The sequence below is a fragment of the Suncus etruscus genome, chromosome 3 (assembly GCF_024139225.1).
Source record: "Suncus etruscus isolate mSunEtr1 chromosome 3, mSunEtr1.pri.cur, whole genome shotgun sequence".
Taxonomy (NCBI): Eukaryota; Metazoa; Chordata; class Mammalia; order Eulipotyphla; family Soricidae; genus Suncus; species Suncus etruscus.
Window position 1 is genome coordinate 124,936,665 of NC_064850.1, and position 72,089 is coordinate 125,008,753.

Genomic DNA, 72,089 nt, shown 5'->3' on the forward strand with positions numbered 1-72,089 from the left:
AAATTATATCCTTGTATTTTTTTGTCTCATGTTCTATATTTAACATGTTAATGACAGCAAGAAAATTATTACTCTATTATTGCTTAGGCTTTTTGTGTTTTCATTAAACACTTTTATTTTATTTAATTTTTTTGTTTTGAGGCCATACCAGATGACGCTCAGGGGTTACTCCTGGCTATACGCTCAGAAATCGATCCTGGCTTCGGGGACCATATTAAACAATGGGGGATCGAACTCAGGTTCATCCTAGGTCAGTGTGTGCAAGGCAAACGCCCTATCACTTGTGCCACTGATCCAGCCTTATTAAACAAGTTTTATATGATGATATTAATACTTGCTGTTGACAGGCACACATTTTTCAAAACATTATTTTTCTTTATTTAAGGATTTAATTTTTTCTCAAATATTCCATTGGTTTATTGTGATATGTTGCTCACTTGGTCTTAAACTGTCATTTTCTTTTCCCTAGTTTCCTGCTCTTCACAATAAAAATAAATTATTAATTTAAGCAATAAGAATCTTCAACACAATAAATATATGTTGCATAAACATTTAGACATTTTCTCTATTTTTTCCTAATTTGGAACACAATAACTAATGTCAAGAATATTATTGTCTTCAGTATTTTAATCTCTTCCATCTAAATTTTGCCATTTATTCATAACTAAAAAGTATTTTATCCTAAAAATTTCTAAATACCAAGAGTAATTTATGAGATTGCATCTGTGCTTAACTTTTGTTTTGGGACAGACCCACTGATTCTCAGGAACTAATGCTGGTGGTGGTCAAGGAACTAATTGTAATGCTGGGGATTGAACCCAGATTGGCCACATGAAAGGCTTTATCCAGTATACTATCATTTTCAGTCCCTGTACTCAATTTTTTTAAACTAGAAAACTGATGACGAAAAATGAACACTAGAGGATGAGTGATGGGACATTGTATGACTGAAAAATCAACACACCTTTTATTTACTACTGATTAATTCATATCATTACCCCCTCATTCAAGGTTACAGCCTACAGTTCAAGATGCTTTGTTCTGAAATTCTAAATAGTAAAGCTTTCTAAAATAGGTACCTGAGAAGAAAGTATAATCTATACTAGCTTAAATCATTGAGTTCATGCATGGTCTAGCCAATCTAATACATCTTATGTAATCTAATTTCATTTTTTTAATTTGTTTTCTTTGTTTGTTTGTTTTTTGTTTATTTTGTTTTTGGTTTTTGGGTCATACCCAGCAATGTTCAGGTGTTACTCCTGGCTCTGAGCTCAGAAGTTGCTCCTGGCAGCCTCAGAGGACCAAATGGGATATCGAGATTCAATCCAGGGCCCATTTGGAATAGGCTGCATACAAGGCAAATACCCTACCACTGTACTATCTCTCCAGCCTAATCTAATTAAATTTTGAGTTTTAGTCCTTTCCACTTTTTTCCCTCAACTCTTTCCTTTGATAGTCATTTCTTCCTATTCAAGTTGTGATTGATCACTACATAACTTTTGTGGGGGGGCAAAGTTTGGGAAGTTGGCACAATGGGAAGAACCCAGGGGTTCCTCCTGGCTCTGTGATCAGTGCTTACAACTAGAGGTACTCAGTGGACCATATGCAATTTTTATGAAACGAGGATGCAAGGCAAGCAACTTAACTAGTGTTTTTGTTTTATTTTGATGCATTGAGTTACTTGAAGATAAACTATATTATTTCTAACATTATCTAGCTTGACTAGTTTATAAAATATTTATTGAGCACTTGTTATATTTCAAGGTTAGTAAATAAGACATTTAAAACCAACCACATGATGACATTGTATCTTGACACTTAAAATAACAAAAGAATACCTGTGGCTTAAGATAAACATCGAAAGAAAAGGAGATTTGAAAGGGACCCATTCCCAGGTGAATGCTTTTTGGACCCTGTTGATGGAGTCATCAAGCTTCAATGAGAATTGTATAGAAAACAGCAGGGCCTGGAGATATATTGTAAGGAGAATTAATGCTGATTTTTCAAGAAATTATTCTCTTTATATTTAGTCACCAGCATACTGTTTCAAATGTGAAATGCAAAAACAGCTAGCTGGAATACAATAGTGGAGACCTGACTATTTTTCTAAAATAATGATGAGTAAACTGCCAACCATAACTGATAGTCACATGCATGAGCACATGTATATACACACATATACATAGTCATCACAACTACTGGCATGATCGCATTGACAAAACTCTCAATAAATGTAATTCATTCTGTTTGTTATCAAAATGCAAACCAAGAATAAGATGAAAAGAAATAGGGGAAATATTAGAAGAAAGGAGAATAAAAGAGGTTCTATTTTCTAATATGACCTATTGACCTGTTAAATTATGTTGACTTTAAGAATGATTTGAGTACCATCTGTTGCACTGATATACATATATATATATATATATATATATATATATATATATATATATATATATAAAGAGAGAGAGAGAGAGAGAGAACATTATTTTAAGGAACCGGCTCATTTGATTATAGAGACTTGTCAAGTATGAAATCTGATGTTGTAGATGACTGGCTGGAGTTTGAAAAAAGAGTCTCTACTCAAGTTTCTATGTAGAAATCCTTACAGCTCAGAGCATCCATCCAATGAAAATATGTGCAAGTAAAGCACTGCTGGTGGGAACCCACAAGCTCTGCTTACACTGGGAACAGCAGGAGGCAAGACCTCATTCCTACATGCTACCTTGGATGTTAGTAGCTCCTTGTCCATGATGCCAGGATTCAAAAATAGAGCACGGGGAAAGTGATAATGATGATATTTAATGTTGAGTCATTACTGCTAAGTAAAACAACTGGTAAAACAAATGCTGTTAAATAGGGTGTGATAAAAAATGTTAAAAGCTTGTGAGTCTGAAATGTTCTAATGAATGAAGCTCTGGAACACTAAGTGCCCTTAGAATTACACACAAGCATGGCTTTGAGCTTCATGATAAATAGTTTCAGCAGCTGGATCTGAAATCTGTAGTAAATCTTTGGTAATAAATCATCTCCTTTTTAGTTCAACTGATAATATTTGAGACATACAGATAACTGATAGTGCATTTATGCTCACATACGTCATAAGATGATGTCAATGATGTCTTATTTGAACATACACTTGCGGAAGTATTTCAAAGATAAGCTCAGTTTACTTCTCAAAGAATGAAAGGCAAAACCAAAACATTCGATATACTTTGAACATCAAGAGCAGAAAAGCAAGTAGTAATTATGTCTCTCACCCAAGTTCGAGAATTTCAAGAATCTTTGGAGAACAACTTTCTAAACTCTAACATAAATTTAGACTCTGAACCACAGCACAATATGTCACTGTAAATTACTTCAAACTTCCAGTGAATTCAGTTCAGTGTAGATCTGCATCTGTCTTTACAAATAACTTGTTTTTTCTTCATTCAGTGAATGATGAGAGCCATAACCAGTTCAACTTGAACCAGTCCATCCTTTCAGCCACATTGCTTTGGAAACATCTGCTTACATATCACCCAGAAATAAATACTCAGGCCCTGGAGATATTATTAGTAAGAAAACATTCTGCAAACAAGCCCAGCCCACTCAGATGCAGATATGCAATTTTCCACATGTTCAAATTTGATTCCATCATAGTAGATCCTCGTGTCTCTGGAACAGTAACTTCTTCCATCATTTTCCAAGGCATTTCATCAGCTGGCCTGGATTTGCTCCTCACACTAATAGTCATAGACACTTAACCTCATTCTATATCTTTGTCCTGGACATGTTTCAAGGATTTTGGTTAATTGTACAGATGATGAGGTGAATGATTGCTGAGGGGAGGAAAGTAGTCTAAAAATATTTCACCTTTTTCCTATCAGGCCCTCTCTAAAAAATTGTTGTTTTCTTAAAGAAAATAAGTACTTCAAGTCAATGTTGGAGTGAAATTTGAATGTTACCCTGGCACTAAAGCATATAATGAAGCAAGTGACCTTTTCACTCTCCAATGATGGCCTTGTGGGACATGCATCTGGTCTCCAGACTACAGATTTGGTAGCCTGAGTTGTGTTAAATCCTTTTTCTTACAATGTCTCAGCATGGGGCTAGTTTGGGAAAAACAGAAAACTTTTTATTTAATCAGCTAATCAATGAAATAAAGATCTGTTTTGGAAAATTACATATTTTTGCTAATCAAAATGAAATAAATTCAATAAAATGGAACAACACGCTGATTTCAATGATCTCATATAGTATTGCATAGATTACTTAGACCAAGATATCAATACTATGCATGAACCATACAATTCAAACTTTATAATTACTTCAAGAAAATAATTCATATCAATATATATGGCCATTAGAGCTGTACCATTGCCAACTTCTTTTATTGATAAAAAAAAGTACTAATGATTGGTTTGCTATCACTGTTTAAGAGCTCCCTATTAAAATAAAAATATACAAATTTGGACATAACATTTAATAATGATACCACTTTTTATGAATTATTTTTCTCTCAACTTCTTGACTTATTTCCTGATGATTTAAAGAAAACATCAGCAATGACAACTTAAAATAATGGTACGATATTATTAAATAGTTAACTATATCATTGCCATTAAATATAATTAGATTTGATTGAATGAATCATTTATAGTTTTTCTAGCTTAAAGACAACCTGTAAGATCATCAATAACATAATTAAAACTTAATTTTCTCTCACTGAGTGCATTGAATCTTTGACTATATTGTAAAGCTACAAAGTTATCTAATGGAGTCTTCCAGATGCATCTTAACTATATTAAAAGGTAGTCTTAAGTTTGTATTTGTTCTTTACTAATCAGAAAGCCAAGCAAATGTGATAATTCTTACTCCAGCTAAAAAGAAAGAAATGGAAATTTCAGTAAGGCATTGTTTACTACTTTGACTATTTACTAGTGATGTGTTCATTATTTTCTTTTGAAAATGTGCTTGTTGGGCCCGGAGAGATAGCACAGCGGTGCTTGCCTTGCAAGCAGCCGATCCAGAACCTAAGGTGATTGGTTCGAATCCCGGTGTCCCATATGGTCCCCCGTGCCTGCCAGGAGCTATTTCTGAGCAGACAGCTAGGAGTAACCCCTGAGCACTGCCAGGTGTGACCCAAAAATAAAAAAAAAAATTAAAAAAAAAGAAAATGTGCTTGTTTGGATGGTACATTGGAATAATTATTTTTTTTTTTTTAGGGTTAGGGTTATGGGACACTGGGATTCGAACCAACCACCTTTGGTCCTGGATTGGCTGCTTGCAAGGCAAACGCCGCTGTGCTATCTCTCCAGGCCCACATTGGAATAATTTGATAGCAGTTAGGGGTATGTTATAAAGAAAGTCTTCCCTAAAATAGTGCTATGAAAGTCATAAGAGAAGAGTCAAATTGGCAACTCTCCTATAGAAAAGCATTACCAGGGACTGGAGTGATGACACAGTGGTAGGCCATTTGCCTGGCATGCAGCATCCCAGAGCAGACCTGGGTTTGATCCCTGACATCCCATATGGTGCCCTGAGACAGCTAGTAGCAATGTCTGGGAGCAGAGCCAGAAGTAAACCTTAATCCCCTCTGGGCATGATCCCAAAACAAAATAAAACAACAATAACCACTAAAAAAGAAAAGAAAAACATTACTAAAGAAAACACTCCTATGTATTTTATGAAATCTACAAAAAAATATTTTGGGCACTGAGCCATATTCTTCCACACACTGACATTTCTTTCTCTCTTCTATTGAGTGTTTTTCTATGCATGTTTTCTGGCACTATATATATATATACTTGGAACAACAGTACAGAAAATTGGAGCACCATTACCTGCCTTGCTTTCCATATTGGGAAAAATTAAACCTGAGCTAAGATAATCATATGATGTGCTTTAGGTTACAAAAAATAATAAACTGCCAGACTAGATAGATCATTGACTTTGAGTACAAAAGACATTGCCAGACTGGGTAGAACATAGTCAGTGTCTCCTAAGAGAACTTTTTCCCCACCAACTTGTTGTCACCATACAGTGGTCCTCAAACTATGGCCCGCGGGCCACATATCGTATTTGTATCTGTTTTGTTTCTTCATTGCAAAATAAGATATATGCAGTGTGCATAAGAATTCGTTCATAAGTTTTGTTTTTACTATAGTCAGAACCTCCAATGGTCTGAGGGACAGTGAACTGGCCCCCTGTTTAAAAAGTTTGAGGACCCCTGCGACATGCATTGAAAACCCAGAATCTGTTTGAAGGGAACATTTTTTCTTTGGGTTTAACCATTGACAACTATTAAAACTAAGTCACCACTTCTGGTTGATTCTGTCTGAGGTATATATTTCCATTGGGAGGGCAGGGAGATCACAATGACTACACTCTTGTAAATCTGTTACTGCTCCATACACCAGCACCAAAGGACCAATGCACCCCTACACAGTCCATGGTGGTCTCCCCATTTTCATCACCCTCCCTGTCCCATAACATCCTTTCTGAGTTCAAGGATTTGTTTTCACTTTGCTTTGTAACACAATGAATGAGTTCCTCTCATTTTTTAATGCACAATTGAATCTTATTTTATTTTTCTAAATTAAACCATTGGAAATCAGAGTTATAAGTTTATTCATGTTTGGGTATTAGCATTGATGTGAGATTAATACGAGATGACCTTCATTTACTGTTGGGGAATGTTTACTGGTCCAATCTTTTAGGAAAATAATATGGACATTTATCAAACAACAACAAAGAAACAAACAAACAAAAATGCAAAAAAAGAAAAAAAAGCATGAAGATTTGAGCTTCTATCAGGCCAGCAATTCTACTTATTGGACTATATCCCAAGTGCCCAAACACATGTTGCAGAAAATACATCTGCACCTCAATGTTCACTGCAACACTAGCCACATTGCCAAAATCTGGGAACAATCAACTAGCCCACAAAAAGATGAGTAGGCAAAGAAACTATGGCACATCTACACAATGGAATATTACTTGGCCTTAAGAAAGGATGAAGTCATGCAATCTGCTACTATGAGGACGGATCTGGAGGATATGATGAGCCAAGTTTGTAAGAGGTCAGACTAGACCCATGGCAATTTTCCTCATATTTGAGATATAGGGAAACACAGGGAGAGGATAACATGTGTCCAAAGGCAATCAGAAAGAGCATGAAAACTGGTCTTTAGTAAGAAAAGTGAAATAAACTTTCTCCTTCTGGACTATTTCACTTAACATTGCTTTTACAGTCTCATATAGGTTATATTAAAAGACATATTTTCTTGTGTTTTATTTATTTCCTCATAAATAATAATATTTCAATGCATGTATATATAAATTATATTCATTATATTATATATTAAACTTTATTTTTCTTTTAAAAATGTTTTTTTAGAGCGACTTGATTTACAAAGTTATTCACAGTTGAGTTTTAGACATAAAATATCTCATCACCAAAGCCACCACCAGTATTAACTTCCACCCACCAATGCTCCCAATTTACATCCCGTGCCACCCCCAAAACCTTCCATTTTAACTAGCCCAGTGTTAAGTTTGGTTCGCAAAGTTTGGGTCTCATAATTTTAGTGTTGTTGACTTCATGGTTTGGATATTTAGTTCTGTTCTTAAAGCTGAATCTCCTTGAACCCTGTCTTCTATTAATTCATATCTGTCTTTTCCTTCTTCTCTCTATTTCTTTCCTTCTCTTTACTATATACTCTGGTGCCAAGAGTGTTCTAGCCAACCCCCATTTAAGACATTGCATTCTCTTATGCAGCTATTCTAAATACCACATAGAAATGATAGCATCTTATATTCATCCTTCTTCTAACTTAATTTAACATGAAAGCTTCCAGTTCTATCCATGTTGCTGTGAATTGCACAACGATATCCTTCATTTATATACCAATGTAATAATCCCTTGTGTACACTACAGTTTCTTTTTACACCCAGCTGTCACTAGAAACTTAGGCTGTTTCATGATATAGACTAGTGAAAAAGTCTATTTGAAACATAGGCATAGGCATTTCTTTTCAAATTAATACTTGGTGTTCTTTGAATACATATCCAGCAATGACTTATTGTTTCTCTGTCCCTTTTAGAAAGTTTTGACTTGTTTTTCCTGATTAACAAAGCTTTTCTGCTTTTCCTTTCCATCCTTTCCCCATTTCTTAGAATCGGAAGCTTCGTGGCCCTAACTCTTGTAATAACTTCTTTTTTTTTTTTTACACTTGATCTTAGCCAAAAGGCTGAGAAACGATTATAACTCCTTCTTTTAACAAAAGCCTTTTCCACTGAATTCTAAAGAAGAGAACAAGACAGTCTAAAGTGAATCAATTGAAATTATCCCAGGTACAATGAGAAAATTCTATCACCATGGTATGCAAGAACTCACTGTGTAACAAAGGCTTTAAGTATGAGTAATAAATGATGACAAGGTGGTTTTATCCCCAATAGGAAAATTCTCAAGTTAGAAAAATAGTAATAAAACGGAGCAGCCTCCTAGACACTGGATTTATGCTTTATAGCTGTTAAAGCCCCACACTTAGGCAGCCAGTGGGGAAGAATAACTCCCATGAATCATAAATCACTGATTCTTGCTTTCCCCATTCTCAATGGTCACCTTCCTGCTACACTAAGACAAATGCTACCTTGTAGTGCAAGGAAATTTGCATTATGTGGTAGAATTATGTGAATTGCCAATCCAGTTCTCCTGAGTGCCTGCAGATTGTCATAAAATCACAAAAGCAATCCTATATTATGGGAGGGCTGCTCACTGCTCTGCCATTGATGGGGAGCCAAAGTACTGGAGAGCTTTGGAGTTTAGTTAGAGTTTTCAAGTTTGGTCATAAAAAGAGATTTGGGCAAGACACGGCTATTTGAAAAGCTGGCACTCATTTTTCTACAGACCAAATGAAGCATAAAAATCTGTGGATACCAAATCTCATAGTGCAATGGGACCTTATACCCTGAACATTGATATAATGACCTGGCACAGGCCTCAGAAGAATGGGCATCCTCCATTCATCCCTGAACCAGGGAAGCTATCTACGATACATCCAAGGTTTTTTATAACAACACCTGGAAGCAATCCTTCACCACGGCTCTGACATTGACCTGCTCAAAAGAGACTTCTCTTAGCACTAAGAAGACTTGACAACAACAACGACCTGCTTACAGGACAGGGCTCTCTGCATTGCCCTTTAATTGTGAGGTGAAACAAGAGGATGCTCTGCGCCATCCTGACTGCAATATAGGATATGCAGATTCCAGGATCTTTAATACAGAAACATGATACCAACAACAAAGACTGTGTGAAAAATAAAAGTGTATTGGCACTACAGGCAATGACCTGGATTGGACAAACTAGTTTGCCTGTAGCCTAGAGTTGATCTTATGCCAGGAAACTTCAGGGGTGGGTCTCTTTGTATTTAGGCCAAGGCTTTTCCTTTTCATGTTCCTTATATTTTGGTGGGCCTATGCAAACAATAATTGCCACTATAACACTGTTTTTACTGTGCTCCTTTGACTCTAATCCTTAAGAAAAACAAACCACTTAAACTTTTGAGGTTAACTTAAACTAATATGTATGTGCATGGAAATGTAGAAACGTACTTTGCCTTTAATGTTTAAGGAGTTGCATAAGTTTTATGTCTTTAGATTGCTTTATGTGGTGCTAAGAAATATTATGCACTACAATCTGGGGACTTGAGGGACAAAGTAATTGTACATGGGTTCTGTTTTATTTTTCTTAATGTTCTTTGGCTGAAAGTTCAAAGTTAAGATATCAGCAACGGGACTACTGAGAATTCTGTTTATGGGTGATTGTCCTTCCACTGTAACTTTACCCTGTCCTCTTTCTTTGCATCTTTGTTCTCATAATTAAATATAATAAATTAATACAAAAAATCTGTGGATACAACATCAAATACAATGTTTTCTACTGACTTCCTAGAAATGTCTATGAGTCAGACCCACACAAACACACTCACATACAAGAAAAAAATCACTGGAACATGGGGCCGGAGCAGTGGTGCAAGCAGTAAGGCATCCACCTTGCCCACACTAGCCTAGAACGGACAGCGGTTCTATGACCTGGTGTCCCATATGCACTGGCTTGTTCCCCCAAGGGGGAAAAAAATAGAAAATCACCGGAACTATAAGAGACAAAAGGCACCACAAAATCAATCAACCACAGACATTTTATCATCCATAATCAGTAGAGCGAATTCCTTTTTTATAAGTATGAACAATCAAGATTAAGTATAGTTGAAGACTGAAAGAATATTACATCTATCCCTGAACCTTTTGTTTGAAGACATATCTTAGGAAAATGAATCAGGACCCCTGTGTTGATCTAAGAAACTGACATATAGTAAAAAATGGCCTATAATCAATGAGTAAATTAATTCCATATGAAATGCTGTTATATAAAGTACACTAATACCATATCTGTTATATTGTATTTACTATCACTTTTATTTTAATGAGCACTTTTTTCATAAAATTAGGAACATTGGATTTATATTAAAATATTAGGAAGTGAATTACTTTTGAGTCACATTATTTAAATCGGATGTTCACATATCAAGCTATTTAATAGACCTTGCTATTCAGAGGAATAACTTGAAAAGCACATTATCTCCAAGTCTGAGGAAAATCTCCTTTGTCAGATGCTTTCAGAATGATCTTTATGTTATTATTTTGTAAAAAACAAGTGGAAGCATTATTTGATCAAGCATATTAGAAGGATATGTTAAAGGAATTCAATATATCTTGTTTGGTTTATATTCATGACACTATCAAATTCACTCCTGAGTCCACAATTACATAGTAAATGGAGAGGCAAGTTAAATAAACATTGAGTGAGGTTGTTAAAATATGACCACAGTTAGATTGCTTGAGTAGGAGAATCTAGTAGAGAAAAGCTCGAAAAATAATCAACTACAAGGTAAAGAGAAAATTAATTCTACCTGGGTGGAAAATTTCCTTTGCCATGATACTTTAGAGTGTCTATACTTGAAAGCACAGAGAAAGGGACTTTGCAACCACCAGACCAGACTTGGTATACAACCCCATCATCTTCCACACTCATTTAGAAAAAAAACATGTGACTATTTCTCAGAATTATATGTATCTTTCATGCTAAAAGATTACCAGACTTTAGCTAAGGCTCCTGATAAGAGCATTAGGATGAGGTAGACCTAAAAATCTTTTCAGGCAATACCCTGAGCTGATTCACAGAAGTGAATCTGACCTGATAACAGCTCACTAGTGAACTAAACACTCAAAATCATTCAGTCAGAGGAATATGGGCCAAAGGAGTATTTTCTTCTGTCTACCAATATTAACCAGTTTTCTCATTATTTTTTTTTCCAACTGGACACTATATACTGCCAAGAAACTCTAGAAACAGAAGGAACAAAATTAGGGAGGAAAATATATTGACCTTGGAAGAAGTAATGATAATTCAGAAATAATAGTAAAATTGAAGAAAATTTGACTCAGAGTTTTTAGATAGATTAGGGAAAATGTTGCATACAAAATATAATGATCATTGTGCAGTACTAATACTCAACTGACAAGTTAACATTTTTGGTAATTAAAGCACAATAAGAATGAAACTAACAAAATGACAATGCTGGGGAAAAAATCCCAGATAATAAAGTCTAAAGACAAAAAAAGTATAGGAAAAAAATGAAGGAATAAAGCAAGGCATATCAACCTCTAAGGTAAATTCATTGGTCTTGAAAATAAAGAATCAAATAAAAAAAGTATTCAAAAATGAAAGGGAATATTTATAGCTTAAGGAAATGTCTCAACTCTAAAAATAAAGCTTCTCAAATGAAACTTCTCTCCAACTGTTTTGCAAAATGAGAGAAAAACAAATGATGCAAAAGTTCAAATTGCAAAGACCACCTGTATCTTGACATTTTAGGCAAGTAGCTACAGGACACTAAGAATTTCAAAATAAATAAGTGCATAATTAAAAGTGTATTTTAATATTTTCATCCATTTGAAGAAAAAAAACTTCTGTTATTAGCAAAAACTAAAGGCAGAAAGAATGTGTCCCACAAAGATTTAAGAGCTATTTGAGTTTGGTGTCATTGGAAGGCAACAGCTAAATCTGCTCCAAACACCAGGCCTGGTTTCCTCATGAAGCTTTTGTCCTAAGGAAAAGCCACAATTGCTGTGAAATAGTTCAAGGTGCTAAGTGCTAAGAAAATGAGTCTGTGTGGGAGGGATGAAAGGGAAGGGGAGTTAATAATTAGAGGACTGGGAAGTTTAAAACAAGAACTAGAGAGCAAAGTGGCTTCTCTGGTAAGAAGCAAGTTCAAATTTGGCCTTTAGAAAGTCAGAGGTGGAGATTTCTATAATAAAGTCATACTTAAAAAGGAGAAAATAAAGTCGTTCTATGGGGAAAATTTTTTTCTTACGGAGGTGATGGAACAATTGTATGATGTTAGATTATATGATCAATATGATCAATGTACCCTATTCTAAAGAGATTTGTGTTTTTTTTGTTTGTTCGTTTGTTTTTAATCCCATCCATTTTTATTTGGTTTCTGGGCCACACCTGGCTAAGCTCGGCAGTTACTCTTGGCTCTGTGCTCAGAAGTTACATCTGGCATGCTCAGGTCAAACCATGGTCTGTCCTGGGTTGGCCACGTGCAAGGCAAATGCCCTAACCACTGTGCTATGGCTCTAGACCCTGAGCTTGTTTTGTTTTGTTTGTTTGTTTGGGTTTTTGGGTCACATCCAGCAGCGCTCAGGGGTTACTCCTGGCTCTATGCTCAGAAATCGCCCCTGGCAGGATCAGGGGACCATATGGGATGCCGGGATTCGAACCACCTTCCTCCTGCACGAAAAGCAAACGCCTTACCTTCATGCTATCTCTCTGGCCCCTTGTTTTGTTTTTAATTCAGTTTTTTTTTGTTTTTGTTTTTGTTTGTTTTTTTTTTGTGCCATGCGTGCAGTTCTCAGACCTTATTCCTGATTCTACATTCCAGGCGGTGCTTGGTGGGACCATATGAGGTACGCATAATAGACTATGCAAGGCAAGTGCCCTACTCACTGCATTATCACTCATATCCCTAGTTAAATTTCTTTTCTTTTACAAAAAAAATCTTTGTAAACATTGTGTGATTTGGTTCATACTTTGAGTCAACTTAAATGTGTCACTGACAAAAAAAAATTCATCCAAATCTTTAAGCAACTGTTAGAAATATTACATGTTTCAAATTTCCTAAGATTATAACTGGTGGTTCAACAGATTAATCTACACAGCGAGGATAACAGTATTTTGATAACAGCTAGAACATTGATGCCCCGAGCTTAATGAGAAACCTCTGGCATCTATCAATAATGATTTTGGATATCTCACATAATTGTTAAAGACCATGTATTTTTATTGCAATTTCTGGTGCCACAGATGATTGTAAATTTCAAATGGTAAATCTTAACTAAAAACTAATAATAAATTCATATAAAATAATATTTTTCTTTATAGAATATTAAATTATAAGTAATGAAAACATGTCAATTAAGCTTGGCATGTCATTTCTAAAATATGTGGACAGGAATCCACTTAAAATTTTTAAGGTGGGCTGAAGAGATAGCATGAAGGTAGGGCGTTTGCCTGCCATCCAGAAGGGTGATGGTTCGAATCCCAGCATCCCATAGTCCCCCGAGCCTGCCAGGAACGATTTCTGAGCGTGGAGCCAGGAGTAACCCCTGAGTGCTGCCAGGGTGTGACCCAAAAACCAAAAAAAAAAATTTTTTAAGAGTGGAATATTGATGCAAAAAATGTGTTAAAGTGGTATTCAATTCACGGATATGTCCTAAGAAAGCCACAGATTAAGGAATGCACTCTTATTGCCAATGAAGAGAAAAATCCATATTTGTGCTCTCAGGGTCACTATACATTGGACCTTTCTTTTCAAAATTGATCTATCTGCTATTTAATCACTAAATCCTAAACAAAGAAATTCTTGTTAGAGTTTTCTGAAAAGAAAGAGGAGAAGGAGAGTATATTTCTTAAATTAAGGACTAATTATGGGTAGTTCTAAACTAAAAGGCCATTTATGCCAAGGTTTCAACCCTCTTCATTCAGAGGGTAAAATCATTGTCATTACCAACTACGGACTTGAATTTTTCCTTGTTCTTTGCTCTTCAATGCATTCTTTGAAAACATTTTCCCAATTTAATGCAATTCAGCAAACCTTTAAATCTATCTAATTGCTGCTGAAATTCAGCAGGCACAGCTCTAGCACAATAAACTTGAGAAATTATCCATAGGGCATGCCTGGGCTCTGAGAAAATGCAAATTTTTCAGCTTCTAGACTATTGATATTTAAAGTAATGCAATTTATTAGTCTTTAATACAAAGTTCAGTGCATATCCTTGTTCACTTTAAAGAAAAATATGACACCCACCCAGATTGTAAACTTTTATTCATTTCAAGCTGTGTCTGATGTATACAGATCCAATGAAATCTCTATATAATAGAAATAACATCTTTAAATTGATTGAATAAGAGAATAACATCTTCCTATTTAAATTTTAACTGATGATTAATATACCTCTCTTCATACTATAAGTTTATTTAATTATTATCAATTTGTATTTCTGAGAAAAATAGACAGTGATAAAATAATTAGTTTTTAATATTTATTGAAAATATATTTTACTGTAGAAAATATAGGGCAACTATGTATATTGGTGCCCCAAGAGAAAATTGGCAACTTTCAAAGGCAATTAAAAATGGAGGGTTGCTGATCTGAATAATCAGTGTGACCATCAGCCCCAACTTGGGAAGAGCATCTCAACTTGGAAGAGCACCTAAAGAGTGAACTGTTTCTACACCTGGTCACTATGTTTATGTGCTTGCTACACAAGTATCCAGATGATCGATAGTCAGCTACCATCTTTTCACCATCATCCACTCCTTGAATTCAATCAATAGTGAGATAAGGACTCTTTTCTTCCTTTGTGTCTTCCTGTAGTCACTTTCTTACAGATGAAAACAAATTATTTCTGTGCATCAAATATCAAATAGTATTAAAAGTAGGAATCCAAAATCATATTAACATATCTTCTTGCTTTTGGCCTCCAAACCTTCTCTCTTTCCCCTGGGGCCAAAGTTTCTGCTTGATGACCAGAGAGATGTCCAAATAGTCTGAGGGTTATGCATTGCAAGAAGGAGGCCCAGGTTGAGTCTTTCTTACATAAAGTCCTCCAGGAACTGTGGCAAGTGAGCCCAGAGTACAAAGCTAGGAACAATCTCTGGGCGCTGCCAAATCTGATCTCCACAAAATTCAAGCAAGCAAAGTCCCCATTTGATAAGACCTTACCTTCTTGTCTGATTGTGCCAAATCCTCAGGACCATTTTTTTTAGTACACCAGGTTCTCTCCATGCCCAGAATCCCATCTGCTCTCCATTCCTCCTGTCTCTCTCCTCTTCTGTCTCTCCAATCTGCTTGTCTCTCTCCATTCCTCCTATCACACTCCATACCTACTGTATCTCTCCATTCCTCCTGTCTCTCTACATTCTTTCCTTCCCTGGGTTAGTCTTGGACTCAAATGTCATTTAAATCATCACTGATGTAAAAGTCCCCATTTGCACCATTCAGCTTCCTCATTCTCTACCTCACTGGTTTTTTGTTTGTTTGTTTGTTTGTTTGTTTTTGTTTTGTTTTTGGGCCACACCCGGCAGTGCTCAGGGGTGACTCCTGGCTGTCTGCTCAGAAACAGCTCCTGGCAGGCACGGGGGACCATATGGGACACTGGGATTCGAACCAACCACCTTTGGTCCTGGATCGACTGCTTGCAAGGCAAACGCCGCTGTGCTATCTCTCCGGGCCCTACCTCACTGGTTTTATCTGTTCATTTAATAATACAGATGCCTGAGATCATCACAGTTATTTTCCCATGATTATTTATGGAGTTGAACAATATAGCTTCCTACATACTTATAATAACTAGTGACTATTGATCACCATATCTGGTTTCTCTACTACGAACTCACATCAAACCAATAAAGATGGAATTTCCTCCTCTATGTTTCCATTGTTCTGTTAAATTATCATTTTTGCTTTGTATTTATCCTATGCTTAATTCCATGGGCCAGGGACAGTTCTTAACAAAGTCTCAGTTTACAAAGTTGACTTTAATCGGCATCTCTTTTCCTTTTTATTATCATAATAGACTTTTTCATGATAGTATCATTGTAATTTAGTTTTTTTTAAATAAAACAGGTTTATTTTCCTTTGCAGTTTTTCCTTCTCTTGAATAGAAGAGTATGATTTCTTCTGAATTGATTGCTATTTCACTCTTTTCCATTTTTCGTATTCATTCTAGTGTACAATTGTGCCATTGTATTTAGTATATTTCCAAGGCTTTCTTTATAATTGCCATTGGCTTGCTCAATATGTTATTATAATAATGATTAAGTTATCTAAACAAAGTACCTTTAAATAACCAATACATTAAAAAAAATTCAAGTGAATTTAAAAAGACTATCTTATTTTTCTCAAGATCTGGAATAACTAATCTCTCTAGTCTCATCGGAGAAAAAAAAATAGTGACAACAGATATCCAACTAAACACTTATCATTTATATCAGTTCTAATTACATCTTCTAATATGAAGCAAATGCTTGCAACATGAAAGCATGGGGTGTGATATTTGGTACAAGAAACCAACTTCCTGAGATCAGATTATTGGGGTTATCTATTACGTTCCTGTCCATGAAATTAGAAGATACAAAAGTAGTTTATTGTTGATGATGTTTTTCCATTCCAAGAACATTGCAAAACTGAAAAAAAAAATTAACATGTCATGTTCTCTATTATCTTACTTTACACTCCATTTGTTTCTGTTATGTAGCTTTGTACTTTATTATTACTTGTTTCCAATACACACATCTGATTTGGTTCCACTAGAAGTTTCTGTCATCTATGAAACCATGAAACTAATGACTGTAGCATGTAACAGGTTTAATTACATATATTGATTCTAAAGAGTTTATCTCCTTATTCGCACCTTTAAAATAATCCAGTTAACACTTTTTATAATTCATTGATGGCTTTGTCTAGTTAATCTTGCAAAAAGAAATCCTTTAATGTCCACAGGTGACATGTTTAATATAATTCAGGACCCTTTATAATTGGCAGGCACATAATATGAGTTTTCATTGAAAACAATGTTCAACTATATTTCTCTCTGATGACCTTCAGTGTTCTTATAATTATTAGTAAAATACAGCTATTATAATTAAATATTGTAATTCTAAACATGTTATATTTAATATTAAAATACTGTATATAGCATAATTATGATATACTCCAAGGCTACACTATGTTTACATTAATCAATTAAAATACATTATAAATTATTTTCCCAGCCTCAGTCTTTTTGTTGTTTTTGTTCTTGGACAAGCACACACATACAAGCTCCACTCTTAAGATGTAAAGGTGTGCTTTTACTACTTTTTACTCATTTTCTTTTATATAATCGAGTTTTTCTAGCTATCTGGATACTTATTCTACACAATTTTTTCTATTAGAGCATACCAGATCTTTTTTTTTATGATTTTTATTGTGACCAATGTAGTTACAAGTCTTTCACATTATATTTAAGGTACATAGTAACAGGGCCATTCCCACCAACAGTGTTGTTCTCCCTCTACCCTTGTTCCCAGGATGCATCCTATACCTCCCCTCTTTGCCCCCTGAACTGCTAGTGTAACATCTCATTTGTGTGTATCTTTTTGAAGATTGGGGATCTTAATTCTGTTGTTGTTGACTTTGGGTTTGGTGTTTAGGTCTGATCATTTTTTATTTCCACTCAAATTAGAGCATACCAGATTTTAATGATACTGTCAACCATACACATAAAAGACAATTTGATCATTTAACAAATAGGGTGATTTTATTGTTGTTATTGAAGGATTTGGGGCTACATTTAACAGTGATTAAGACTTATTTCTGATCACAGATTAGGAATCACTTCTGCTGGGTTTCTGGGTATCCAACCATGAATAAACACATTCAAAGCAGGTACTCTACTCTGTACTATATCTCTGGCTAGCTAGTGTGAATTTTATGACTAATTAAAGTCTATGTATTCAACTAAATGATTGAAAGCTCATAATAAAATTTGTGGCCCACCTTAAACAAGTAAGATTGCTAATGCCATTTCCAAATACCTTCAAATCTTCACTTGTCTAAATTCTATATACAATTTTTCTCTGGATCAGATAAGATAATATCAAGTTGTCTTGCTAAACACACATACGCACACACATGCACACACATTTATGCTTCCTGGGACGTTCACATATCCTCAATTGGACACAGCCTGAAACTCTCAGAGTATTTTCCTACTCCTTCTGTAATTCCAATACCAGTGAGTGTCCCTGCTTGAAACTGCCTGTAGGATAAGATTTCATTGTACAGTTCTTGACTTTGGGCCTTTATGATTCCATGACTGAATTTCTTTTTTTTTTTCTTTTTTTTGGTTTGTTTTTTGGGGTCACATCCGGTAGCGCTCAGGGATTACTCCTGGCTCTACGCTCAGAAATTGCTCCTGGCAGGCACAGGGAACCATATGGGATGCCGACATTCGAGCCACCGTCCTTCTGCATGAAAGGCATACGCCTTACCTCCATGCTATCTCTTCGGCCTCGACTGGATTTCTTTTGATCCCGTTTTTGAGGAAGATCATTCCGTGTCTATCCCTCCTTTTCTGACTCACTTCACTCAGTGTGATACTCTTAGAATTCAACCTTGCAGTAGCAAGTTGCATGATTTTGGCTTTTTTTATAGCAGTCCAGCAGTCCATTATGTAGAAGGGCCATACAAGTGCCCAATTTGTTTTCCCCAAAAGGTGAACATGTCAAAATTTTAAAGTGTATCAACAAAGCCAGCTGATTATGTAGGCATACAATTTTAAAAGAAAACAAGTAAAAAGAATAAAGAAATTAAAAAAACTGCTTGATATTCTATAAAAATTCTCTTCATGTGTAAAAAGTATACTAAACTTTAAGAGATGCATAAAGTAAAACAATTTATGTATTTATAATTTATGTGATTCTCAGTCATTTGACCTGCATAAAATTATATATTTTCTTGTCATACACGATTTAGCTAAACATATCCATAATATAGACTTCAGTCAATACCTTAGTAATATCATGGTAGAGTTTAAAATCACTAAATCACATTTACATGAACTATTCACTGGAGTTTTAGTTGTGCGAAACTTTTTGCCATCCTACAAAAAATAAATAGAAAAATGAAACAAGACGTGAATAATTTTATAGAGAATTTCCAGTCTATTAAAATGTAAATATATTTCTATGTCAGCATTTTCTTCGAAGGCTCATACAGGTGTATTCTTTATTATTAACTGACAAACATATTATGAAAATTCCCAATTTATCTGGTCCAGCCTAATGGCTTCCTGTCAGAGATGCAACTGGTTTCATGGAAAGTTGTCTTAGTATTGCCAATTTCAATCACAAGAGAAAAATAATATATAAAAGTTTCGGAAACGGTGAGCTCTTTCAATAGTAAAATCCCATCTCACCCTTCAACTTATTAATACTTCCATAATAGAATTTCTATCATGATTATTAAAAGTGATTCTCTTTATTTTTCTAAATAAGTCTTTCAAAAGTAAGTCATAGAAATAAAAGATACTCATTAGTTCATTACTATGAAAAGTACATTTGTAAACTGAAAGAATTCTCTAAAACTAACAAAATTTTAAATGAACTTTTATAAGAATATTGGTAAAGGAGGTATTTCTTCAAACAATTTGTTTGATTTATTTGATCTTGAAAAATGGCAAGGTAGTTCTCTCTAAGCATAATTAAATAACATAGATCAGAATATGACATCTTTGATACATTTATAATTTTTGAAGCACTAACCAATCTTCCCCTACAGGCCTCTGCATGAAATATGATCTAAGTTGCTACACAGTGACAATTTTAGGTCACAAGTTTGAAATGTCTTTTCTGTTCCGTTGCTCTTTAGTCATTTCTCTGGATGTCTGTGATTGGGCGAAAGTCACATCAGAATGTTTGGACATAAAACTTAACTGGCCAGTATGAGTGTTGTGCAGAGTAATATCATCAATCTCTCCAAAAGGTGACTATCACCTTTTGGTAATAGATCATTCGAAAGACAAGACTGTTAGCCCTGAATGGCCTACTTCCACAAGAAATGACTTATTAACTGTCCCTGCTACCAAGATTACTTGTCAGCTTTCTTAATTCAGTACATGACTAGCCTTTCTCTAAATGAAGAGTTTTAGAAAGGGTTAATAATCCCCAATAGGTAAGATATATGTCACTTAGGATAAATTATGCTTTAAAAACAACTTTTTCAAAGTTTTAATAATGGAAGATTAAAGTTATTTTTATAAATCATACCATTTCATTTTTTTCTATCTTTCAACAAAGTGTAAAATAATTATGTTCCAGTAGAGACTATTCTGCTACTTTAATTATGGAGAAAACAAAAATACTAGCAGGCTATATATGTTATTAGATAGAAACCAGAAATATCTATTCTCTCATAAGTGAATTTAAGGAATACTATTATTATTCCAAATGCTAAATAAATATCAGTTTTGTTTGTAAAGTTCTTTACACTAGGTTGTCTTACATAAATTTCAAGTCATTTTTAGCTCATATGTTTTTGTATTATTCTTTGCTCACTTCTAAATAAAGTAATTTTACTATTGAGTATCGCCATGATTAGCAAAAACTAATAATGCTCTATTAAGATCAGTATAGATGGCCTCTGTAATCCTTTTGATGATATTGTGGTTTTCAGTTTTCATTAGAACCTAGTAAGAGCTCTGTTAACTATTATTAATCTTTAGTAAAGAGCCATTACTCTTTTTTTATAAAATGAAATTTAACTCATATATGGAGGTGATATCAATAAAATATAAAATATTAATTCATGGTTACCTAAAATATGCTCTGTAATAAAACATCTTAACATGTATGGGGATTGAGTAAAAGTGTCTTTTACATAAACTTTAAATGGTATTTAGTATGAAGTCAGAGTGATTATGTAACAGGTAGGGCACTTTTGCATGTGACAGACCCAAGTTCAATCTTTGGCACCACATATGGTCCCTTGGACTGTTCAGGAGTGATCCCTGAGATCAGAGCCAGAAGGAAATCGTGAGCTCTGCTGGGTGTGCCCTTCTAAAAAACCATTAAAATATAAATTTCACTTTTTCTTTCTGCATCTAAGAACACAAGACTTTGAAATATGCTTATTGTTTTCATTATATAATTATTTACTCTCAATATTAGGCATATAAAAGAATGCAAAAAGTATTAAAGCTTTCATTTTTCTATGTCTTTGATATTGATTCTTCAATATCTCAGTAGTAATTATTTTTTCATTTGAAACATATAATGAGACCATACACATAATTTCTGAACAGTTTTCCATTTATCAAGTTTCAATATAGAATGTTGTTATGGGATAAAAGATCTTTAGCACTGTAATTTTGACATTTCCTTGGTGGACTGAATTACTTTGAGGAAGTGACTTTTTTTTGAAATATTGTTTTACAGTTTTTCTCTTGACATTAATATGGTCATTGAAGGATAGTCTTTTAACATATAAATATAAAAAATAATGAGTCAAGTATTCTAAAGTATTATTATTTATTAGCTTATATTAATTAGCCATGCATATTTTCACATAGGATGTAGTTCTCAGACTTACCAATGAAAAACTAAAAATTAAAATAAGTAGGATCAATTTTATAGGCATGATTAATTTTTATCAAATTTTTCCTTGCTTTTAATGTTGTGTCTGCCCTGAAAACATCATTTTAACATTTAAATGGCCAACTAATGTGTTTATTTGCATAAACCCATACATAACAGTTATATTTATAGGTCCCTTAGCAAAAAACTAGGTTAGTTCCAAAGGTCAAAAATGTAATATTGTAGATATTAAAATAGTATATTCGATCATTCACAGAAATGATATGCTTAATATCAGACAAATGTATTCTCCTGGAAAGCAATCCAACAATTCCAGGTCTAGCTTCTTGGGTAATGAAAATCTAAACCACTAAAATTCTTTGGGATATATTGATAAATTATCATTCTAAGTCCTATATTTCTACTAATATTATTCACTTTCAGTTGGAGGAATTTATTATTCCAATTCATATCTATGACCATTTTTGGACAGACCAGAAGTACTTTGCATCAGAGATCTTCATAGAACAAATGAGGGCCTAAGCTCAACCCCAGTACCACTTGGCTCCCTGAGCAATATTGGATGTTTCTCTGTTCAGTACCTCCACAAAATGAGACCACCTAGAAGCACTGAACAGTGAATCAAGGCTGTACACCAGCCAAGCACTAAGGAAATCTGAAAAAAAAAAAAAAAAACAAACAAAAACAATTGAGCTATAAGATACAGTAAAAAAGTGAGGAGCCTGCTTTTTGTGCTGCCAACCACCATTGACTCCCTGGCACTGCAAAAGGTCTCTCAAGCACTTCCAGGATGTAACCCTGAGCATAGAGTCAGGAGTAATCCTTGAACACTAACATGGATGAGCCCTAAACCAAATATATAAATCGATAATGGCAATAAATAAATAATTATTTTAATTGTGCCCTATTACAGTTATAAAGATTATATAAAGTAATCACAGTTATATAAATGATTTTGTTGTTTTCTATAGAGAAGTAGGAAGCCAAGGCAGTGATGCAACTCAACCATAGTACATTTGTCTTGCATGTGTGAGGTTCTGGTTTCGATTCCTGACACTGCAAAACAAAAGTATATGATAGGACTAGTGATGTAGAATAACGGGCACATTAGTTGTGGTGGGTTGGAAGGAATTGGTACTTGAACGTTATAGACTTTAAAAATACTGTAACTCTGTTATCTAAAAAAGAATATGTTTTTTAAAGTTTGGAGCCAAAATTGAGTCTTGAGCACTTCTGGATGTGAGTCTCAAACTAATAATCATCATCATAATAATATAGTTCTTGAAGAAATATAGCATCTTGACTTTAATTAAAAAAATAATCTGTCATGAAAAAGACCTCACTAAAGAGCAAATCTACTAGCCCCTGGTACTTGTTATCTTTCAAAGTATACTTCATTACTCAAAATTATTCCTTGGCACTAGATATGTAGAAGAAAAAAGATAATATTAAAGATCTGAATTTCTACATTCATAATTATGACAGAGAATTAAATCTGCAAAAATAGTTCTTAATGATCTTGCTAATAGTAGGGTAGAAAGGCTTGACCATGTTTCTATGAAGCAGGCAATGTTTTTTTCTATGAAAATATGGCTCAGGCAGGCAGCTGGCAGGCCTCCGTATGTGCCAGCGGCCTCTTGGCCCAGCCTAGGGTAGGGGGGCTCGGACATGGGTCACCCGACCCCCCTCTCCCCCTTTCCTCCGGATCTCCAGGTGGGTTTCTGGAAGGAGCTGATAGGGCACCCTGGGTTTTCCCCACTCCCTGGCCGGGTCCGGACCCTGGCCTAGGGTGGGGCTTAAATCCCTGTCCTTTGGGCTTGGGAGGGTCTCTCTCCCTTCCTGGAGCAGGACTTTTAGCCAGCACGGGCGGGCAGCTGGCAGGCCTCCGTATGTGCCAGCGGCCTCTTGGCCCAGCCTAGGGTAGGGGGGCTCGGACATGGGTCGGTCACCCGACCCCCCTCTCCCCCTTTCCTCCGGATCTCCAGGTGGGTTTCTGGAAGGAGCTGATGGGGCACCCTGGGTTTTCCCCACTCCTAGGCTGGCTACAGAGGCTGGCTAAGGGGGTGGAGATTGATCTGGGGGGTGGCAGATAGCTGCTCAGCTATAGTCAGGCTGTCACTGGCAATTTCATACCAGTCTACATTTTGCAAACCGCACGGGGGCGCTCCTCCCAACCATTAGTACCCCAGATTTACTCTTCTTAACTTCAGTAACACACAGTTCTATTCTCTGACCAAAGACATACAGTAGATCTAACAAATCACAGAACTACTTAGAAGGACAGAAATTGAAAACATATTGAACACATATATCTTTTGAATATTTTATTGGTATTTTCTTTAACTGATGTAACTCTCTATATATTCTTCTACTATGATGTTTCTATCCACTTTTCATCTTGTCTTTTCTTTGTAAGCTGTTCAGTAAGGATTGTTGGTGGAAATGTCCCTCAGTTTGATGCCTATGATTAAACTATGTCATGGAAATTGCTGGTCTTGTTCCCATTGCCTCCAGATGCACCAATAATGCTTCATGGCATTGGTCCTTGTTTGCATAGACACATTAAAATGGGAAAACACCATACATACAGATAAGTTCTTATCTAATAAATCTCAGTACAATGTACCTTACACCCTGAACATTGATAGAATGACCTGGCACAGGCCTCAGAAGAATGGGCATCCTCCATTCACGCCGGAACCAGGCAAGCTATCTATGAAACATCCAAGGTCTTTTATAGCAACAGCTGGAAGCAGTCCTCTATCAGGAAAGACTCTACCAAGGGTCTGACATCGACCTCCTAAAAAGAGACTTCCGTTTACACTGAGAAGACTTGACAACAACAATGACCTGCTCTACAGGACATGGTTCTCTCTAGTGCCCCATAAGTGTGAGGTGAAATGAGAGGATGCTCCGCACCATCCTGACTACAATATGGGATATGCAGATTCCAGGATCTTTAATACAGAAGCATGATACCAACAACAACAGAGACTAAGTGAGGAATGGAGGTGTATTGCCACTACAGAGGATGACTTGAATTGGACAAACTAGTGTGCCTGGAGCCTAGAGTCAGTCCTGTGCCAGGAAACTTCAGGGGTAGGGTCTCCTTGTATTTAGACCATAATTTTTCTTTCCATATCCCTTATGTTTTGGTGGGCCTATGCAAACAAATGCCACTTTAATACCGTTTTTTACTATGTTCCCTTGACTCCAATCCTTAAGAAAAACAACCCACTAAAACTTTTGAGGCTAACTTAAACTAGTAAGCATGTGCATGGAACTAGAGAAATGTAATTTGCCCTCAATGTTTAAGGAGTTACATAAGTCTAATATCTTTAGATTATATTGTGTGCTGCTAAGAAATAGTATGTACTACAACTGGGGATTTGAGGGACAAAGTAATTGTATTGTACATGGGTTCAGTTTTGTTTTTCTTAATGTTCTTTGGCTGAAAGTTCAAGGCTGGGATATCATCGATGGGACTACCGAGAATTCTGCTTATGGGTGATTGGGCTTCCACTGTAACTTTACCCTGTCCTCTTTCTTTGCATCTTTGTTGTCATAATTAAAATAAAAAAAATGAAAAAAAATATGGCTCAGATATGTGAGACAATTAATTTTCTAGCCTGCTTTGTGAGTACTACTAGACTAGTGAGAAGGATAGAGACATGATTGTTTCTATAAGAAGTACAAATAGTACCATAGTTAGATAAAATTGAAAAATAATTTCCACAGGGAAACTGTGAAAATAATTATTGTGGCCCCCAAAATTGAGACTTGAATATAGAGAAACATCTCACAAAATGTTTATAGAAATCTCATGTTTATCAATATTCAGTCCTTCAAATTTGACCAGGTTCCTCTTTATTTAAGGAAATAAAGAGTCCTTTAAAAGTTAGATTGGAAAAATGCATATTAATTAGTACCTGTTCTCCTCAAACATGACTATTTGTCCTCTGTTAGGCTTTGCCTTGGGGCAGAAATCAACTCATAGCACACACACACAAAAAAAAAAACCCTCATAGAAAATAAGTAATAAAAACAATGTATGTCTCAGGAGACATATTGAAATATTTTAGGATTTTAAACAATCAGAAAGGCAAAGGACACATGGGTTATTTTAAAAAGTCCTTCAAGGGAAAATTGATTCTTTTCTTTTTTGTTCTCTGCAATGAGGATTAATTCTCTTTGAGCACTTTAAATAACTTAAGAGAAAACCATTAAGAACAGAGACTTTTCACTGTTCTTTCCCCTGATTCATATGGAAACTTTCAAAACTAATCTAAGACAAATATAACCTATTTAATTTTGATATTGTCTTAAATGCATAGAATATTTTGTTTCCTAATAAAAACAGATTTTAAAATGAGCAAATATACTTTATCCCCAAAACTGCCTCTAAGAGCATTCCAAGCTCTATCATAGCTTTCAGTATACAGAACCAAAGAAATAGAAATGAATTAAAAATGAAATTTCACTATTTCATGTGGAATGATTGATTCTCCACATCATTGCATAATGATGAATATTAAACACATTAGGCTTCACTGCGTACAATCATAAGTAAATGTAGAAGCATTTACTTTTATTAAACATGTGCCAAAATCTCAGTTCCAGTTCTATTAGAAGGAATTACAGTAAATGAACCTAGGCTTTTTCCTAATTGTAAGTTCACTCCTAAATGAACGCTGGAGGTCCTAAAAGGGGAGATAATTAACTTTTTTTTCCTTCTGCTTATATTTTTTTGTTGTTTGTTTAGGGCCATACTCAGCAGAGCTTGGGAGTAACTTCTAACTATTAGCTCAGGGATCTCTGATAGATGATAGTAAATTTGATTCCTTCATTCCCTATGGTCCTAAACATTGTTTGGTGCGGCCAAAAATACAAACAAATAATTTTAAAAATAATAAAATTCACTATAAAAGGGTACACTAGGAGATGGAGTGATGTCACAGTGGAAGGGCATTTGCCTTGCATGCAACTGATCCTGGTTAATTCCCCGCATCCCATAGGGTCCCCCTGCACAACTCCAGGAGTAATTCTTAAACACAGAACCAGGAGCAACCCCTGAGCACTGCCAGATGTGGCCCCAAAACTAAAGAAAAAGCTGAATTAAAGGTACACAACTCAGAAGATTGTATTTTCCTGATGGCATGTGAGACTTCACTATGTAGACAGAACTTTTTTATCCACTGATACCTGCTATCTCATGGTTATGAATAGTAATTCCCAGTACTCATGTTTCTCCTCCAGGACCACACCTCTACTCTATATCTATAGAGTTGTCTTCTCTGGGTGATTTGTGCCCATGAAATGGTTTAGCCTCCCTTGTGCCAAACTTTTTCATCAGTTATCAGGAAATGTGTGGAGTCATCATACCCAAACCAGGGTATTCCTAAATAATACCTAATTTATAAATTCTCTGTATCTTATTTCTTTAATCATTGGCTGATAAAGATTTGTTCCTACTCTCCAACAATTATGAACAATCCTGTATTCACGGATGAACAAGTTTCTGAGTAGATGTAGACTTCAATTTCTCTTGGGTATACACTTCAGAATAGCTGCCCTTGTGTGGCAATGACAGCTGTCTTTTATAGAAGCAGCACAAGTAGTTATTAATGGAAATTAAATGTTACATAATTTTCAATAATTTTCTTCCATCCTTAATAATTTGTCTACATGGTAAGCAAGTGATTTTTCTAATCTTTCAAATATTTGGTAATATCCTTTATGAATGAGATCTACAAAATCATTCTTTCCATGAAGTATTATTATTCATAAAGGCATATAGTATGATTTTTGCTAAATTTACACAAATTCACTAGATTTTTATATCAATAATTTACAGTAAATGATTGGGCATTAAATATTTGAATGAGAATGAGAAACACCAGCAGGAAATAGAAAAACAGCCTTGTCCATCCCCAATTTTTTTGATGAAAGTCACTAAGATTTATACTAATATTTTAGGTGATTGCTTTTGTTCTCATAATATTGTGCCAAAAAATGATAAGATATTTGTTCACACTATTACTCTTGGTGTAATATAATGATATTATTTGTATAATGAAATATTTCATTACAAGATAGAAAAATTGAGCTAAGGAAATAAACACCAAAACAAAACAAGACAAGCATAAATGAATTGAGCATACATACTCTTTCAAATAGCAATTATCAAAATGCATACATCAGTCCATATATGAACAATCAATCACTGGAAAACTTTGAGTTAGTTGAGAGATCCATACCCCTTCAGAAGAAATGATGACTAACAGAACTTTCTGTAATCTTTCAGTCTGAGAGTCGAAGCAAAATGCCCTACCCTACAAGTAAGAATTATATTTTGGGGTAGGATGCAATATTTATTTTTGTTTAACTATGAAAGAAAATATGAATTCAGTGAGAAGTACTAACCCAGAAAGTAGGTTTTCTATAAATAGGCTTCTGTAGATGATGGAACCAAATCAGGGATAGATATGGAATGTATTTCTACATTCTAAGACTCAACTAATTTCCTAATAGAAAATGTCCTTTTCAACAGAGATATATAGTTGAAACCTGTTGAGGAGAAGAATTTCCTTCCACTTTACCTTTATTCCACTAACTAAAAATATGATATCTTTTAGTCAATGATATGGTTAAGCAGAGAAGGGCAAAAGCTATAAGGGAAAAATTAGCCATGCAAATAACCAACCTCCTTGTAACGAAGAGTCCATCCCCTGAAATCTGAGGAATAAAAGATCTGTGTGTCTCACAATCTAATTCCAAAGGCATAGGACTGTTCTTTTCTGTGATATAGTTCTATATATTCTTAACATTTCTTCAGGGTAAAATATAATGATATAGAGAATAATGAAAACATAAAATACACAGGTTTATATTGGTAAGGAAATCCTTATTCTGGATTATTTAAATTAAAGTTAAGATTCTGAGAAATTGATAACACATGCTTCATTTTTTGCTCTAAATTTAATATCAGTTGTATTATATAATTGAGTTATTTGAGCATTTTTATATTTTATTGGAACTAATTAGATTTTTATTCTGCTTTGTTGTTTTTAATAAGAGAAATTATTATAAATTAGCATAGAATTTATTACTGCCTTTCCCAGATACATAAAATCTTTATGAACAGAGCCTATTTTCCAAATGTCTTTCCGTTGCTTTTAGCCTTGTTAGTTCCTTATCCTATAAATTGTCCTAATTGAATAGAAATCCATTTAATTCAATTAAAACATACTTTGTTCCTTTTTTTTTTTTTTTGAAAGTCTATACAACTACCGCTTCCTGGTAACAGCTTTAGATTTTTGTTTGGAATATTCAAAAGATTTTCTGCACATTGCTGCTCAGAAAAGGTTTACTGAAAAAGAACAATTCCAACAGTCATACTAATAGTTCGTTGCTATTGATAGGGCCTCTGGTTCAGCAATACTTCAGAGAAATAAAATTAAAGTTAGAAAAGCAGAAAAGGGGCCGGAGCGATAGTGCAGAGGTAGGGAGTTTGATTTGCACGCTGCTGACCCAGGATGGACCTCGGTTCTATCCCCAGAGTCCCAAGCCAGGAACGATTTCTGAGCGCATAGCCAGGAGTAACCCCTGAGCGTCACCGGGTATGGCCCCAAAACAAAAAAACAAAGGAAGGAACAAACAAAAAGAAAAGCAGGAGCCGGAGAGATAGCATGGAGATGGTGTGTTTGCCTTGCATGCAGAAGGGCAGTGGTTCGAGTCCCGGAATCCCATATGGTCTCCTGAGCCTGCCAGGAGCGATTTCTGAGCGTAGAGCCAGGAGTAACCCCTGAGTGCTGCCAGGTGTGATCCAAAAACCAAAAAATAAAAAAGAGAGAGAAGAAAAGAAAAGCAGAAAAGACATGCAGATGCATTACAGAAGCAAAATCAGGAGCACAGACAACTGACAAGCAACTTCCATTTCCTTCTTGATCTTTTAGGCACACCCAACAGTGCTTTTGCTTTCTTTCATTTGTTCTATCATTTTGTTTGGTCTTAACTAAAATCCCACCTTAGTACTTTGCCCTCACCTTTAATTTCACATCCTCAGTATTGCCAAAATAATTTATAATTATGAAAATATATAAATAAGTCTTATGTAGTCATTTTGGGGGTAGACAATTTTAAATGTAAATGATTTATTAAAAGAGTCTCTTATTTTTCTATAGAAGAGTAGGTTTGAATAAAACCCTTTGTCCCACAGTACTTTCAATGATTGAATTTCATGTATAAAACATTCCATCATCACAGCCTCCTCCAGAAAGGTTCTTTTCCTCCACTACTGCTCCATTGTTTTGGTCAACTCTTCCCCTTCAATACCAGTTAGTACCTATGAAAGACCAATATTCAGATTCTGATGTTTTGAACATTTGTTATTCTCTTACTGCATTTCTTTACATCCCAAATATGAAGCAGATAATTCTATATTCCTCCCTCTCCTTCTAACTTTACTCAACAGGATACATTCCAGATCCATCTACATAGTAGCAAGTTGCATGATTTTATCTTTTTTTTATAGCTGAATTGTGCTTTCTGGTGTCTATGTACCATAGTTTCTTTTTCAGTCATCCGTTCCTGGACACTTGGATTATTTCCAGGTTTTGACTACTGTGAATAGCGCTGCCATGAACTTAGTAGTACAAATGTTTTGGGGCCCTTGGATTAGATGCCAAGAAGTGGAATTGCTGAGTAATATAGAACTTTAATTCTTAACATTTTGAGAAGTGTTCATAGTGTTTTCCAAAAAGGCTGCACAAAAAGTCTTCTACAGAAGGAGATTTGTGCTAGTAGTTCTGAATCCTAAATTCAAATGTCACTTTAGAAGACAGCTGAGATATTTGTTGTATAAGAGTATAGACTTCCATCCTAAGAAGAAATCTTCATATGTAGCATCAGTAATCCAACAGAAATGCAAAAATCAAGTCAAAATCCCAAGGGACAGGTCCTAAAGGACCTAAAGTTTCAGGCAAATATATTTACTGCAACTTTCTTTATATTTTCCTTATTTTCAGAAATATTTGGAAGCATATTAATTTTACTTCTAAATATAAATTAGTTGGGTTCTTCACCTCTTTACTATGTTTGAAGGTTTCTTAATAGTCCAAAAGTACATACAGACATAATGCATAATCCACAGGGTAAAACAAGTTCATTTAATGCCATGTTATTGGAACTAGCAATCTTTGATTTTGTCAGTAGAATAATAAATGAAATATCCACAGAATAGTTACCATGTTCTGCCCTTAACTCCTGAATTGTCTTTTAATTTGGCCAGGATTACTCCTTATTAATCTGCCCTTGATATTCAAAATAATTATGGCAACTATGTGGTCAATACAAAGTGTGATTTTCTCTGTGCATTTAATTCAATCTTCTGTATTGATGTAAAAATATAATTTTTATATATTCAATATTAACAAAAACATGTTATATTAAATATATTACTAATTTTGTTATTAAATGTAATTATGGTGAAAAGGTTTCTTAAAACAAACCAAACTCAATATAACAGTAGTTTAATAATTACTTAGTAATAGGATGAATAAAAAGGCCTATACGAATTGTGCTTAAATTAGTCAGGAAGGAAATACTTAATCATTATTTTTTATTTAATGTAGTATGTTACACAGTATTCTGAAATGATTTAAGGTTAATTGAGATTCATTTCTGATTTGTGCAATACATCATTTTCAAAATTAGTGTTTTTCATTTTTTAATTTCCTTGTTAAATTATTTTGATTGCACAAAATTTCATATTGATATGAATTAATGTATATTTCCAGGTAAGTTAGCATTAATAGTATAAATAGCATCTGCATGTGTATAAAATATAAGATGAAAAAAATTATATATAGAGGTTCAAAAAGAAAGATGAGATAGGATACAATATAATTTGCAACCCAAGTTTTCTTTTTGTAATACTACACTTCACTGTGTTAGCATGAATATAGAAAAATTATATAAATGTGGAAGAACTTGTGTACCCACTAACTTTTATTACTGTGGTTGATATAATTATAATAGTTATTTGAGGTGATGTTTATGGGGGATTATTAAATAATTTTCCTTTAGAGAAATTTATAACATAAAATGTCTCTTGTACATTTACACTTAAACATCTTCTCTATGTATCATAATGGCAGAATAAAAGTTGTTGAGGGAGTATTTAAAATATTTAGGGCTGGATATATATTACACAAGAGTTAATACATTTTCCTTGCATCCAACTCATCCAGGTTTTATCCTCAAAATAACTATGGTCACCTGAACAAGTCAAAGATTAATCCCTGAACTTAGAACCAGGTGTAAACCTTGAGCACCAATTGTGACCCCCAAATTCAAATAGATAAACATTTTAAAATTAAGAGCATTTCAGATTTTAGGTTATTGCTCTAAATTCAGTAAGTCAAAGACAATCATATGATTCCACTTCTTAAATATGGTATCTAAAACCCAAAATTAATAAATAAGCAAGACATAATCTACAAATAATACATATTGATGTTTACTTGAGTGTGGGGTGAAGGTTTGCCAAAATGAGTGGAGTCCAAAAGACACAAATTTTCTTTCATAAAATAAATAAATCACAGGCTCTTAGATTATAGTACTGAGGATAAAGGTAATGACTATATTGTAAATTGTAAAATGCTAAAATGAGTATGTGAAATTAATTTATCACCACATCATCTTTTATCCTGCAGAAATGTTAAGTAATTACTTGGGCACAAAAACTAATAAAATGTAAGTGAAAAAGAAAAAATGTAAATATGTTTCCAAAATGGTAGGTTTTTATATTCTTCTTTAATAAAGTCATTTTAGTGTTCATATTAAGTATATCACTGGAAAATATATGATTAATTTTGGTCAGTTCTACTTTTTAGTATAGTGACAATTCTTACATAAAGCTAGTTTGAAGAAAATAGCTTCAGTGACCTATTAAAATATATTAACAAATAACTTAATAAACTTTAAAGAACTTTGAGCAAATATTTGAATTTGCCATGTTTACCTTCTCATTGGCATAGGTCTGCAGTGTTTGAGTGATCTTAATTTAAGGTTTTCTAATTTAAATAAGAACCATGACAACCCAACCAGCACACACACACCCCCCAAATCCTCTTTCACCCCTCTCTCTATTAGAGAACATTTAACTTGGCATACGGATTTAGATAGAAAGGCAAAAGATGAGACATTTAAATTTTCTTATAGCTAGATGCAAACACATGAATCAGTCCACAATATCAACAAGCAGAGCTCCCAGGATTTCGGGAAACATTTGTCCTTGATGGTGCCATTAGTTCATCTTCTTTCTTCATTATTTCTCCAGGTCCTTAATTTTTCTCTTGAGTCAAGCCAATGAGAACTGGCCAGTTATGGAAACGGCTCCCTAAAGAAGTTGAGCATCAGACTAAAACTGTTTGCCTCTCACAGCTTTCTCCTAGTTCTTTAAGCCTTTGTTCGTGCTACCTCCTTTTAAGTTTCTATATTCAGAGGCAAATAAAATCTTCCTTAGCGCAGGAAATAATGGCTCACTTCAAAGACGGCCTGTCATTACTCATCTCACAGAGGATGCTGCAATTACTTAAGAGCTTTGCATTGAAGATGATGCTGGCAGGCACCCAGGAGTTAAGAAGCAGGGGTTGTGCTTGAAATGGTTATGGACAAGAGAAGCGCAAAGAGAATTTATGGAAGAACTCTTGAGTGTCCCACAAGACCTAGTGGACTCCCTGGCCCTTGACTCTGGATTATGCACACCCTGGATCAATAGATAATGCACTGCAATATTCCCTGATAAAATCTCTCTTTCCAAGAATCTGCTAAAAGCCTTCAAATTTCTCCTTTATGGTATGCTACAGAAAGCAGTGTTGTCATTGTGAGAGTTAATTGTGTGAGTCTCTATTGTTGCATCCACGATGTCAGCCAAAAGAGGCTAATGAAGGTTCTGAAGTTTCAGAAACGAGGTCAGACTCAACCAAGTTCATAATATGCCTGCTAAACTTTTGGGTCATTTCAGAAGAGTCCATCTAGGGGCACGGTATCTGTGGCCTGTGTACTCAAGGGAATACTACACTGTCATTAAAAATCATGCCTTTGAGTCAAAATGGATGCAAACTGAATTCATTATGGCATGTAAGGAATAAATGAGTAAGGAACTGAAGATAATGACAAATATCTTCACTGTCAGGGCCAAACAAAACCCCAACAAGAGAGGGTTAGAAACAAAGTCACAAGGGAGAGGACCAGAGAAAATGGAAAAGTAGAAGAAGTAGCAAAAGGCAACAGGGGCAGAGTCCAGCAAATAGTTTTTCCAGCAACTCAGGAGCAACCATCTTGGACGAGTGTGGTGTACCCTAAGACCCACCCATATCTGGGAGGGGTCTTGGGAACCGGATAATAGGTGTAACTACCTGCAAGACCTCCCATTTCTGGGAGGGGTCTGAAAAAGGATAGATAAACATTCTGGGAGGGGTCTGAAAAAGGATAGATAAACCTCTGAGCCAGGGGATTCGGTGCCCTTTTGCCGTTTCTCTCTTGGCCCGGCTTGGCTTCCTGGCTTTTGGATCTTTGGGCCGCATGGAGCCCAAAGGGAAGATGGCTAACAGGAGATAAGATGCAGGGCTAGCAAAATATAGCTGAATGCTTAAAAGGTTGACATAGGCCACACACCTGTGGTGGCTAGGGCATAAATAAAGATGATTCTTCCTAATGGCTGCGTGTGAGTGAGTAATTTCACCTGGGCCTGGAACTCGCCGGCTGCATGGAGGTTGCAGAGCCACGTGGGCTGGATGGCATCCTTCACCATCCAGCCCCATCATTATTTATTTAACACAACAGACGAGCAACCCAGCAGGTTGTAACACCCATGCACTTCAATCTTTCTTGTGGCCCAACCAAAGTTTGATCCCTGGGTACAGTCTACAAACCAAGAAACAAAGAAAATACACAATCTAGGTCAAGAATTTTCTTGGCTCAGGAGAGAAAACATTAAAAACCAAGAATAAGAAATACAAAATGTGAAAGAGACAGGGAAAAAATAACAAATAGTAGAAAATTCTAGATTATGGCCAGCACAGATAGTATAAGGTAGTCAAGGAGATGGCATTCTGAAGAATAGAAATAGAAATTGTAGACATGTGTGAAGGGACAAAACACTTGTCATAAGTGACCATTAAATTTGTGAGAGAATGTTATGAGTCCCTGGGAACCAGGAGCTTGGTGGGAACCACTCAAGATGGGCCTGTCCAGGTTACAGTCTCAAGGTGATCAATTTTAAAGGAATTACAGAAATAAGAGTCTTCATGACTATAGACTACAAATAGTAAGAACTGCTTTGAAAAGAAGTTGATTCAGCTGCTCAAAGCCTGAGAACATGCAGGACTTCTCTAACAATGACTCCTGAGTGTAAAGCCACGGGTAACACAGGAGCATCACCAAGTGTGGCTTCTAACAAGAAAGAGCAGGAGCCAGTAAGTGCTACTTCTGACTTACTTTTTTTCCCCTGACACCCAGACGGTCTCCTAAACACTGTTAGGAATGATTCCTTTACACAGAACAGAAATAAGTCCTGAGCACAACCACCTGTACCCCTCATTTCTTCTCCCTACACCTAAGATGGGAGGTAGGACAAAATGAAAGATCAAGAGAAATTTCATTGTGAGATACAGTGGGAAGTCAAGTCATTGGCAGTGGCAGTGGTTCTCTTTCAATTCCCCACCCCCAATCCAAACAATCACCACTTTATTGCTGCCTTTGAGTGACAATACATTAAAATAGCTGCACATTAGTATCTGTCTAAATAATGATTTTCAAGACACTACAAAAGTTACTAAAATCACATGCACTTGAAATCTATGATGCACTAGTATTTTCATCTCTGTGAAGAAAACAGAGATGAGCTAAGAAAAAGAAATCTTTTTTTCTCATACTCAATGCCTGGATTTTAAATTGGGACCCAGAGTTCTCAAATTAGCTTAGCCAGATACCTCAAGGATTAGAACATACTATTATTCCATTTGGTTTTGTTTTATTGGGTGACATTTACTAACATAAAATTACTATTGAGTTAGCAGGTATGAGAACATTGTAAGGAGCCCTGAAATCTGCTTGTTATTTGAGGAGGACTAATCCCTTCTTTCTCATTGTGTTCGGGGACATAATAGGCCATAGTTCATAGGTATGCAATAGCAGCTCACATTGTATAGATGGAATCAATAGCATAATCCTATTAAATTCTGCAAAACAGTTTACTTTATGAAATAAAGTGGACTTGTGATTGATTTTTAAAGAAAATAGTAGTGTTATATTCAACTCATAAGAATCACTTTTAAAAAAAAAACTTTCTCTTTGTGTGACTATTGTGTTTTTTTCCCCTGAATTTTAGAAATGACTTTTGCCTATGTGGTCTCATTAAAAGACATTGAATTCCAGCTTGTCTTTTCACATAAAATTGTTTTGGCTTTGGGCCAACTTCTGAAGAGAATTGAAAGCTTGCTTTGAAGGCAGCCACTTAGTCTAGAACATGCTGGTTAAAAACAATAGCACTTTGACAATGGTAATGCTTCATTTTCATAACATTTTCATTTCTTAAGTCCAGAATGATTCTAAATATTTACAAATAAGCATCAAGTACAATATTCAAATAGTCCACAGTACACAGAGTTTTACAGTATTTGTGTTCAGGGTTTTGTTTGTTTGGTTTCTGGTTCGTTGATTCCGAGTGTTGAATAGTGGGTTTTAGTAATATATTAAAATATTTTATTATTCCCCTCAGCTTTGGCATCATTATGACTTTGGCTGGAGAGTGGGTAGAGGGATGTGATACTTACCTTGCATACAGTCACGCCCAGTTCAGTGCCCAATAGTACCACATGATTCTCCAGCATTGTTTGGGTGTAGTTTAAGTCTCAAAGGTACATTTCCCGGTTCTTCTCCAATTAGTTTATATTTTAAACTTGTTTTATGGCATTAGATTTAGGGAAATAGTTAAATATCCTTTCAATATCAAGTAAGTATTTGGCAAGAGGGTATGGATATCTGTCTGAGCAGAACTGCATACAATAAAGTGACTCCATCCTTACTTCGAAAAAATCCAGTGCATATCACAAAAACACAAAATAGTCCCTCATCTTTTTTTCTGTCTAATACTCCACATATTTTCCTCAAAAATAGTTTAAGCTCTTTCCTTCATAAATACGGAGTCATACCTTTATATGCTAACAAATAAGTACTAAATATTTCAGCTGATCTTTATAGCATCATGTGACAATGGCAATATAGTTAATTCTTATTTCAATAGTTAATTTATAATAAAAAATAAATTCCAGGAAAACTGTAAATAAAAAAGATAAGGAATTGCAATAATCATAATAGATATTTGTATTTATTTAATGTTTAACATAACTTAGAAAATTTTGAAAGTTTAAGCTTAATATAGATATTTAAGTTATTTCACTGCACAAGAGTAGAACAACCTTTAGTTTAGAAAATATGAAACTGTGCTGTTTAGTGATCCTGAACTCAAAAATTTAGTTGACAATTGCTGGCCAATTCCTGGATTCTTGGTTTGTTACAGCATTTCAGTGTCAGTGCTCCATGATTCTGGGAATTGAACACAAGTTGGGTGCGTAATTGGTATATATGTCCACTGTTGGGTACAACATCCTAGTCCCTGGGCTTTAATTTCAAAAGCTTGATTTGAAGTCAACCACTTAGTCGAGAACACACCTAGTTAAAAACAATAGTATTTTGACAATTATAATGCTTCATTGTCCTTGCTTCATCAGGCAAAGAATGTTAAAGAAAATCACTGCTTAATGTACCCTAAATTGTATATGAACTTACAGCGAACAGATTATCTGCTTATTATGCAGATGTATTCTGACAGCTTTTCTATTTAAAGTGTGTGTGTGTGTGTGTGTGTGTGTGTGTGTGTGTGTTTCTTTAAAACTTTTCATCATCTAATGAAGTTAGAGTAAAACCTACCTGACAACCACTGTTGTTGGGTCTTCAGGTGGGTGTTTATCAGATAAGAAATTCTATTGGATGTATAAATAGGAAAAACAGGTAACACTATAATTAAAATAACATTCTTTTCTAAATGTAAAGCTTTTTTAAATCCAAGTCCACTCCCTGCTTGTATTTTTTTAATTTGTCACTTTCTTTTTACTTCTAAATGCATTGTCTATGAAGTGCGTATAGGTTCCCTTTTTCTGATCTTGCTTACAAACCTTATTAAAAAAAATCCCCCAAATATTACATTGAGCTTTTTTATAATTTTTTTGTTTGTTTTTGGGCCACACCCGGCGTTGTTCAGGGGTTACTCCCAGCTGTATGCTCAGAAATAGCTCCTGGCAGGCACAGGGGACCATATGGGACACCAGGATTCGAACCAACCACCTTTGGTCCTGGGTCGGCTACTTGCAAGGCAAACGCCGCTGTGCTATCTCTCCAGGCCCTACATTGAGCTTTTTAAAAGGTGCCCATTTATGTATTATTAAGAGAACATGAATGCTTTTCACTGTGTTGTACTATGCTAAGAAAAAAACAAAACAAAAACCCAAAAACAAAATTTCTTTTTTAATTAATATATTTATTTAAACACGATGATTACAAATATGATTGTAGTTGGGTTTTAGTCATGTAAAGAACACCCCCCCTTTGCCACTACAACATTCCCATCACCAATGTCCCAAATCTCTCTCCTCCTCATCCCACCTGCGCCTGAATTCTAGACAGGCTTTCTACTTCCCTCATGCATTCATTTTGTTATGATAGTTCTCAGTGTAGTTATTTCTCTAACTGCACGCATTATCTTTGTGGTGAGCTTCATGTCATGAACTGGACCTTCCAGTCCTCCTCTCTTTTGACTCTGAGAAATATTGCAAAAAAATGTATTTTATTTTTCTTAAAACCCACAGATGAGTGAGACTATTCTGCATCTATCTCTCTTTTTCTGGTTTATTTACTCAGCATAATAGATTCAATGTACATACATGTATAGGAAAATTTCATGACTTTATCTCTCCTGATGGCTGCATAATATTCCATTGTGGATATGTACCACAGTTTCTTTAGCCATTCATCTGTTGAAGGGCATCTAGATTGTTTCCAGAGTCTGAATATTGTAAATAGTGCTGCAATGAATATAGGTGTGAGGAAGGAATTTTTTTTTTGGGGGGGGTCACACCCAGCAATGCTCAGGGCTTACTCCTGGCTCTATGCTCAGGAATCACTCCTAGCAGGCTTGGGGGACCATATGGGATGCTGGGATTCTAACCACTGACCTTCTGTATGCAAGGCAAAAGTCTTACCTTCATGATATCTCTCCTGCCCCCAGAAGGGATTTTTGTATTGTATTTTTGTGTTCCTATAGTATATCCTAGAAATAATATAGCTGGATCATATGTGAGCTCAATTTCCAATGTTTGGAGGAATCTATATTGCTTTCCATAAAGGTTGGTCTAGACAGCATTCCCACCAGCAGTGAATAAGAGTTCCTTTCTCTTCAGATCCCCACAGCACTGCTTGTTCTCATTCTTTGTGATGTGTGCCAATCTCTGTGGCATGAGATGGTATCTCATAGTTGTTTTCATTTGCATCTCCGTGATGAATAGTGAATAGTGATGTGGAGCATTTTTATGTGCCTTTTGCCATTTTTATTTCTCTTTGACAAAGAATATGTTCATTTCTTCTTTCCTTTTTCTTTTCTTTTTTTTTTTTTTTTTTTGATAGCACTAGTTTTTTTTTTCTTGTAAAGTTCCATCAGTGCCTTGTATATTTTGGATATTAGTCCCTTATCTTATGGGTATTGGGTGAATAGTTTCTCCGACTCCGTGGGTGACTCTTGTATCCTGGGCACTATTTCCTTTGAGGTGAAGAATCTTCTCAGCTTAATATATTCCCATCTGTTTATCTCTGTTTCCACTTGTTTGGAAAATGCTGTTTTCTCCTTAAAGATGCCTTTAGTCTCAATGTCATGGAATGTTTTACCTACATGTTGTTCTATATACCTTATGGTTTCAGGTTTGATAGAGATATCTTTAATTCATTTGGATTTTACCTTCGAACGTTGTGTTAGCTGAGGGTCTGAATTTATTTTTGTGCAAGTAGCTAACCAGTTGTGCCAACACCACTTTTTGAAGAGGCTTTCCTTGCTCCATTTAGGATTTCTTGATTCTTTATCAAAAATTAAGTGATTGTATGTCTGAGGAACATTCTCTGAGTACTCAAGCCTATTCCACTGATCTGAGCATCTGTCTTTTTATTCCAATACCATAATGTTTTGATAACTATTGCTTAGTAATACAGTTTAAAGTTGGGGAAAGTAATGCCTTCCATGTTCCTTTTCCCAAGGATTGCTTTAGCTATCCTAAGGTGTTTATTGTTCCAAATAAATTTTTGAAGTGTTTAATCCACTCTTTGAAGAATGTCATACGTATCTTTAGAGGGATCGCATTAAATCTGTACAAAGCTTTCATTGATTTTCGATTGTTTTTTGGGTTTCCACTTCATTAATTTCTGCTCTAAGCTTTGTTGTTTCCTTCTGTATCCTTATTTTTTTTCCTTTTGTTGATCCTTTTCTAATTGTATAAGCTGTGTCGTTAAGCTATTTAGGTATGCCCCTTCTTCCTTCCTGATGTGTGCTTGCAAAGCTATAAATTTTCCTCTCAGTACTGTTTTTGCTTTTCCCATAGATTCTGATAGTTTGTGTCTTCATTGTCATTTGTTTCCAGGAAAATTTTGATTTCCTCTTCGATTTCATCTCAGACCCACAGTTTATTCAGTAGTAGGCTGTTTAATTTCCAGGTGTTAAAGTTTTTCATCTGTGTCCCTTTGTAGTTCACATCTAATTTCAAAGCCTTGTGGTCAGCGAAGGTAGCCTGGCAAAATTTCTATCCTCTTGATTTTCTGGAATATGTTTTATGTGCCAGCATGTGGGCTATCCTGAAGAATGATCCATGTACATAGGAGAAGAATGTGTATCCAGGTTTCAGAGGATGGAATGTCCTATATATATCTACTAGACCTCATTCTTCCATGTCTCTTTTCAGGTCTAGTATATTTTTGTTGAGTTTCAGTCTCACTGACTTATCAAGAGTTGACAGGGCTGTGTTGAGGTCTCTTACAATTATTGTTTTATTATTGATGTCCTCTTTCAAATTTTTCAATAATTGCATTAAATATTTTGCTGGTCTCTCATTGGGTGCGTATATGTTTAGTAGTGCGATTTCTTCCTGTAGCATATATTCCTTTATTAGTATGTAGTGTTCATCTTTGTCTCTTACTGCTTTTCTGACACTAAAGTTTGTGTCGTCTGATAGTAATATGGCCACCCCAGCTTCTTTAAGGGTGTTGTTTGCTTGGATGATTTTCCTACAGCCTTTGATTTTGAGTCTATGTTTGTTCTGACTATTCAGGTGTGTTTCTTGTAGGCATCAGAAGGTTGATTTTATTTTGTTTTTATCCATTTCACCACTCAGTGTCTCTTAATTGGTGCATTTAGTCCATTCATATTGAGGGAGATTATTGTCATAGGATTTAATGTCATCTTTGTGAATAAGTTTGGTGTGTCTGTTGGTCTGTCTTGTCTTAAAGTAGACCTTTCAGTTTTTCCTTTAAGGCTGTTTTTTCATCTGTAAAGTTTTTGAGCTGTTGCTTATCCGGGAAGCTATGCATCCTTCCTTCTAACCTAAACTTGAGTTGGGCTGAGTGCAGTATTCTAGGTGAAGCATCCATTTTATTCAGTCTTGTCACAATATACCACCACTGTCTTCTGTCCTTGAGAGTTTCTTGTGACATGTCTGCTGTAAATCTTAAGGAAACTCCTTTGAATGTATTGTATTTTCCAGCATATAAGACAACCCCCTAATTTTACAGTTAAAATATAGGTTTAGGCCTATATTCGCTATATAAGACAAAACATTCCTGTGCTGCAACTGTATGTACCACAGTGAGCCAATCACAACAAGCAAAGGTTAAAAGGTCATACTGTAATAGACTTCCTCTCTGACTCAGGCCAATCTAAGTAGGCTTTTTACAGTGTAGATTTGGGTTCAGAACATTGTCTAATTTGCATGCATAAAAAGCCTGCTTGGATTGGATGAGATAGAGAGGCGGTCCGAGCAGCCTTGCAGTGATTGGTGCAGGATCGAGTTGGAGAATTTGTTTCATGGCAATATCCAGAGATTTTCATTTAGCGGCATATTGAAACATTTTTCCAAATATACTCTGCATATAAGATGACCCCAGATTTTCATTTGACTTTTTTTTTTTCATTTCAAAAGTTGTCTTAGATGCCAGAAAATACAGTAATTTTCTTTTTGATCTTGCTGCTTTCAGTATTCAATCATTCTCTGTAGAATTTGTCATTTTGACTAGGATAGGTCTTGGGGTGCTTTTCTTTGGGTCTCTTTTACCTGGAACTCTTCTGGCATGCTGGATTTGATTGCATGCAGTCCTTAGCTCTGGGAGTTTCTCTGTGATGATGCCTTTGACTGTTGAGTCTTCTTGGAGATCTCCTTCCTGGGCCTCTGGGACTCCAATGATTCTTATGTTGTTTCTGTTGAGTTTATCAAAGACTTCTATTTTCATCTGTTTACATTCCTTGAGTAATTTTTCCATTGTTTGATTGTTTAAGGTTCTTTTCCAATCTCTTCTGCTGTATGAAGTTGTTCTGCCTTTCATCTTCCAGTTCACTGATTCTGTCCTTGGCTGCTGTTACCCTGTTGGAGAGGCTTTCCCTTAACGTTTTCAGTTCAACTACTGTATTTTTCAGATCTGTTATTTCGGTTTGGAGTTTTCTGATTTCTGTCTTTGTGTTCTGTTCATCTAGAGCTATGTTTTCTTTGATTTCCATGAAGATCCTCCATATTTCTATTCTAAACTTTTTATCTGAGAGATTAATCAGATGGTTGGTATTTTTCAGGTCATCAGAGCTATCATCTTCATTCTCTGTGCATGGTGTTTGCCTGCGAGGTTTCCCTATTGTCACGTTTATAGTGTAATTTTTTTCTGCATGTTATGGTGGTTTCATTAGTTAGAAAGAGCGTGCAGTCGTGAATTGAAGTGGAGAAGCTGTGCTCTCCTGGAGTCTCTAGAAAACTGTTTTTGCTGGGTCCTTCGTGGCCCTCTCAGGAGAGCTTCAGGAGATGGAAGAGAAGAGAAACACACAAAGTCGACAGGTCCCCTCAGACTTTCTCAGTGCCAAAAACAAATTTTCTTGCTTGCTTCTCTTCTTTTCTCCAAATTTATTCCTTAACTCTGCTGATTTCCATTTCAAGTTCCCCATTTAAATGTTTAGAGAATAGACTCCTGTTGCATTAAGCCCTTAGAATGGACTTGAATGGTGGATGGAGGCCTTTGTCCTTAGGCTCAGGTCCACATGGCTACATCCTCCATTAACCATCAGGTCATCATCTTCAGGTGGTCACGGCAGAAATCAGACTCACTCAGACAGGCATCAGGTAGTATCAGCTTTATTCATACCCTATCCACCACATGTGTGGCCTATATCATAACCAATTAAGCATACAGCCATTCTTAGCTAGCCCTTCATCTTAACTCCTTTCATCCATCTTTCCTTTGACCTCCATGCTGTCAAAAGACCAAAAAGGCCCTGATCCCCTGGGTCAAAGCCCTTATATAACCTTCTAATACCACTCCCCAAAATGGGAGGGGTCTTGCAGGTAAGGTTACATGAAATATCCAGTTCCCAAGACCCCTCCCAGAAATGGAAGGGTCTCAGGTAGATACACCTAAATCCAGAGTGGAGTTACATCTCCCCCTTCTCTGAAATATAGAAGAAGCTTTTGTAATTCTGACTCCGCCTTTAGCCATAGGCAGGTAATATTTCCAAAGCAACAATGTAATAAAGTGAAAATTAACATACAATCCCTTTTCATAAATATAACATTTCTGCAAAATATACTATACACCTGTAACTTAAAATTCTCTTAATGCTTTTTTTTACCAAGCACTATTCCAGAACTTTCATGTTCCTATACTTTTAAACTATATTGGGGGAACTTTCTGTTCCTATTAACCTTCCCTACACACAAATACTACAGCATAAATGCATAACATACATTTTAAAAACAGGCTCAATACATTAAAATACACTGTAAAACATTTTGCAATTGAAAATATTAACTATGGAAAATAATAAAGCATATTTAATTGGCAAGAACATGACTTAGATTACAGTTAGATGCAGGCGGTTATTTTTTAAGATCTTTAAATGGGCTACGCTGTATTACTTCCCTTTTTTAAAAACTTTTAAAACACTAACTAACTAAAACGTATACCATCACCAACTATGTGTAAAATATATGACTACCCTTTTAATCCTACACCTAAAAACCATAAGTCCAGACACTGTTTTGTCCCACGCTGCTCTCACCACGTGGTTGTGGTTTACTTCCACAGTCCCCAGGCCCTGCAGGCAGTTTCTTTTGCGCTGTTTTACCATACTGATCAGGAGGGCGGATCCCAACTGCTCCGGAACTGGGTTTGCTGTTACCATTTCACAGGCAGCTGCCTCTGGTTGGAGCAGAAGCTTGTCTTTCGCAGCTGATTTTCTGCCTACAGGCTACAGTGAAAGCAGCCTGAATCGCTGAAGAGTGATGCTGGCTACAGCTGTCATCTCAGCAAGTGGGCAGAATTTGGAAGTGTAGCTCTTTGCTGAGTTGTTGGCTGATTGTAAAGCCTCATCCCCCCATTCTTCCTAGGTAACTTGACCTTACCTGCAAGACCCCACCCATTTCCTGGGAGGGGTCTTGGAAAGGGTAGATGAGACTTTGACCAGAGGGAATTAGGGCCTTTTGGTCTTTTGCCAGCAGGGAGGTCAAAGGGAAGACGGCTGAAAGGAGTTAAGATGCAGGGCTAACTAAGAATGGCTCAATGCTTAAAAGGTTATGATATAGGCCACACATGTAGTGGATAGGGCATGAATAAAGTTGATGCTTCCTGATGCCTGTCTCTGGATGAGTCTGATTCTGCCGTTCACCTAAACCTGGGACCCGCCAGCTGAATGGGGATTGCGGAGCCACATGGCCTGGGATGGCAGAGAAAGATCCCTCCATCCATCCACCTCAATCCAGCACCATTGTTAATTATATAATTCTACAGATTGCAACTGTGGCATTTTGGAAGCAGGTTTGGGTGTTCGAATTTGAAGTTATTTAAGTTAAAAGTTCAGTCCGAAATTTTCAAATTTGAAATCCAAATTCAGGCTGAAGGTCATACTCAGGAGTTAGACCGTTTAGGGAAGATTTTTCTTTCTGCTACTTTTCCAACCAAAGCCTTTTATCAGTCTCTGAGGAGGCCGAAATCTTTGGAAAAAGGATTTTTAGCTACAAAGTTTCAGTTCTAGGCCACAGATGGGGGTTATCCAAGTTTTCCCCTCTTCTGTTTCAATGACCCATGTGCCCCTGGAAGGGGTTGCAGCCATATTTGAACATAGTTGCACGTGGCCCAGGGTTTTGGGCTAAGTACATTCAAAAAAAATAAATAAAAATAAAACTGAAAAGCAGAAATCTCACCATGTTTGCTGTTTTCTTGGGTCCAGGTTTCAGGTCAGATTTCAGGTGCCAGGAAGTTGCATTAAGCCCTTAGGATGGACTTGGATGGTGGATGGAGGCCTTTGTCCTTAGGCTCAGGTCCACGTGGCTACATCCTCCATTAACCGTCAGGTCATCATCTTCAGGTGGTCACGGCAGGAATCAGACTCACTCAGACAGGCATCAGGAAGTATCAGCTTTATTCATACCCTATCCACCACAGGTGTGGCCTATATCATAACCAATTAAACATACAGCCATTCTTAGCTAGCCCTGCATCTTAACTCCTTTCAGCCATCTTCCCTTTGACCTCCATAGTGAGGAATGTGGAGGCAGGGAGGAAGCAGGGAAGCTCCCGTGTTAGCAGTAGGGAAACCCCCGTGTTAGCAGCTGCCAGCCCAAGAAAATTCATTATGATAAGGGAATTAATTCACTCCACATCAGGGAGTGCCAGATTTGACATATTATGCCCAGAGGACATTACAATTTACCCAGGAGCATGCCCTTACATGTTAGGAATTGGTATTGTGGGCCCATCACCCCCAGATACTATGGGTTTGATTCTTGGCAGAAGTTCCCTCAACATAAATGGTATATCAGTAATCACTGGTGTCATTGACTCAGATTCTATGAGAGAAATCATTTTTATTATTAATGTACCAGTTACATGGACCTTTAAAAAAGGAGAAGCAATTGCCCAGATAGTAATAGTGCCTTATGTCAAATTTGGGACTTCAGATAAGACTAGAATTGGAGGTTTTGGAAGCACAAATCCAGGTGCTGCTCAAAACCCAATCGTGGCTCTGGTTACTAAATTTAAAGATGAACACCCAATGATTTAACTTCACTTGGAAGGGCAACCCTTTGATGGAATGATAGATACAGGTGCTCAGGTTACCATAATTTCTGATAAAGAATGGCCAGAAAATTGGCCTTTTCAGGAAATCCCATATTCACTAGAAGGAATAGGAGGCCTGAGCTCCTGTCTGTTGAGTACAAGGACTATGATATTTTATGGCCCAGAAAATCAAAAAGCAATAATCAGACCTCACGTGGGTCCATTTTCACAATCCCTTGAGGCCATGACCTACACAAAGAGTGGAAAGCAGAATTCCACATCCCATTAGCTCCAGAAAAGCCCAAACCTTCTTTTAATTTAAAAACCCAAAAATTTTAGTAGGGGTCACTACCATAAAAACACCAGCACCAATAAAAATAAAATGGAAATCTGACGAACCAATTTGGACAGGTCAGTGGCCCCTTAAAACTGATAAATTAAAGGTGCTGACAGAATTTGTGGAGGAACAACTAAGATTAGGACATATTGAACCATCTTTTACTCAATGGAATTTACCTATATTCACTATAAAAAAAATCTGGTAAATGGAGACTTTTGATGGCTTTTAGAGCAGTAAATTTATCCATGATATCTATGGGCAAATTGCAGACTGGTTTACTATCACCTATAGTTATTCCAAAGGAATGGCCACTAATTATAATTGATCTGAAAGACTGCTTCTACCATATTCCTATCCACCCAGATGATAAAAAACGTTTTGCATTATCAGTTCCTTCTTTCAATAATACCCATCTCTGCAGACTGTTCTCCCCCAAGGCATGCTGAATTCCCCAACAATGTGTCAGTTTTTGTAGATAAGGTTTGGAGCCCTGCTCGTGAAAAATTTCCTCAAGCCATGATATTTCACTATACAGATGATATCTTGCTCACAAAAAACAGTGAAACAGATTTACAGGACTTATATCCTTATGTTATTGACTGTTTACAAACATCAGGACTGAAAATAGCTTTAGAAAAAATACAGATAATGCCACCGTATCAATATTTGGGTTTTATTTTGGACCAGACGTCAATACGTCCACAAAAAATTTCTATGAAAAAAGAAAACCTCAGAACGCTTAATGATTTTCAGAGAGTTTTAGGTGACGTAAATTGGCTCTGCCCTGCACTAGGAATCCCGAATGCAGAGTTATCTAATCTATTTAAAACGTTGGAGGGTGACTCTGCTTTAGATAGCCCGAGAAACTTAACAACAGCTGCCAAAAATGAATTGGACATCTTCTTGAGCAGATTACAAAAAACCTTTCTCTTAAGATTCATCCCAGGAGAAAAGGTATTTCTGTTAATCTTCCCTACTATAGAAACCCCCAAAGGGGCCTTGATGCAACAGACAGGACCTTTGGAATGGGTGTATTTACATAACAAACAGCCTCACTCAGTTGTCCCCTATTTGCAACTGATTTCAGAGATTACTATCAAGGCAAGACTCAGATCTATATCTTTACTAGGTTTTGACCCAGATATAATAGTATTGCCAATACCAAAAAAGGAAATTGAGTCAATATTGCCTCTTAATGAATCCCTACAACGAGCCCTCTCAGATTTTACAGGAGAAATATCCTCCCATTATCCAGCAGAAAAAACTTGGGACTTTAAAGAAAACTCAGTTTGTTATTTCTTCAATTGCTCGGGATTCCCCTATTTCCAATGCCAAGGTTTTTTACATCTATGGATCCCAAAATGGAAAAGGAGGAATAACCGGAGACAACATTAATATGACCATAGATACCAAATATAAATTTGCACAGAAAGTTGAATTAGCAACGTTAATTTACCTATTAGAAAATGTATCTGAAGCCATGAATATATTTTCTGATTCTTTGTGTGTGGTAAATTTATGTCATGTGATAGCCACTGCTTCCCTTAATGCTAATAACCCAATCATACAGAATTTATTTAAACGATTACAGCAGCTTCTTCAAAAACTAACTGAGCCCATCTTCATCACGCATATTAGAGCCCACTCAGGTCTTCCAGGACCAATGGCTCAAGGAAATAAAACTGCTGACTTGCTAGCAATGCCTATATTTAAATCACCTGTAGAGGAACATTCAGCCCTACACACAAATGCTTGCCATTTATATGTGAATTACCAAATTCCATGGAGGTAAGCTTGAGAAATTGTAGAAAACTGCAACATATGTGCACCATTAACAAAAAAGACTCACATAGCAGGAGCAAACCCAAGACGCTTACAGTCTAACGAACTTTGGCAAATGGATATAACTCAAACAGATTTATTTTCAAGAAAACCTTATCTTCATGTTGTGGTGGACACTTATTCTTGTTTTATGTGGGCAATTCCCATGTCTTCTCAAAAATCTAGGGCTGTTTGTAGTTTACTTTTACAATGTTTTTCTGTGAAGGGTATTTCATATTCTATAAAAACTGATAATGGGCCAGCCTATGTTAGCAAAACTTTTGAAATTTTGTAAAGAATGGCAGATAAAACATCTGAAAGGAATTCCTTACTATTGTAGTGGACAGGCCATTGTAGAAAGGACTCACAGAACCTTAAAAACTCAATTACAAAAAAAATAGAAAAAGAGGTTTACCACCAACGGATTTGCTATCTTTGACTCTTATGACACTAAATTACTTAAACTTACCCCAAGGGGAAAGTTACACTGTAGCAGAAAGACATTTTAAAGAAGATATTCAAAGACAAGAAACAACCCATAAACCTATTTGGATCAAGGAGGATAAAAAATGGATAGCTGGATATCTTCTCCTAAGAGGAAGGGGTTATGCCTATGTTTCTAAAAATGACAATGCTCCCAAGAAATTTTGGGTCCCATTACGCCTTGTTAGAAATCGGGCTAGCACAAATGATCAGGTTCAGACTATAAACTCCCCTTCAGAGCAAAAACAGAGTACTCCAGACACTAATAGCAGTAATATTGCTGAGGTCTCTGGGGCAGGGAACAAGGATTCAGCTGACACACACCATACACTGAGTGAGACTGAGAGTAGTGATAAACCCTTACACTCCGAGATGCAAAAGGAAAGACAGGAATAAGGGCTCCAAAATATAGGAAACTCTTGCTACATGAACTCAATATTGCAATGCTTGTATAATATTTCAGACTTGACTCAGTATTTTCATCAAGATCATTATAAAAAAGATATTAGCAAGAAAAATCCAATGGGGCATGAAGGTAAATTAGCCAAAGAATTTGGTCGACTCATCAAAACCATGGGAAATGAATTTCATAGATATATTAACCCTGAAAGCTTCAAAGTAACAATTGGTTTACTTAATGACCAGTTTGCTGGATACAATCAGCAGGATCTACACGAACTACTGATGTTCCTAATAGAGGGACTACATCAGGACTTGCTTACTGTAAATCTAATGACAAACAAAACTACACATCTTTTGGAAAATAAAAATTATGAACAATTTAGTTCAGAACACCAAAATGCTCACAAATCTATTATTTATGATCTCTTTCAAGGACAATTCAAATCTATACTACAGTGTCTCACATGCCACCAAAAGTCTGAGGTTTATGAGACATTTGTTCATTTGTCTCTGGCTGTTACATCTACAGATAAATGAACATTACAGGAATGCCTCTCTGAATTTTTTAAAGAAGAAGAGTTAAGGGATGACAACAAAGTTCTGTGCAACAGCTGCAAAACTAGAAGGGATTTTTTTTCAAAGAAAACGTACTTATGGAAACTGCCACTGGTACTTATAATACACTTGAAACATTTTGCTTTTGATGGCAAACAAATAAAAAAATTGCACACTTATGTAGATTTTTCTTTAGAAGACCTCAATTTAGTAGAATTCACTTCAGATAATAAAAGCAAGATTAAGAAATACAACTTATCATCAGTGTCAAACCATTATGGTAAAGTTCACTATGGACACTGTACTTCATACTGTAAAATTGCTGCAAAACAACACTGAATCAATTTTGATGACAAGAAGATCAAAAATGTCCCTAATACATTGGTGAAATCCACAGCAGCATACATCCTGTTTTATACTTCTTAAAGATCTACAATGAACAGCAGATAATTATTTCACTTCCTTATCGGTTGCTATTAATGCTCTAGGATTCTTTCCACAGGCATGATCAATGAATATGGATTGAAAATCATGGACCCCCAATGTGTTTCCTTGTATGGTGGATTTATGTCTTAATTTCATTATTGCTCTAGATCTCAGTTAATCATAAAATCTTATAATTTAATTTAGTCAAGGTTCACCTGAAAGAAAAATTTCTCATCATATTAATGTTGTTTTTCTTTCTAGGTATACTCATTTAACGACTTTCACTCTTTTTATTTTAACATAATTGCTTTATTTCCCTGAATTTAGGTTTTAAGACGCTGACATAATAATAATTTTAGGTGAACTTTCTTCACAGTGCTTCTTGCCTATGATTGATTATCATAGACTTACTGTTATATAATAACTTTTTATATATACCGTTATACACTTATAGTAGAGTTTTTCATGTTTGTATTATGCATGAAATTATCTTTCAGATCTGCTCTGTCTTCCATAAAAATTTTTTTTTAATTTGAAATGATTTATCTAAACAGTTGCCGGCTATTACATTTTAAGGCACTTTTAGTTGATTCAGCTGAATTCTCTTTTCTTTTGCTCTATTTTGGATCCTTCCCAACAAATATTTTCGGTATGAGTGTTATGGTCATATATTTTGTGAAGTCTGTATGTGTGTGTCTTGTTCAGTGTCTGTCTGTTTTGCATATTTTGTATATAGTCCCCTTTTTCCTAACTTTATCTTCCCCAATTTAGTCTTCCTTATCCTTCCTCCCTAGTCTTTAAAATTTAATTCTCAGGATTCTCTTCACCTGTGCAACTCATCTCCTTCACCCACAACTACAAGCCTCCTGATCTCGGCCTGAGGAAGAAATCCATGACTATTGGAGTTTTGAACCATGTTTGCTGCAAACTTGTTGGAAATGAAGCCACCTGGAATTTGTGTCACAATATATCCCCAGAAAAAGATCCATGGATAAGACCCACAATCTCTGGATCCCAGTTAAACTGTGCTATCTAAATTTCTGGTTTTCCATCCACATACACAGTGCTATCAGTGACCATTTCTACAATGGCTACCCCAAGATTGCACCAATCCCAAAGGAAATGCAGAAGCTCAACCAAATCATGATGGCTTCAACCCATTTTTCCAGACCTATCAAGTGTCTTTTGCTGGTCTTCTCGGAGTTCCAGACCCCTCAACTTTACAGATTGGTACTAGACTCTGTAGAAATTTCACCTTTTGTATTTTTCTTATAATTGTAATCCTTTGAATTTATATTTGGTACTACATTTCTTTTGACTATTGTTATTAATGTTCTTCTATTTTAGTTTTTAATCTTAGGAATTGATGTTGTATTACATTAGGGTTTTGCTTTCTTGACTTTAGGTTAGTGAGTTAGATATTGTTGTCTATAATTTTCTAAATGATATTTTTGTCTGGTCTCAGGGCTTTTTGCGTGGGCGCATCATAGGCAAAATACTAGGTTTATAGGAGGTTCCATTCATTTTGAATGGGCCCTCAAGTTATTTATTTTACACAGGGAGGGTCTCTGCCTTAAACATTTTTGTTTTGGTTTGTGACTTAAGCTCCCATCTATAAATAATTGACCTTATTGGTACATCAATTTCGGACATCATATGGACTTCAGCCTGGATTAAGAACTTGGATTAAGTTCAGAAGCCTATTGATCATCATCGCAGTGGCCCCCCACTGTGCAGGGGTATATGCTTCTTCCTTCAAAATAAGGGCCTAATTAAATGACCTCAAAGATGGGCTTTCTGGTCTACCTGGACTTGAATGAAAATGGGTTTGGAGAGATAGCATGAAGATAAGGCATTTGCCTCACATGCAGAAGGTCATTGGTTCAAATGCTGGTATCTGCCAGGAGTGATTTCTGAGCGTGGAGCCAGGAGTAACTCCTGAGCACTGCCAGGTGTGACCCAAAAACCAAATACCGAAAATCACCACCAACAACAACAACAAATAAAGAAAAGGTGCTTCTTCTTGCCTGCTACACAACCTTTCTGGCGTCTCTTCAAAGGATCTATGTACATCTTAGATTTAAGTTCTCAGGAGCTTGTAGTTGATTCCTTGATACATGTTTATGGTTTTAGACACCCTGTGTTTAGATTAGAAGTTTTTCTTTACATTTTCCTGAGATGCACTTATGCAAACAGCTGCTCTTTTATTATTAAATAGTTTTTCCTTTAATAATTGTAGACAATATTGTTTGTTTACTAAAAACAAACAGGGGAATTGTTGTGTATGTAGATATTTTTGGGATTATTATGTAACTGACCCTACCCTGATCCGGTGATTGTGCCTTACCATAGGGTGTGACCTGGCATTCTGCCCCCACCCTAGGGTGGTACTAGATTCTGCTTCCACCATTGGGAGGTATCTGATCACACCATTGGGTGGTACCTGATTCTGGGGGATAAAAACAAGGGTCTGTGGAAGGCGAGGGGTGGTTGGCTGGAACTGAGGTTGAGACCGTGGACTTCAGTCTTGTTCAACGAATAAAGCTAATATTTCCACAAGCCTGACTGTCTGCGAGCTGTTTACCCACCGTTTCATCTCAGAACCACTGGCGTGCTCCGAGCTGGATGGGAAAGACCTCATCCTCCATCCCTCCATCAGTCAACCTCTTCAGGGGCTGACTTGCAACATACTCCCTTCTCTAAGAATATCACTCCCTATATAACCTAGAATCAAATGGATTTATTGCCCATCGTTGCTACAATTTTACTTGTATGTCATGAGCACACATCTTCAGTGTTAGCTCCCTTACAGTCTGGAAATTAACTGACCTTCCATTTATCTTGGGACTTCTGAACATGATTTTCTTTTAAATCTCACATTTTTTTCAATCAGTCTTTCTTTGTAAAACTAAAAAGAACCGAGAGCCACCACCCTTAAGGTTTCTTCTTAATCATTGATGAGGAAAAGACAATTGAGAAAATATTACAGGCAAAGGAAGACAGTTTGCAAGATTATTGGATTTCATAGAAGAATAAGCTCCACTTCCTAAGAAACAAGTAGTGAGTAACCTAGAGGGAAAATAAAATAGGAGGTGAAGAGACATTGTTCAATAGAATTTGGTCACCTGAGCTTTTTAAATCAATTCTTATCCAAGCTAGGATCCTACCTGTCCACAGGCCCTGGGGATAGCAGAAGGGGCCTCTCCTTAGATATGCTTATATTTCAGAGCATGATTCCCTGAGCTTTGAGAAAGACCTTGAACCATTTATATTTACTTTTCAAAAAGGCATAAAAAAGAAAAGAAAAGAACATGTTATGGCAAGTCTCCTCAAATAAATTATGTTTTTAATTATCACATTCATTTATTTGTCTATATACCTGCCCAGGAAGTGTCTACTTGCTTTGTACCCAGCTATTTTTCCTGCTGTTGGGTGGTCATGATAGTGAGTAATTCAGGTTCCCTGTCATCCTAGAAATCACCTCCTTGCATGCTGGTGAAGCCTCATCTTGTCATCCTAAAAAATGTTCAGAAATTAGATATTAGAGAACATTTTTTATTGTCTGTAATAAATATATCAAAATTAATTAAAATAATACCATATTTGCTGGTGTATAAGATGGCCCTTAACCCATGAAAAACTTCCTAAAAGTCTTAAAAGTAAGTTACTTCTTAAAAGTAAGAGGGGTGTGGATCACTCATCTCTGAAGCTGGAACAAGTTTCAGCGTGTCCTATACCAGCATAGAATATGACTTCCGACTTTTAGGAAGTTTTTCATGGGTTGAAGGGTCGTCTTATATGCCAGCAAATACGGTAAATGGATCTTCAATAGCAATTAAGTATATTTTCTAAAAATTATATTATATTTTAATTGTACCTTCCAAATAACATTAATATAATTACTAGTTATATTTATAAAATATTTACCATTTATGCTAGACAAAAATACACTATTAATGTTATTATTGGCTTCCCTGAGACACACATACACAAAAAAACCTACGTTATGTTAAAAGAAAAATAAACTCATTTGGAAACCACTTAATGTTTGTGACAGATTATCCAAAATTTTCTTTGATAGTATTGAATTTTCTTTCTTTTTTTTTTTTTTTTTTTGGTTTTTGGGTTACACCCAGCAGTGCTCAGGGGTTACTCCTGGCTGTCTGCTCAGAAATAGCTCCTGACAGGCACGGGGGACCATATGGGACACTGGGATTTGAACCAACCACCTTTGGACCTGGATCGGCTGCTTGCAAGGCAAACGCCACTTTGCTATCTCTCCAGCCCCAGTATTGAATTTTCATGTGAATTGTTAAAATGGGTGGAGTAATTTTATCAATATGATCTAATAAAGTCCTCAAATTTTCATCAAATTTATCTCAATATATACATGCATGTATACAAATATACAAGCAGCATATACATTACATCTACGCAAACATACTATACACCTCTTCTAAATTTGAAAATGTAAATTATCAATGAATAAATGGTGTTAGCATTAAAATAATCTTGGGTGTTTTCAATCATTTTTGTGCAAACAGCAGGTATAGAGTCAATTATATTTTCTTCATAAATATGGAATTAACAGAGTAAGCTACTAAATAGTGCATTTATCATAGGAAAAAGATTGAAAAATTATACTAATATAAACAAAACAGCATGCTGAAAAGCCATAGTATATTAAAATCATTTACATAACTGATGTATTTGAAATTTGAAGAGTACTTTTCATGAATCGTAAAGGTACAAAGTTTCTGACCAAAATTTGTGCAAAAGCATCTTTGGAAAAATTCAATTTTTTTTATTTTTAGGAATGAGGAAGCATTCAGTTTAGTTGATCAACTAATTATGTTTTCAAATATACTATTTTCTAAATTTGAAGCATCATTTTTCATTTTTTGTATTTAGTAATGATTATCATGGCATGCAACGACACTACCACATACAACTAGCCTTTTATCTCTTCTTTGTAAAGATCTAATTAGGTTGGCTGACAGTTGGCCTCTTCTAATCACAAGATCATATAATTGAGCAAAGCTAATTGAAGGTACCAAGCCATGTCAGCATGCTGGCTAAGAAAAAGAGGTTGGGACCCCATGAAAAATTAAGTCAATTGAATTCAAAGTGGCATAAGGTTATTAATCAAATCCAGATTATTTTCTTACTAACAAGTATAAACTGAAGATACATTAGTTTCTTGTGTATTCCATAAAATCTATCCCAAAATAAAATTAATTATCTGAAGTCAACACATTAATTTGATTACTACCAGCAGATAAGAATAAATTATTTATGAATGATATAAAAATTGTAATGTTCATGCTCGCAGTCTAAAATGAGCTGTGGCTTATTTTTTTTTATCTCCTATTATAGATATATGTCACCTTCTACATTATTTTCTCAAAAATATATTAAAAACAAGATTTAAGTGTTGATATTGTATAAACCTGCTATTTAAAAATCATTATCAGTAATGAATTTCTAATATACTGATGAAGAGTGATTTGCTAGAACTAGCTTGAGTGAGTGTTGGCATGTAAACTTAGCATTCTATCACTTCCAATAAAAGGTTTCAGACTTACAGAGATTAAAATGTGAATAAATAATTTCAGTGGAAGAAAATATAAATGGCTTTGTATATTACGGTATTAGAAAATCAGTCTCCACTAAGTCATCCTTTTTCCATAGACCTATTTACCATTGTTACCCTTGATACTGGTTATGAATAGAATTTCTCTCAACAGATCTGAGAGATTAAAATGGCCCTAGAAAATGTGATTGGTACTTTTTAAAAATAAAATTTGTCAGGAAGAAATAATATCCCATGGAATGATAGTTAGTTCAGTTTATGCTTTATAAGCAGTGAATGGTAAATAATTACACACACTAATACACATCAAATAAATTAGAATTATGTTTGCTATTCTGAAGTCTTTGGAAAGTTTAAATTGATTTTTGAATAAAATAACTAGTGGTTTAAAAAACAATAAATAGTAAACAACATAGATCATTTAATGGATAAACCTAAAGTTAAAAATGAGGTTATTTTAGGTTAGTCATTCAAAAAATAAGTTAGAGAACATTTTTTAATGGGATAGTTATCCAATATTACTTGCTTCACTATAAAGTGTTATGACCTGTTCCAAAGGTCATTTTAGAAAAAAAAAAAGGGGGCCGGGCGGTGGCGCTAAAGGTAAGGTGCCTGCCTTACCTGCGCTACCCTAGGACGGACCACGGTTCGATCCCCCGGCGTCCCATATGGTCCCCCAAGCCAGGAGCGACTTCTGAGCGCATAGCCAGGAGTAACCCCTGAGCGTCACCGGGTGTGGCCCAAAAACCAAAAAAAAAAAAGGCCCTCAGCTTCTTTAGGAAACTGGTTTTACTTAAAGAATTGTTTAATTCAGCGTTGGAAAAAAAAGAAAAGAAGGGTCTCCTTCTTTTGATGCAGAAATCATTCGATTGGTAGGCGTTTTCAAGACACAGTACGGGAAAGTAGAATAGACTTTGGTAAGGGCGGGGGTACAGATTCATCAAGGAGATTGAGGCACTGATGTAGAACTGAGTAGCTAATCTAATCCCAAAGTCACATACAACTGTGAGGACATTAGGAAATAAAGTGCAGTTAGCTTATCAACAAATGCAGTGCACTTAGACCCAAATCAACATGACATCTACTTTCTGTTAGTACTCAAGGAAATCACAAGCACTGAAACTCTAGTTTACTGGGACTAAAAAAGTATGCTTTCTTTACCTAAAAGGAAAATACAAAAAAAAAAAAAAAAGAGAGTAAAAGTTGCTTTGTGAATGCCATAAATTTTTACTTATTTTAGAATTCTAAGCAACTCCAAATTAACCAATGCTATAAAGTTCTAACATGCTTGCTAAAAATGCATTGTGTCTCCTGGTCTGTCTTAATGAATTTCAATACATTTAATACATATTCTAAATATGAATATGATTCTCCTAAGAAAGAAGAATAAAAACACAAATAATAAGATACCCAGTTTAATACCTAAAGAAGTACCTAAAGAAGTTTACTGACTAATGGAAAATGGTATGGATTAAATTAAAATACACAGAGATTTTCAACTTGCTAGTTCTGAATATGATCTCACATGGAGAGAGTGCCTTTCTAGAGACATTCAAGTCAATGCATGTTCAATATATTATAGAATGCATCACTTAGTGTCTTAATTACCCATATTTTGGTTTTATAAATATATCTATACCTTGTCTAAAACAGATACTATATCAAATAGGTCCAACATTTTTCCATTTTCATCCCCTTTATTATGTATATCTCCCCAAGGAAGTTCTGCAGTCATATTTCTTCATATTTTATTCAGTAAAAATTTGTGAATGATTAAAGTCATATACAATATGTAATAGCATTTTCTGTCTTTTACGAGTTCAGTAGAATGTATTAAAGATTTTATATTAGTATAAGAAATTCATTTTTTACTATGACAATTTATTTTCTAGCAACATCACTCACTGTAAGAAAATCTCTAATTTAGTTTTCTTAACAATCATCTTAAAAATAAAATCATTTTAAATGCAATTTAAGGGCCCTAAGAGATAGTGCAGTAGTCTGGGTGCTTGCCTTGCATGCAGTTAATCCTGGTTCAGTCCTTGGTGTCCCCCTTGATCCCCTAAGCCATCCAAAGTTGATTCTTTAGCGCAGAGCCAGGAATAATAACCCCTGAGCAGTTTAGGTTTGGTTCATAAACAAAGCAATCAAATAAATGTAATGCTATTTAATATGACACCAAGTACTAATTTTATGCTATTACTTTAAAAAAATATTTTTAGGGCTGTAACTATAGTACAGCGAGTAGGGCTTTTTCCCTGTATGTGTCTGACCCAGGTTCTATTCCCAGCATCTCATATGGCCTGCCAGGAGTAATTTCTGAGTGCAGACCCTGAAGCAACCTCTGGAGCATTGCTGGGTGTGACCTAAAAACAAACAAAAAATTAAATTTAGATACTGTGGATTACAATATTATTAATGATAGTTTCTCATGCACATAATTCTAAGCCACAGCCATCACAGTGTACCCCTCTCCCTTTTAAATGACCTTAGACCCCTAGGTCCCAACCACCCCAAAACAATTTTGTTTCCCCATCGTTTTGCTCGAGGCCCTTTGCTGTGTATCTGTATGTTAACATATGAGTGGGATCTTTCTGTCACTGCCCTTTTCCTTCTGAATAACTTCACTCAGAATGACATCTGCTAGTTCTATCCATATTGCTGTTAAATTGCATGACTTGGTTAATAATTTTAATAAAATGCACAGTTTTGTTTTACATTTATAAATTTAATTTATCCTCCAATTAAGGATCTTATTTATACTTATTCTATATGATTATCCCTAGTTAAATCTATGTTTTAGATATTTAGAGCAACGAGTGACATTAAGACATGATTTTAAAAATAGAAGTACTAGAGTACTATAAAATGAAATTGCACCTATCATTTATTTGAGAGCAACTAAGGTTCAATATTTTTATGAAATATCTATGTCATGTCATTTTATAAATTATTTTCTGTTACTTTGCATTGATAGCTCTTGATTATTTATAAGTTAAACAGATAGACATTTTTATAGCATAGTAATATACTTTATATTGTATACAACATACATATTTCAGATTTTCATACATTTTACTTTTATACTTTGACATACATAATTTTTAAAATTTAAATAAGTTAATAGCTCAATATTATTTATATTTTATGCTTTCTGTTTTTGATTTTTATTTTAAATGACTTTAACTCTAAAATCATATAATGTCCCATTTAGTGATAAAATTGAATATAATTTTAATATATTTAAGTAAATTAGAAAGTATCTTAACTATTTTTATTTCAATTACATAGTTGAAATACCACAACTGCACAGAATTATTACAGATTTTCCTTTTCTGTTATTTGAATTGAGAAAATTTACTGTTTCTTAAAGTAGCGAAAAATGTAAACAAAATCTCTCATTCTGAAATACTTTTTCATATTTATATAATTATTTATGTATTATCTTGTTTATCTATAATTGTATGTATTTATGGACATAATTTGTTATCTAATAATATGTTTTAAAAGGTCTTTTAAGGCTCTTCATTGACTAGACCTGTCATCAAAACAGACAGATTAGCAGGAGAAAATTAAAAACAAATCCCAATACAATCACAAGAAAATCTTTTGTATATAAATTCTGGACTTAGTGATATAAAACAGTTTATAGTCTACATTTGACAATGAAATTGAGGCAGAGAATGGTGAAGGGTAATTTTGATGACAAAAAAAGCCAGATGCTCTGTCATGTGGAACTTGCCCTGTTGTACACGGAGATTTAAGTGATAAAGAGTTATTCCTGCATTATTAAATATAAATATTAAATCTAGTTAATATCCATAATATTCATTATTCTAGGTAGTTCTTGGTCATAGTGATTCTTGGAGCCCAGGGCCATCAGCTGATTTGAGCCTAAAAAGCCCTTTTACAAAGGTGACACAGATGATAAGATCTTTTCTAAATATATTGGAGAAGTTTACTTTTTTGTTTGTTTCTTTGTTTGATTTGTTTGTTTGTTTTGTTTTTGGGTCACACCCGGCAGCGCTCAGGGGTTACTCCTGGCTCTATGTTTAGAAATTGCTCCTGGAAGGCTCAGGGGCCCATAAGGGGTGCCGGGATTCAAACCACTGAACTTCTTGTAGGCAAGGCAAACACACTTAAAAAGCAGGCAGGCAGGCAGGCAGGCAGGCAGGCAGGCAGGCAGGCAGGCAGGCAGGCAGGCAGGCAGGCAGGAAGGAAGGAAGGAAGGAAGGAAGGAAGGAAGGAAGGAAGGAAGGAAGGAAGGAAGGAAGGAAGGAAGGAAGGAAGGAAGGGAGGGAGGGAGGGAGGGAGGGAGGGAGGGAGGGAGGGAGGGAGGGAGGGAGGGAGGGAGAGAAGGAGGGAGGGAGGGAGAGAAGGAGGGAGGGAGGGAGAGAAGGAGGGAGGGAGGGAGAGGAGGGAGAGAAGGAGGGAGGGAGGGAATGACAAAGTGAGGAAGGAAAGGAAGGATCAAGGAAGGAAGAGTGGAAGAAAGGGAGGGAAGATGGAATGAAGGAAGGAAGAAAAGAAGTTGGAAGGATGAAGGAAGGGAGGAAATAAGGGAGGAAAGAAAGAAAACACAAGAAGGGAGAGAATGATAAAAGAAACAAAGTACATTAGTACATTAGTACATTAGCAAAGTACATTATATATATATACTTTTTTTTTCGCTGCATCCCCGCCCATGCCCTTCCTGAATTTTTTTGTTTTGTTTTGGTTTGGTTTTTTGGGTCACACACAACACACAGCCGCGCTCAGGGGTTACTCCTGGCTCTGTGCTCAGAAATTGTTCCTGGCAAGCACGGGAGGCCATATGGGCTGCTGGGATTCCAATCACCATCTGTCCTTGTTTAGCTGCATGCAAGGCAAACGCCCTATCATTGTGCTATCTCTCCGGCCCCTTTCCTGATAGCTTTTTTAAAAAAATTAATTGATCTGTGCAGAAACGAAGATTGCTAACTACAGAAAACTGACTCTGACAATTATGTCTGAGCAAAACTTATCCCAGGACCAAAAAGAAAGACCCTAGCCTAGGCTTCGGCCTAGGATTTGTACAGTAACAAAGATCTCTAATTCCAGAGGTCTGACTTTGACAACTGCTTCAAAGCAGATCTTCCAGAAACATAATGAAAGACTACCCTAGGATCTGAGCAAAACCAAGACCACCAGTTACAGAGTGATGGAACAGAACTGATAGAATCGTAAAGAAAGACGTTAACCTAGGCTTCATCCTAAGACTTGGGCAAATATCAAGATCTCAAGTTAGAGGCCTGATTCTATCATCCACAACTGAGCGGAAGGAAAGTTTCCTGACACCATAAAAAGTCCTTGGGGTGTGAAAAGGAGCATGTATGAAGCCTGCAGTTATATATATACACATATGTATATATACATATGTACATGCATGTATACATACATACATATATGTATGTATATGTACATACATATATATCCCATGAAAGTATGTTTCAAGGGCAGAGTAACTCTGAATCTTTTAGGCCAAGGAAATTCCCTTTGTAATTTCCCTAATTTACTGTGCCTATGCAAAAAACAAAACAAAACAAAAAACAAACAAACAAAAATAACAAAATCTTGCCACACCAGCCCTCCTTCCTTTTTACTTTTCATTTTTTTCTTCTTCTTTCATTCTCATAGTTATTGTTTGGCTATTGTATTTCTTGCTGTAGTGCCTTTTCATAGTTGCTAGTTTGGGTCTTTTGTGTCACTTTTCTTTTTATTGTTTGTTTGTTTTTTCTGTTTTGTTGTAGGTTTTTGTTTTTTTATATATTTGGTTTTGTTTTTTGTTTTGTTTTGTTTTGTTTCATTTTGGTTTGGTTTGGTTTTGGTTTTTGGGTTACACCCGGCAGTGCTCAGGGGTTACTCCTGGCTCTATGCTCAGAAATCGATCTTGGCAGGCTCGAGGAACCATATGGGATGCTGGGATTCAAACAACCATCCTTCTGCATTCAAGGCAAATGCCTTACCTCCATGCTATCTCACTGGCCTCATGGTTTTGCTTGTTTTTTTTTTTTTTTTTGCTTTGTTTTTTTGTTATGTTTTTCTTCTTTTTTCCTCTCTTCTTTTTAAATTGATATTTCTCACCCCTGTTTTTGTTTTGTTTTGTTTTGTTTCTTTCAATCAGAACCACCTAACTTGAATCATCTTCTTCTGCCTCATATACTGAGGGGAAAGAAAAATGAATGATACCAGAACCAAATAATCATAAGAACAATGAGTAGAAATAAAAAAGGATCAGACTTAAACACCAAACCAAAGTCAATGACAACAGAATCGATAACCAATCTTCAACAAGCTATACATAGAGGGGACTAGTTATCCTAGCAGTATGTGGGGAATAAAGAGGGGGGTGCTGGAAACTGGCGTGGAGGTAGGACAACACTGGTGGCGATTCAATGCCACTATGTACCACAAAATTACTGTGAAAGATTTGTAATTCACGTTGGTCCCAATAAAAATTATTTAACCTATAAAAATTAATTAAAATTATTTAACCTATACAAATTAATTAACCTATGTTTTGGCAAAGCTAAAACTTAATATTTTAATATAATAAATATAATAAATGTGAAGTGAAAACAATTCATTTTTCTCAAAAAATTTCTGAAATTTACAAGAATTATTATATCGCTACTACATATTTTGACAAATTATTTCATGTAATTGCAAGAAACAATAATTAAATTTTTTACAAAGGAGAAAAATCTCCCTGGGTCCTCACAAAAATATCAAATCTTCCCTCAGCATACAGATATCAGAATACACAATTAGGTATTTTATGTTATCCACTTGTCTTGATTGTTTGGATTTCTTCAAGTGATCTCATCATGTTTAATCAGGAAAAAATAGAAAATAATATTCTTCTTTACTGAGAAATTATTATTTGTCATTTTTATTTTCAAGTGGTAAATCTTACCATTTTAGAAATAGTCTAGATGACAGTAGCTTTATATATTGCCATTCCAGCATGGTGGACTGTTTGCAGGGCTGAACCCTTCACCCTTGTACCTCTTCTCCATCTCTCTGGAGATGGTGTGAAGAAAAGGGAAAGAACATATTTTTTAAATGCCTGACCTTTATTGTAAGGTTTATCATGTTTTCTTGTAACTGAAGATGTAGGCTAAGAGACAGAGATAGAGCATAACAGGTAGATCATTTGCCTGGCCAACCCTAGTTTAATCCCTGGTATCTCAGAGGACTCTCTGAACACCACAAGGTTAAGCCCAGTGTTGGGTGTGGCCCAAAAGCAATAAAAAAAATCTTTAGGCTAAATCCCACATTTTTTACATCAAGTGTGTAAAATTATGCAAATGTATTTAACATTGAATCTGTGTGTGTGTGGAATATAGAAAATCATTATTCACAGCCTATGAAAATGTTAAATGCATGAAGGACATTTGTTTTTGCTTAGATTTGTGTTTATTAACTGATTTTTAGTTCCACAAAGCAGTTTTTATAATACTTGTAAAATATAATTGTTACTGGTTTTCTTATAAGAAAATTTTCACAAATTGTAGTAGACAAGGAAACTGATAAAACTCAGTTCTAATGTCTAGTCTCTTTTTAAAATTAGATTATATACCATTTAATTTAATAACATGAGTTGCCCTTAAACTTGTAGAGAATTAATCTTATTTTGTCAGGTAACTTTTAGGACATATAATAATAATTTCAGGGAATAATTAAGACTATCTTAATATGCTTAAATATAAACTTGATTATGTTAAAATACAATATTAAAACCACAAAATTTCCTCAATATCACAGAACATTGTTATTAAAGAAAGCATTAAATATAAATTTTATCAAGCATAATATATAGTTATCAGCTTATAAATTAAATAAAATTGTACTTAGATTTTCTAATATTATTTTTATTTACAGAATAGCAATAAGATTTACATGATGTTCATTTTATCAAATTTTAAGTAACTTACTACATTTAAGGAAGAGACCTAGAAAGGAGAGATAAACCACTTTCTCTATACCTACATTTCCTTCTTTCCACATTTCTTTAGAAAATGTACACTGGATATATAATTTTGTGCTCTGTTAGTAGAACTACAATAGATAATGCAGACCTGCCATAGTGGCACTATATAGGGTTAAAGATAAGACATAACTATAAAAAATTTTATCTAAAGGTTTTGAAATGTTTGATAAGACAGTAGTTATGTAGTTAGCTATCTGGATAAAAAGCACAAGAATAAACATACTTTAAGCTTTGTCAGTTTCTATGAATGGAGAGAACAGTACAAAATTCAATACTTAGGAAAGATTTCATGGAAAATATAAAATTTCATAATTTTTGGAATTACAATATTGTTTCTATATCTACATGAAGAACAAATAAAATATAGAAAATAAACATAGAAGCAATATAAAAAAGAAACTATTGGAGGTTTTAAATGTATTTGTAATCAATTTGGGAATTACTCAATGATGGTTCTAATTAAATTCCCTCATTAGAATACATAAAAAATTCAAGTATGATCTGAGAGTAAATAAGTGTAGAAATTATAGCAACAGGTTTGGAGAATTTTGGCTTCTACATGAGGGTCAAATTGTGCTGAAAATATTTTTCCCGAATAAGGCAATAAAATAAATTATAGATTGGAGAGAAAGTGAAAATTATTATTTTTATTTTGAGAATACAAGTTATTGAAAAAAGGATGAAGTAAGAGAGTTAGTTTCTGGTTGCTTCTGTGCAATTGAAAATGAGCTTTCCAAATACAAATAGGAGGAAAACCTATTTCCTGGGGTCACAGAGATAGGAAACATCCCCAGGCTCTCTGTGAAACTCAGTTAACTCTCGGAGGGAAGAGCAGATCTATGAAAGTTATGTTCATTGACGTCACCATGTTTGAACCAACATCCCAACCAACCAACTAACCAACCAACAACAGCCAACCAACCAACTAACCAACCAACAATTCAGAACAAGCAATGAATGAAAGCTATGTTTTGTATCACTTTATCATATCTGCCCTGTCATACTTCTTTCTCCACAGACTTCAAAAATCATCTCCATGATGATTCCATAAAAAAGACTCAAACAGGGGCCGGGCGGTGGCGCTGGAGGTAAGGTGCCTGCCTTACCTGCGCTAGCCTAGGAGACGGACCGCGGTTCGATCCCTCGGTGTCCCATATGGTCCCCCAAGCCAGGAGCGACTTCTGAGCGCATAGCCAGGAGTAACCCCTGAGCGTTACCGGGTGTGGCCCAAAAACCAAAAAAAAAAAAAAAAAAAAAAAAAAGACTCAAACATTTGTTTCAAGTCCAGGTGGAAGAAAATTCAAACAAATCATGTTGGTCAGCAAAACAAGGACAAAATAACATTGAGCAAATAAATGATCTCATCAATTTGATCCTTCAATCAAGTGTTTTATATTCCATCAGAGTGTCTGAGGATGAATTAATTATGCACATATAGGAAACAAAACAAAGACAGCTATTAAGGCCTACAGGCAAATTAACAACCCAGGGGAGGAAATGCAATAGAACTATTGATTTAAGCAAATATCTGATCGAGAATTGTATGAGAAAGATCACAAAAGGAAATGAAGATTGGAGAATGGGAAACTGTTAAATCCATATCTTTCTCAGTGGAAAATCAATGAATCATACCTGAGAGTTTCAAAAAGAACTATTTAGAGCACATCAAAAAATTAAAAAGACAAAAAAGAAAAGAAAGGGGGAAAGAAGCATTACAAATAACAAACATCTCAGGTAATTAAAACTAGTGAATGCTGGGGAATAAAAACAGGGTAGGAAAAGTGCACCCCTCAGATGAACCCCCACCATGTTTTGTGAGCTTTATTCTACTTATATTTAAATTAAAATATATTTAATTCAAAATAATACTATAGAATCTTTTTTTTTTTTAAATGAAAGAAAAGGTGTTGCTTAATTTGCGGGGCAGAGAGGAAGGCATATTAATTAATGGATGTGCAAGGCCCTATATAGTCCTGGCTCTCTGCTCAGGAGTGACCCCGACAGTACTCAATGGTGCATATAAGTATTTGCACACAGAAAGTGCTGTTTTAATATTTCTGATTATGAAAATAAAATAAAAAACTGGGAAGAGTTATCAATTAAAAATAGCAAACTAGGGCCCGGAGAGATAGCACAGCTGCGTTTGCCTTGCAAGCAGCCGATCCAGGACCAACGGTGGTTGGTTCGAATCCTGGTGTCCCATATGGTCCCCCGTGCCTGCCAGGAGCTATTTCTGAGCAGACAGCCAGGAGTAACCCCTGAGCACCGCCGGGTGTGGCCCAAAAACCAAAAAAAAAAAAAAAAAAAAAAAAAGCAAACTAAATAAATATTAAACAAACATTTATCTAAAAGTGTGTTTAAAAGATTTTTAAAACAAAAATTATGTTATTATAGCTTAAATGACATTTTATGTATTTAGACATTTTTGGTTAACCTTGTGATAATTTATGTATTTTTAGTCAAATATTATTTTTATCTCTTTAGAAAGACAATGCTCACTAACTTCAATTAATATAGTTATCCCTACTTTTCTCATGTTAAATTATAACAAAAATTAAACAATAACAATAATTTTTATTTTTAATTTTTGAGGGGAAAATTTCACATATAAATGATCAGGTATTCAACAGAATCCATCTCCTTTAAAAATACAAATATGTTGGGCCGGAGAGATAACATGGAGTTAAGGTGTTTGCCTTCCATGCAGGTCGGTGGTTCGAATCCCAGTATCCTATATGGTCCCCTGAGCCTGCCAGGAGCGATTTCTGAGCATAGAGCCAGGAGTAACCACTGATCGCGGTTGGGTGTGACCCAAAAAACAAAAACAAAAAACAAAAAAACAAATATGTGGGGCCAGAAAGATAGCACCACGGTAGAGCGTTTGCCTTGCACACAGCTGATCGAGGATGGACAGTGGTTTGAATCCAGGTGTCCCATGTGGTCCCCTGAGCCTGCCAGGAACGATTTCTGATCACAGAGCCAGGAGTAACCCCTGAGTGCTGCTGGGTGTGACCCAAAAAGCAAAAAAAAAAAAAAAAAAAAAAAAAAGGAAGAAGAAAAGAAAGAAAGAAAGAAAGAGATAAATTTACAGATATGGTGCTCACATATAAGCATTCCATCAATATTTTAAAATATATATATAACAGAATTTATATTAATTATTAATGCATTGAGCAAATTTCACTCAAGTAGCTTTAATGTATTAAATTTAGTTAAATTAAATTTAGTCCAGGAATATACAATTGTGGAGTCAAAAAATAGATGAGAGTCTTTATCTTACCAAGCTCATAATTCATTGAGAATAGCCAATAATAAAAACTAGCAGATAATCTTTCAATTATATTGATGCAACCTAAATTCATTTTGTTCATTTATTCCAATTTTAAAAAGTAGTTGTTCTGCATTTATGTGAGGTCTCAGAATTAAAGTTTTGTTTATATTATAGTTGGACCCAAAAATCACACACCTTGACTAATATTATCACTTTAAGTAAGATTGTACCAGCATATTAACATTTTATTAATTTTATTGAGACTATTGTGAATTATAAGTCTTTCATAGTGCTATTTCAGGAAATAGTGACAGTGTTATACTAATTTTTCAATTCCATTTTGTGTTTAGAATGTTATAATATGGGTCTCTTGATTCTATTGTCATTGACATTGGCTTGGATATTTAGATCTGACCTTTCCCCCCATTCAATAGTCCTGAGATGACTTGAACCCTTGGTCCCACCCACATTATTTATTATTATTTTCTTAATTTGTAGGAAGACAGAAATATGAGGCAGAACAAAATGATTTAAGTTCTAAGGTCTATGAAAAATGAAGAAGCCCCTATGTAGAAGATATAAATAAAATGAAAAAAAGGGGGACAGATGTAGTAAATTTTTTTGTTTGTTTGTTGCAGTATATGTTGGGGAAATTAGAAAGAAAATTCCCTTGGCCTAAGAAATACAGGGTATCTCCATCCATGAAGCATACAGTCTTATGACTGACTACAGGTTCCCGGCATTCTTGTTGTTTAACCTCAAGGTCTTTCTTTATGGTCCCAGGATAAGTTCTACTCAGTAGCCCAAAGTCAGTCTTCTGTAATTAGATATTTCGGGTTTTGCACAGATTCTATGACAAAGCATAGGACAAAGTCTTTCTTTGTGGTCCCAGGAAAAGTTTTGCTCAACTGTGGTTGTCGTACTCAGTCTTGTATAATGAGGTATCTTGGTTTTTTTGTACAGATCCTAGGACAAAGTGTCTTCTGATTTCATCTCAGCATTAGATGGAGACGTTGGGCATCCTGCTTTTATATCAAGTTGTTGCTGTTTCCTCGTTATTATGATATGGTGTCATATGAACCTACCCTGGAGCAAGTTGTTGCCAGAGGGGTATTAGGCCCTTCCCCAGGGGGAGTTTGATTCCTGGTGCTGATGCAGGGAACTGTGCCAGTTCTAAGTTTAAGATTCGGGGTGTGGGGTTAGGAGGTTGATGTCCGATCAATCGAGGCCTAAGTCAAATCCCTATAACAAATGTTCAGAATGGAAAGTGCCCTGCACTAAAAAATGTATGGGTTTTTATCCCTATTCGGTAAGAAATTCTTTCTATACATAAAATTTCCCCATTTTAGTGTTCCTATGAAAAAAGGAACAATGTCATATGATATTACTGGTGCATTTGGGGGTAAAAATAACAAGCCATACAGTCTCTATGCCCTGGGCTCATTTCCCAAGAAGACTTTTTTACTAGAATTTCCTACTAAGCAGATCCCCCTCCCAGAAAAGGGGGTGGAATGGGAAGGCTACCTCTACATATGGTAATAAACACTAAGGATTATAACTATTAATGAAATGTTGACATTAAATTAAATTAATTAATTAAATTAAATGTTTTCTGTAAAGATATAAAGAAAACATATGAAGAAAATATAAATATCCCCTTGAAGTCTTTTCCGATAGTCTGAGAGGGGTAGCATGTTAACTTTTAATTAAGTGAAAAAAATGTTGGTTTTGGATATTCTGGTAAATAAAGAGGTTCTTTATTACAAGATTTACCTCATGCGATGATCTCTAGGTCATCAAATATTTCTATAGTATATATTAATAATTATATGTAATATATCTAATGTATTATTTATATAATATACAATTATATAATATATTTTATATCAAATATAACAATAGAGAAAACAGCAGTGCCTTAAAGGAATAAAGAGGAATAAAGAGAAAAATTAAGTGTCTGCCACAGCGGCAGGATTGGGGTTGGTGGTGGACAAAGGGGAAACTTGAGGATATATGGGCTATAAGTGTGCCCTTATTAAGGAATGGATGTTGGAACATTGTCTGAAATTCAATCACCAGCAACTGTATAACTCTGTATCTCATGATAAGTTAGTTAAAAATAAGAAAAGAATGTTTAGTCCAAATAGATTTTTGAAATTATTTTGACCCTGATATTTAACTGAATACATTTTGAACACACACACAAAACACACACACACACACACACACACACACACACACATTCTTCTGCACCTTAATTGTAAATGCGCTTCATAAAACAAGGATTAAACTTATCAATTTATCAAGGAACTCAAGATTTTAAGGAAATGAACCAAACTTTTACTTCACAATGTTTATGTCAGCATAGATGTTTACTGGAAATTTGTCTAAAATCTTGAACTTCTGCCAGAGTAATGAAATTGTGTCTGAGCAGCTGTTCTTCTGGACTTACGAACCATTATTTTGAATGGACCCAATATCCAGCCTGATACTATATAGCAATACGAATAATCACACATACAAATAATCACACAAGGAATAAAAGCCATTTTGCTATTACATTAATATTGAATCAAATGAATCTGAAACAAACAATACAGTCTGCTGAGCCTGATCCTCAAAATAAAACACATTTCCATCAGTGGAATGAGATATTTGGTTAGCTATGCATATATCAATTTTGAATTCTTAGAGGAAATTTTGATTATGTAGCATAACCAACTATTGGAATGTACTAGTTTATATATACATAGCTCTAACTATACACATGCACATCTCTAGAAGCTAATATTAATATATGTGCTAAAAGAAATGATCCAAGCAATAGAAGCCTAAACCAAAGTTTTGGCATTGCTTCAAAGATTTTAATTAAAATCTCAAAAGTAGACTTGTCAGTTAGCATTGAACTTTTTTAAAGCCCCAGGAAGCAGTATAATATTGTGGGTAAAATAGAACTCTCGGTGGGAATTAGATTGGAATTAGATTTGTCCATCTGCCAGCTCTGCTCCTGAATACTGTCATTAGATGTCAGGGCTGAGATGCTGCACAAAAAGTTAATATAAGCTGAGGACATTGAACTATATCTGGCATACAATAAAGCATCCATCAACCTTAGAGGGAATCATTAGCAGCATAAACATCCTTTTATAATATAACCTTCAGAAGGTGCTTGCAAAATTATGTCTTTTAAGATATTTAATCTACTTTCACAACGGATACATCATAGCTTCACTAAGCACCAGAAAACTTATCTATTAATCACTAAAAACATTGTCTTATTTACTTATTTTATATATTTTATTTTATATATTACATTGTCTTATTTAATTATTTTTACATATTTTATTTTATATATTACATAAATATTTTTACAGAATTTTATTACAATAACCATATTCAGTGGATTTGGCTTTCTTGATTAATACATTTTAGGTACTTCCAAATTGGTCAATCATTTTTTAATTTAGAAAGTATTTGACAACTGAAAAAGTTGCATAAAATATGCGAATTTATGCAGATTCACATATCAGAAATTTCAATGATTCAACATATTTAAGATGCGTGCACTTATCAGCAAACTTATTATACTGCAATAAAAGTTTTGTTCAACAACACTTCTTTTACTCTAGCATAATACAGTATTAACTAAGCATGAATAGTAAAGCCATCATGGAAAACTGGGAAGTAGTGGGAGGTAGAGAAGATCATTTTTTTCATATAAGAAAGAAATTGAGTTTTGTACATGTCAATCCTCAAGTATGACATGTCAGGGGCAGCATGATTTTCAATCCGTAACATAAACATTCAAATAGAAAAAAAATTAAAAAAAAAACTCAAGACATTTATGTATTGTAGAACTTTGTCATGGGTCAACACTGTTTTTTAGCAACCTTGGAGAATCATTCTGATTTTTAAGAAGATGCTTCTCATTTTCAGTATAGGAGTTATGCAAAAACTACACATTGAGAAAATGAAATGGAGAGAAGCTTACGATGCATAGTGAAAACAGGAACCATATTAATCCTGACTGAGTTGTTTATGTCCTAAACAGAGGCTGAATTCAATCTGTCACTGCATAGGCTCCTGAGTAACAGGAGTCACTCAGAGCACTACGTTGTGTTTGTTTATCACCAAACAAATCCAAACAAAAGAAGAATTTTTCCATATAAATCATAGATGTGTTTATTTGAATATACAGAGATTAGTCTATTTAATCAAGTATATGGAAAAATACCTCATTAAATATGTTATAGTACTAAATAACATAATGATAAGCCTATCATTACAAATTATATTTCAAAGCAACTATATATTACAATATTAAGAAATGTCATAGCATTATTCAATTATTCAATAATTTTGTGCTAGTTAGTCTACAGTATTCACATGATATATAATGATATGTTCAAAGGAAGAAATCATTAAATATGTCTTGAAATTCCTGTTTAAAGCCTGTCAACATTCAAGCTATTATATTGTGCTTTGCACCTCAATCTATTAAATGATTATTATGTAGGTCAGTTTATGAGAACAGTCATAAAGATCCCCTTATTTATAATACCGTATTTGCTGGTGTATAAGACAACAGGGCGTATAAGACAGCCCCCTAATTTTGCAGTTAAAACATAGGTTTAGGCCTATATTCGCTGTATCAGACAGAACGTTCCTGTGCTGCATGTGCTGCATGTGTTCCTGTGCTCATGTACCCCAGTGAGCCAATCACAACAAGCAAAGGTTCAAAGGTTATACTGTAATAGACTTCCTCTCTGACTCTGGCCACTCTGAGCAGGCTTTTGACAGTGTAGATTCGGGTCCAGAACATTGTCTAATTTGCATGCATAAAAAGCCTGCTTGGATTGGCTGAGTTAGAGAGGCGGTCCGAGCAGCCTGGCAGTGATTGTTGCAGATTGAGTTGGAAAATTCGTTTTGTGGCAATATTCAGGCAATTTTTGTTGCAGATTGAGTTGGAAAATTCGTTTTGTGGCAATATTCAGGCAAATTTTGTTTTGTGGCATATTGAAACACTTTTCG